The sequence below is a fragment of the Mytilus edulis genome, chromosome 12 (genome assembly GCF_963676685.1).
Source record: "Mytilus edulis chromosome 12, xbMytEdul2.2, whole genome shotgun sequence".
Taxonomy (NCBI): domain Eukaryota; kingdom Metazoa; phylum Mollusca; class Bivalvia; order Mytilida; family Mytilidae; genus Mytilus; species Mytilus edulis.
The window spans coordinates 48,523,689-48,595,777 of NC_092355.1; the positions used below are offsets into that span (position 1 = coordinate 48,523,689).

Below are 72,089 nucleotides of genomic sequence, written 5' to 3' on the forward strand. Positions count from 1 at the left end.
TGTGTTTGTGTGTATATATATATGTGTGTGTGTGTGTGTGGTGGTGGAGGAGGGGGGCTCGGATCCCTTTTTCGATTTAAAAAAACCTCTCCAAAAGGCAGGTTTTTAAAACTTTTGCCAGATATTCCGAATCCTCTGGTTTTATCTATGTAGTGCCATTAAAAAATTTTGCCCGCTAACCCCTACTTTTCTTTTAATAATTTTATTACATAGTTTAAAAGGCAATATTTGAAATTCTTATAAAATGCTTGTTATTTTTTCATTGTTTTTATAATTATTTTTCAATAAAGTTTATCGATAGGCGGTATGTATCATTATCATCCAAATTCCAAAATAGATTGACAATTAATATTTAAATAGAAAACTATAAAACTTGACAGCTGGGTTTTATTTTCCATATCATACACATGATGATGTGATTGGTAAATAAGTTCGAAAAAATTAGTATTGATCTATGTCATGTTGGTGTACACATAATGAAATTACCCATATAACTACAGATTCATGAGGGTTGAATTGAAAACTTGACTTACTGTTTGCTTTCTTGAAGCACCATAATGCTTCCACAATGCTCGAATCAAAGCAACATTCTCTTGATTCACACATGTCTGCTGAAATTCCAGCCCATCCGCATTCTTCGCGGTAAATCGGTGGAACATGACAAACATCTTAAGAGAAATATAAGTTATTGCGTTAAATTGTTAATAATGGATGTGTGATTCTGTAATCATCCGCACTCAGTCAACTGACTGATTTCAACAACGCACATTTTGAAACGTTAGAAATTTACTACTCATCCGTAGTAAGAGGATTTTAAGGGTGAACATTCAAAAGCAGTTGTTAAATTATTCAAAAAAATAATAATAATGATAACATTAAATGGGTATCAAATTGTTTTTAATTGCAGTATAAAGACAACAAAAGTGTATTGAAATAATAACGATATAAGTATTTGATACGAAATGAACTTATATTTCGTAGAACCACGCATTTTCCCGTTTCTAAGAACGAGGTGAAAAATCCACAAAATCAAGTATCCTCAAACATATATATTTCGTGTTCTCAATACTCTTCAACTTCGTAGTTTATTTGGCCTTTTTTAACCTTTTTTTATTCGAGCTTGACTGATGAGGCATTTTGTAGACGAATAGCGCTTCTTGCGTACACAATTTGTAGCCTGGTATTTTTGGTGAGTTTATTTAGTTCTATCGAATATCGAGTTCGGATATGGCCCTGTTGATGTGTTGCCTAAGTCGTAATCAAAATCCAGACATGTACCGTTCATTCATAAAAAAATAAGAAGATGTGGTATAATGCCAATGAGAAAACTCTCCACCAGAGACCAAATGACATAGAAGTTAACAACTATAGGTCACCGTATGGCCTTCAACAAAAAGTAAAACCAATGTCACATAGTAAGCCATAACAGGCTTCGAGAGAAAACTAACGGCCTGATTTATGCACAAAACAATAACAATTTGGAAGCACCGCACATTGACCTAAATAACAGGTAGCAATATATATATATACTAGTATTGTTAAAATATACCTTTTCACTGTTTTGGTCTTTTGGAAAATGTTGCTTGTGCTGAATTTAGACCCCTCTACAACGAAATTTGTTTTAAACGATGTTTTCAATTTAGACTTGTTTAGCCCAGGTGGTCGTGTGGTCTAGCGGGACGGCTGCAGTGCAGGCGATTTGGTGTCACGATATCACAGTAGCATGGGTTCGAATCCCGGCGAGGGAAGAACCAAAAATTTGCGAAAGCAAATTTACAGATCTAACATTGTTGGGTTGATGTTTAGACGAGTTGTATATATATATATATATATATATATATATATATAAATGTCTAAGAATATAACTTAAACACGCTTATTAATACATTAAAAAGTTCTATTAGATTTTAAATAGAAATACGCAATATTTCGCTAAACAAATTAGCTTCATCAGGCGTGTGCATCTCTCAAGGTGAAATCGGATGCATGATAAAAAAATATTTTTGTAGCTTAATCTATACAAGATTTGAGGAAAAGTGTAACATATTTATTGATGTTGCATAAAATATGTTTGTAGCTACAACTACATAAAGTTGGAATAAAAGTTTAACACATTTATAGATGTTTGATTAATTGTATGAATTTCTATAAATTAATTTGTATGATTTCAAGATAGTTATGGTTTTGATTTCCTTTAAAAAAAAAATTCGTCTCTCTCATCGAGTCCATCAGGTTCAAGAGTTCGTAACTGGTGCATCCAAACTCTCTCTCTTTCTTTTGTCTTCCTTGTGTATCCTAATTTTGATTTTTCTCAATGATTTGAAATGTGACGTTTTCAAAGTCATGTCCTACTCTTAAAAGGTGTCTTGTAATTGGACAGTTTCTTTCTTTTGTATAAAATGACCGATGGTTATTTAGTCGGATGTTAAATGGTGTTTCTGTTTCACCAACATATTTTAATTTGCAAGTTACACACGTTAGAACATAAATGCAATTTTGCGATTTGCAATTTGATGTTATAAATATGTTGTATTTTTTCTTTGTGACTGTGCTGACGAATTGGGTTTCGATGTTGCCATGGCGACTTTGCAGCACTTACAGTTGCCCCTTCCGCATGGTTTATAACCTCCGATTGTTGATATCTCCTGTTTAGATACTTTGGATGTTACTAGAACATCTTTGAGGTTTTTGGGTCTGCGGTAAGCCATAACGGGAGGTGATGGAAAAACCTCTTTTAAGGAAGGATCATTTTCAATAAGACGCCAGTGTTTGTGGACAATAGATGAAAGATTTGTCAGGTCAGGATGAAAGCTGTATATATATTAATATAAGTACGTCCTTATATATCATGTAAGTGTATTACGACGCTACGTCATATATATTCATTTGATAGTCTTACCTCTGAATAGTTATAAATATATATGTTATAATTACTAAACGTAAATGTATACAATCCTCACTGTTTGACACTTTTACATAATTGTAATTGCCATTTTTTTCTTCAAAAATGCTTGATTGTTCTTTTTTTTTAAATATTCAAACATTCTTTAATTGTTCAAAATTTTAAAACAAAATTTTAGTATGTTTAGTAAAACATCATTATGGTGTTTACAACATGACAAATGATAAACAGCAGATACATATAAATCATTATAAGGAAACAAATAACATAAAGTAACATTATGTGATCTGATTGACCACGTAGATTTTATGTAATTACACATTTTTTAATATGTAAAACAGACATTAATTTAAATAGAATGAAATTCAAAACAGTGTGGCTGTGGCCATTGATTGACAAATTAAATTCATCCATTGACTGGGACAATTTAGGTGAACGTTTGTATGTAACAACCACTGCTCACTATGTACTTTTTAAAGACACTTAAACTATGGGGTCACCAAAGGTTCTCAGCACCTTAATAAAGTAATTCGAAAAATTAATCAGAAATAACACGATGTTTTGATTTATATCAATTATATAAATCAAAACATAACGATTATTCCTGATTAATTTTTCTAATTATTTTATAATTAAAGGCGTTAAGAAACCTTTGGTGGCCCCGCAGTTTAAATGTCTATCGCAAGTACGTCGTGAACAGTGGTCGTTACAGACAAACGTTCACGTAAATTGTCCCAGTCAATGGATGAATTTAATGTGTCAATCAATGGCCACACATATCCAGAAATCAACGCCACTTTGCTTATTTGAATATTATACTAAAGAAATCGGACACGGGTCACGGAAATTACATTAAAATGATAGGGAATTTTGAAAAAATGTCTGTTTTAATTTTAATTTAAGTGATAGACAGGTTGCCGGGGCAGAAAATGAATATACACAACAATGTACACAATTTAAACGAAACATAATGACTGTTGTTGCAAAAATACAGGTTCCTGAGCTATTTTAAAAATCGAAGCGAGAGGCTCTTAACATTGCAGTGTAAAATACAGGCTAAAATGGCTGAAACGTCAAATTTGCAAACTTCGTGTTGAAAATTGGCTTACAAGGTCATTACAAAAACAGGTTGCCGGGGTGAAATATGAAACTTGAATTTCCAAAGAATAAGCAAGTCCAAACCTTGTATGTGTAGTCGTTGAACTCTAGGTTCCCACGTAAAATTAAAATGTCACTATTTCAAGAAGAATAAACTCACGAAGGCACGAAAAATTCACTAAATTCGCGTTCATTGTTTTGATTTTGACCGCCTGACAACTTTACGGAAATATCAAAGTGATTGTAAATAAGGACTCTGTGATGGGCAACTTATAATATCCGTGTTTTAAAGATTTTAATGATATCAAGCCTATCAAGCCAGTCCAGTTCAAAGTACTATCACGTGGTACAATTCTCATTTACATATTATGAATATTAATTAGCAAAACCACTACTAATTTCTGGCTATGAGCCACACTGTTTTGAATTTCATTCTAAATACTGTAATTTAGTAATGTAAACATCCCTGTCTTTAGATCTTTAGTTGAAAGTTGTCTCATTGGCGATCAAATTACAGCTCCTTATACTCAAATAAGTGTGGCATAGCATAAAGGGAACTTGACCATTAGTGAATGTTTTCTTTTAATGAAATTCGAAGGAAACTTTATACATAACGTTAATCAACATTTACACTAAGGTTCATTACATCCTGTTATTCAGTTTGTTTCTATGTCTCATGTACTTGTTTTTCTTTCTTTCCTTCTTTTTTGGAGAACAGACTTAAATGGGAGTAAACCAAGCCAAATGTTTTATACAGAAGATGTCGATCAATCATCTCTTTAGTATCAGAGACATCTAAACAAAACAATGTAACAAATATAAGGGAATAAAATCAAGTCACAGTAGCTATATATGTCATCATGTGCCGACAGTTATGGACAATATGTTGCTTTGTCAGCGCAGCAGTCATTTTGTGTAGTGCATGCTGAATCACATTGGCAGTTGTAATTAGCGTCGTATCCACACCGACCGGAGCAGGAGTTCTTATTGACTGAAATCAGATAAGGAGGCTACATAGTATACATTTTGCAACTTGTATTAGCTTTTCTAAAATACAATAAAATTTTTAAATTAATCAAATTGTCTGCTATATTTATGTAATCATATCATAAAATAAGCTATATAACCGTTTATGTTAAGAATTATAAATCACTATCATTTTAATACCGATGCGATTGTTTTTTTTTCTTGCTATATAGATTTCTTCTTTGAAATATTAATTACATATGGATACAAGGAGACAGAAATACATCGACACAAAAACCATTAAACACATTTGAATAAATGTACATGTATGTTATTATTGGAAATTAAAGTAAATATATTCCACTAAAGTATTTGTTTGCAATTGATATAGATTAATACTGTTCGAGAAATGCAGCAAAGTTTCGACTTCTTGTTAATTTGAATTAAAACTGAATAGTTTGTTCTGAGTTTGACGTAAGCTTAAATAGCCTTTAAAGAAGTAGCGTAAGCCATCTTCGATTTAGATTAATTTGGTCTGAAGCCAAGGATATGATAAATTCAAATACGGTAAAAAATAGAGTCATTCAGTATACGTAAACCAGCATTCAAAACTAATCACACTTACCAAAGTTAAAGGAACACTTTAAAATTAATATTGTAAAAAGATATCAAACAAATAAATAACAGGGCGGTACAATGAAACATACCTTGACAAGTAGCACCAGTAAAACTCGAGGTGCATGCACAATTATAAGTGGTAGCCCCAGTGTCAGTACATGTCCCTGCATTGTAACAAGGAGTTGGAGAGCAAGGGTTTGCTAAAACACAACCAAAGACATTCTTTGAAAATATATATGAATATAAAGAAAAATGAATTTGAAAAATATAAAAAAAAACATCGTTGTTTTGTTTTGCGCTGCTTGTCTTTTTATTTGCTTATGGGCATATTCTATTGAGTGTCTACATGGCATTTTGATGTTCTTTGTTGACACTGTTGGGTGTGTAACAATAATATCACAATGTTGACTTCTGTACCCAATTTTTTCACCTTTAACGTCTGCCTGTTTTTCTCACACGTTCTCAATATACTGTCATACAAGTGAGATGTTTATCTAGCGATAAAACCAGGTGTAATCTGCAATATTCTGCATAAGAAAATGACGGTACCAAGTCAGGAATATGACAGTTGTTTCCATTAGTTTGATGTGTTTAAGCTTTTGATTTTGCTATGTATTTCTGTCTGGAATTTTCGTTTGGAGTTTTGTAACTTTGTTATTTAAATTTTTATACTTAAAACATTTCATCGCTACACGTCAATGAGTCTGGAATTCGTTTCAAATTGACGATGAAGTAAGGAATAACCGGTCTAAATACTAACTAGAGGCTCTAAAGAGCCTGTGTCGCTCACCTTGGTCTATTTGCATATTAATCAAAGGACACAGATTGATTAATGACAAAATTGTGTTTTGCTGATGGTGATGTGTTTGTAGATCTTATTTTACTGAACATTCTTGGTACTTACAATATTCTCTATCTATAATAAACTTGGCCCATTAGATACAGAGGAAAATATTAAGCGAAAATTGTTAAAAATTGACTATAATGGGCAATTACTCCTTAAGGGGTCAACTGATCATTTTCGTCATGTTGACTTATTTTTAGATCTTACTTTGCTGAACATTATTGCTGTTTACAGTTTATCTCTATCTATAATAGTATTCAAGATAAGAAACCAAAGACGGCAAAATTTCGTTAAAAATTACCAATTTGGGGGCAGCAGTTGTCCAATTCAATTGAAATTTCAGGGCAGATAGATATTGACTTGATAAACAATTTAATCCTGCCAGATTTGCTCTAAATGTTTTGGTTTCAGAGTTATAAGCCAAAATCTACATTTTACCCTTATGATCTTTTTTTAGCCATGGCGGTCATCTTGATCGGTTGGCCGGGTCACCGCACACATTTTTTAAACAAGATTCCCTATTAAGATTGTGGCTAAGTTTGCTTAAATTTGACCCATTGGTTTCAGAGGAGAAGATTTTTGTAAAAGATTACAAAATTTACTAAATTGGTAAAACATTACTATAAAGGGCAATAACTCCTTAAGGGGTCAACTGACCATTTTGGTATATATGGAAACTTTTAAGAATGAAATGATAAATTCTCCTTCTTTCGGGTATGTTAAAACAATTGGAGATGACCTTGTGGCTAAAGGGGGATAGAAGCCCTTGTTTTTGTCTATTATGTTAGTAAAAATATCTTTGACTATTAGTTTGATGTCAGTATAATATTTTGATTTTCAGACTTTGTTTACCTGACTACCAGTCCAACAGTAGGAACATATACTATGACATTTAGCCTTGAAGATTCTTGTGGGAATAGAGATTCTTCAAAAACTCTGACAGTCAAAGTTCTTAATACAGTAAGTTTTCTTTTAATATTCACTTTTCACACATTTGTTATACTAATTTTCCTCTGACTTTAATAATAAATTGATCCTTCATTTGCATCTTAATCAATTTAACCATGCAATTGTAACCGGAGAGCATGATTCATTTTACAAAATCGCATGTCTCCACCAGGACTTGAACCTGCGACCTCTGTATTACAAAGCAGCGTGTTAACCAATTGCAAATGAGCTAAAGAAGTACTTCCTTAGCTCAACTGCTTACAGCTAACTAAGTATTTACCACATGATCTTAGGGAAGCAATCCTGTCACACTTCCCCTACTTCAAGAATCATCATACAAATATGACTCTCACACAAACATACCCTAGTTAGACTTCCTCTCTAACCACTAATTTTGACACAATGTTTATAAACACAAAAGGAAGCTTGGGATTGATTTTGAGGTTATAGTCCCTAAGGTTTAGGAATTAGGGGTCCAAAGGGGCCCAAAACAAGCATTTATCTAGTTTTTTGGCCAATAAGTTGTGTATAAGTATGTCAATTGCTCCGAAATTGTACCACAATATTTGTTATTATAAGTAGAAGGGTTATGGGGCAAACAGTCTAGGAATAAAGGGCCAAAAAGGGGCCAAAAACAAGCATTTTTGTAGTTTCAAGACAATAAATTGTGTAAAAGTGTATGAATCTTTCTGAAATTATACCACAAGATTCCATACTACCAAGGGATAGTTAGGATTGACTTTGGGGGGTTATGGCTCAAACCATTCATGAATTAGGGGCAAAAAAAAGGGAAAAACAAGGTTTTTTTTCCAGGGCAGATAGATATTGACTTGATAAACAATTTAACCCTGTCAGATTTGCTCTAAAGGCTTTGGTTTCAGAGTTATAAGCCAAAATCTACATTTTACCCCTATGTTCTATTATGAGCCATGGCGGCCATCTTGGTTGGTTAGCCGGGTCACCGAACACACTTTTTAAACTAGATACCCTAGTGATGACTGTGGCCAAGTTTGGTTAAATTTAACCCAGTTGTTTCAGAGGAGAAGATTGTTGTAAAAGTAAATGACGACGGACGCCAAGTGATTGGAATAAGTAAATTATGTTATCAAGCTACGAAAAAATCGTCAAATTACTTTTTAATCTTTAAATATTGCAAAAGGAAATCAAGGTGTAAAAACAGGCAAAATATTCTGTTCCAATGTTCCGGAACACCGTGATATCTGGCATTAGAACAATTATGTTTTCATGTGAATCTCATTTTATGTTTGTTTGTGGTGAGACTATAATAAAATATTGAATCTGAAACTGTGTACAAGATGAAACGTACAGTTATTTGGGCTTGATCTTAAAATGGAATACTCACAGTTACAAGTTGATCCATACCATCCAGTTGAACATGCGCAGCTGTAACTCGATCCACCAGTAGATGTACAAAAACCGCCATTTAGACATGGATTTGGTGAGCATGCATGAGCTGCAAATAATGCAATAACAAGTATAAACTTTAAAGCTAAAATCTATCTTAACTTAATATTACGAACCTACGAATCTTAAAAAAAACAACTTCGTCCCGCTAGACCACACGACCACCTGGGCTCTCAAAAAAAGAGCTTTCGGTGGCCATATGTTACCTTTCCACGTCAGTTTTAATCTAGCGGCGTACTACAGTACATGATATATAAGGCATGAAGATGTTATTGTTACAGATCAGCTAAATTATCTATAGTAAAGGATCCTACAAATTAATGTAAGATACAGTCACAGAAAATAATTATATTCATAAGTACGTCTGAGTCAGTGACAACCCTACAACAGATGTATCCATCGGATCGCCATCAATGATGGTGATACATGGCTGTGTACATAATGTATATACAACTCGTCTAAACATCAACCCAACAATGTTAGATCTGTAAATTTGCTTTCGCAAATTTTTGGTTCTTCCCTCGCCGGGATTCGAACCCATGCTACTGTGATATCGTGACACCAAATCGCCTGCACTGCAGCCGTCCCGCTAGACCACACGACCACCTGGGCTCTCAAAAAAAAGAGCTTTCGGTGGCCATATGTTACCTTTCCACGTCAGTTTTAATCTAGCGGCGTACTACAGTACATGATATATAAGGCATGAAGATGTTATTGTTACAGATCAGCTAAATTATCTATAGTAAAGGATCCTACAAATTAATGTAAGATACAGTCACAGAAAATAATTATATTCATAAGTACGTCTGAGTCAGTGACAACCCTACAACAGATGTATCCATCGGATCGCCATCAATGATGGTGATACATGGCTGTGTACATAATGTATATACAACTCGTCTAAACATCAACCCAACAATGTTAGATCTATATATATATATCGTTTTTTTCAATTTAGTTTTGTTTATATATATCTAAATTGAAAACAACGTTCAAACCTATGACTGCGTTGGATAAAAACCGTCATTTTTGTACGTGTGCATGTAACACAAATTCCGTTTTAGAGGGGTCTAAGTACAGCACAAACAACATTTTCCAAAAGACCAAAATAGTGAAAACGTATATTTCAACAAAACGCATTTGACTAACAGGTCGAACAACTGCTGTTCTAAAACCCTGATGACTGCTATTGACGATATCCAAATAAATTGATCACCAGTACAAAATAGATCTTCATATTAATCTAATACCAAACAGAAAACAATAAACTTGTGGAAAAGATGGTAAACCACAAACATGAGTTGCAATATTTTTTATACACCATATCCGGTATACATATATATACATGAAAAATGTATGAAAAATCTAGAGAGAATCAATTCCTGCCATATTTTGAAAGTCTTATATCTGGAATTTACGTCCTATCAATTCATAACGGTCTTTTCAAAAGCATGTTATTTTATTACAGAGTAGCGAACATCCTCAAATGTCTCTTGGGTGGTGCTATATGTACGTTTGGGCAAAAAAGTTTATCGACAGGCGGTATGTATCATCATCATCCAAATTCCAAAATAGATTGACAATTAATATTTAAATAGAAAACTCTAAAACTTGACCGCTGGGTTTTATTTTCCATACCATACACAAGATGATGTGATTGGTAAATAAGTTCGAAAAAATTAGTATTGATCTATGTCATGTTGGTGTATACATAATGAAATTACCCATATTACTACAAATTCATGAGGGTTGAATTGAAAACTTGACTTACTGTTTGCTTTCTTGAAGCACCATAATGCTTCCACAATGCTCGAATCAAAGCAACATTCTCTTGATTCACACATTTCTGCTGAAATTCCAGGCCATCCGCATTCTTCGCGGTTAATCGGTGATACATGGCATTCATCAGTAGAAAACGCTTGAATTATAAAAAAAAACTAAAACAGAATTTCTAATAAGAGACATACTAGTAAATTTCAAATGCTGCAGAATTTATCTTCATCATCACAGGTCTAAATCAATAGCTTTGGGAAAGCAAACGGTGATAAATGGAAGGATTTTAAAAAACGATGAAGCATTTTTTTAAATCGTTAATAAAAAATAATCGTTTTGCGACAAAATTGTTAAAACAAAATATCCAGCATATTTATAAAGGGGAAAGTAACTTAACCCACTCTTAATCCACCATTGAAAATCCTGTACAACGAAAAACAAGAACCATATCAAATGCACTTGTTCTTAGGGAGCAAACTCCTCGGCAGTTTCAGGTCCGATCCGCATACTACTCTACACTAATGATGGACTTAAGGAAAATAGTTCCGGAACGGCCACGTTCACTGTACGGAGTTTGCTTACGGAGTTGTAACCTTACATTTTAGACCACTGACATCCGGGTATAATTGTAAATTGTTAAATCCTTGTCAAAGAATTGATCAGGTTATTAGCTTTCATATAACGAACGAAATTGATGGAGATGACCCGATCGGTTCTATTTTATCGTTGGTTTTGACTGATGATTTTGTTTACATTGTCATGATGCTGGAGTAACATGGACTATCTGGGATATTTGTGTTAGAAAAACACCCTTCTTTACAGCAAACAATGTTCCTGCTATAACATGTTTTTAGAAAATATTTGGAAACAGTATTATAGTTTAATTATATAACAAAATATGAAAGTTTTATTCGTATGCGTGAAAAATAGAAACAAGCATCTAGAAATTCTTTTAAAAATAATGTTTACTAACACCATACTTTTCAAAAAAAAAAAACACAAACATATAACAAACACTAAGCAAAGAGGAACATTAAGACATCAGATTCCTTGCGAGCAACACGTGTTTATGCAATAACATATATTAAGTACACTCGTTACAAACAGATTGGAAAGTAAAACTTTATAAGGTAATAAAAATCAGAATGGTCGAATTAAACAGCCACTTTGTCTAAAGTGGGGACAACTGTTTTTTTTAACCTACTTTATACTCTTATATAACTTTGAAATTGAGATAAGCACAATGTCGTCAACGTTTGCCCGAGTGCAACCTTATCGAATACAACTCATAATTGAATACTTGTGAACTGCTGTTTTTCTTTTAATCGGTTTTCTTTTGACCATGTTTTTTTGTGTATTGTTTTAGCTTGTGGTTTTGTCGATGCCTACATTGTATCAACCTTGTGTCACAGACGCACTAAACATGAAATTATTTTCCATACCATACACAAGATGATGTGATTGGTAAATAAGTTCGAAAAAATTAGTATTGATCTATGTCATGTTGGTGTACACATAATGAAATTACCCATATTACTACAGATTCATGAGGGTTGAATTGAAAACTTGACTTACTGTTTGCTTTCTTGAAGCACCATAATGCTTCCACAATGCTCGAATCAAAGCAACATTCTCTTGATTCACACATTTCTGCTGAAATTCCAGGCCATCCGCATTCTTCGCGGTAAATCGGTGGAACATGGCAAACATCTTAAGAGAAATACAAGTTATTGCGTTAATTTGTTAATAATGGATGTGTGATTCTGTAATCATCCGCACTCAGTCAACTGACTGATTTCAACAACGCACATTTTGAAACGTTAGAAATTTACTACTCATCCGAAGTAAGAGGATTTTAAGGGTGAACATTCAAAAGCAGTTGTTAAATTATTCAAAAACAAAACAAAATGATAACATTAAATGGGTATCAAATTGTTTTTAATTGCAGTATAAAGACAACAAAAGTGTATTGAAATAATAACGATATAAGTATTTGATACGAAATGAACTTATATTTCGTAGAACCACGCATTTTCTCGTTTCTAAGAAAGAGGTGAAAAATCAACAAAATCAAGCATCCTCAAACATATATATTTCGTGTTCTCAATACTCTTCAACTTCGTAGTTTATTTGGCCTTTTTTAACCTTTTTTTATTCGAGCTTGACTGATGAGGCATTTTGTAGACGAATAGCGCGTCTTGCGTACACAATTTGTAGCCTGGTCTTTTTAGTGAGTTTATTTAGTTCTATCGAATATCGAGTTCGGATATGGCCCTGTTGATGTTTTTGCCTAAGTCGTAATCAAAATCCAGACATGTACCGTTCATGCATAAAAAATAAGAAGATGTGGTATAATGCCAATTAGAAAACTCTCCACCAGAGACCAAATGACATAGAAGTTAACAACTATAGGTCACCATATGGCCTTCAACAAAAAGTAAAACCCATGTCACATAGTAAGCCATAACAGGCTTCGAGAGAAAACTAACGGCCTGATTTATGCACAAAACAATAACCGTAAAATAAATATGCTATACAGGAACTAACGACAACCACTGATTAACAATCTCTTGACTTGACACAGACACCTACAGAATGTGGCGTGGTTAAACATGTCTGCTTAACATCGGACAGTGGTGTCTAATAGTACAACATAAGAAAAAACTTTGAAAATAAATTGAAAAGGGCTTGATTCATCACTGAATTTAACATTAGAAACATTCCGTTCTTACTTTTGAAACAGAAAATTGACCACCGTAAAAATATAATTGAGTTCATTCTGTGTTTTTTAGATGCACTGTCCAGGTTCTGTCGAGTGTTAGTGGACTATTGTTTGTCTTTTTCTATATTGCAATTCTTCTATTTTAGCAGTCTGGCATTTCCACGTTTTTTAAGACTTAAATCAATACTTATATTGTTTATGTCAAGTCACTTTACTATTATTCTCTTGTCATTGTTTCCTTTTCTTATTTGAAAATACTTAAGATCTTTAATGCATTTAGATATTTGCAAAATGTCATTTATCTTTGAAAACATTCAATCAAAAAAAGTAAATGATTAAATATGATTTATCAAGCATAATTACCATCAACATTTTCTTTTGTTTCGAAACACCATATTGTTCCCGGTGTGTTGGAATTAAAACAGCAGCCTCTATCCTCACATTTTTCTCGGGAAATTCCTGGCCATCCGCAGTCATGTCGATAGTTTGGAAGCACCGCACATTGACCTAAATAATAGGTAGCAATATATATATATATATTTATATATAAGTACGTCTGAGCCAGTGACAACTCTACAACAGATGTATCTATCGGATCGTCATCAATGATGGTGATACATGGCTGTGTACACAATGTATATACAACTCGTCTAAAAATCAACCCAACAATGACACCAAATCGCCTGCACTGTAGCCGTCCCGCTAGACCACATGACCACCTTGGCTTCACAATAATAAAGATTTCGGTGGTCGTGTGTTACCTTTCCTCGTCAGTTTTAATCTAGCGTCGTACTACAGTACATGATATATAAGGCATGGAGATATTATTGTTACAGATCAGCTCGATTATCTATAGTAAAGGATCCTACAAATTAATGCAAGATACAGTCACAGAAAATAATCATATTTATAAGTACGTCTGAATCAGTGACAACTCTACAACATATTTATCCATCGGATCACAAGAAATGATGGTGATACATGGCTGTGTACATTATGTATATACAACTCGTCTAAACATCAACCCAACAATGTTAGATCTGTAAATTTGCTTTCGCAATTTTTTTGTTCTTCCCTCGCCGGGATTCGAACCCATGCTACTGAGATATCGTGACACCAAATAGCCTGCACTGTAGCCGTCCCGCTAGAACACACGACCACCTGGGCTTCACAATATTAAAGCTTTTAGTGGTCGTGTGTTACCTTTCCTCGTTAGTTTATATATATATATATAAACACATCTAAATTGAAAACAACGTTCACACCTATGAGTGCGTTGGATAAAACCCGCAATTTCTGTTCATGTGCATGTAAAACAAATTTCGTTGTAGAGGGGTCTAAGTACAGCACAAACAACATTTATAAAAGACCAAAACAGTGAAAAGGTATATTTTAACAAAACGCATTTGACTAACAGGTCGAACAACTGATGTTCTAAAACCCTGACGACTGCTATTGAATATTGCCAAAAAAATTGATCACCAGCTTAATACTAATTTAATACCAAACAGAATACAATAAACTTGTGGAAAAGATGGTAAACTACAAACATGAGGTGCAAAAATATTTTATACACCATATCCGGTATATATATATATATATATCTTTGCAATTACTATGTCTTTCATATATATATATATATATGATAAAAAAAATTAAGGCTGAAAATGCACCAAATATTAATATTCAATATGAATATTAACATTTTCCCTATTACTATATCAAAATGTTCATAATGTTCTCCATATTACCCTCCATGGTATCCTACCGGTTTCACTGTTTAACAGATCTACAAGGATATCTTTATATATTTTACCGTATGTATTCATATGATTTGCTGGATAAGTTACCCCAATTATTCAGGACAAAAATATGCAATGCAGAAAAAATTAGACAGATAGAATGATGAAATAAATAATCAACGGTACATGTATTAATTTTATTAACTTATCTACATGTGTATATTTAATAACGATCTCATTCAATGCTATCAATTGGAAGTATCCAGCAATGACCAGCATTGAACTAAATAATATGAACCGATATAAGTTACACTATTTATTTACATATATGATTTACTGGAACAGTTATCCCAATGATTAAGATAAAGAATATGATTCATATACAGAGAGATTCAGACATAGTAATTAAAAAGATATTAAATTTATTAACCTATTTAGTATATTTACCGTTTATACCTAATACCCCCTCTTTGACAACACTGGGCCACTTATTCTGTTGTTTGCATAAAGATACAAGCAGAAGTTTGATATTTCAGAATACGCCAGTTAAACCAGGCGTCAGTATAAAACATACTTCTTCTTCAACAAGAGATTGAAATTAAGATATGATCTAAATTACCATATTATTGCAGGGTACTCCAAAACATCGTTGAAGAACGCGATGTTAAAAACGTTTCAAAGAAAGAACCAACATATCGTCCTCCATTACGAATAAATTGGGATGAGTGTTGCGAGGTCATCAAAGATACACCTTCATTCTATTTATAAAAATGATATCAACGTCTTAAGGATGTTTGCTTCTCTTGTTTTTTGAATTTTTGCCAGATATTCCGAATCCTCTGGTTTTATCTATGTAGTGCCATTAAAATATTTTGCCCGCTAACCCCTACTTCTCTTTTCATAATTTTATTACATATAGTTTAAAAGGCAATATTTGAAAATCTTATAAAATGCTTGTTATTTTTTCATTGTTTTTGAAAGAAAAGTGGTGTCAATGTTAAATGTATGAAAAATCTAGAGAGAATCAATTCCTGCCATATTTTGAATGTCTTATATCTGGAATTTACGTCCTATCAATTCATAACAGTCTTTTCAAAAGCATGTTATTTTATTACAGAGTAGCGAACATCCTTAAATGTCTCTTGGGTGGTGTTATATGTACGTTTGGGCAATAAAGTTTATCGACAGGCGGTATGTATCATCATCATCCAAATTCCAAAATATATTGACAATTAATATTTAAATAGAAAACTATAAAACTTGACCGCTGGGTTTTATTTTCCATACCATACACAAGATGATGTGATTGGTAAATAAGTTCGAAAAAATTAGTATTGATCTATGTCATGTTGGTGTACACATAATGAAATTACCCATATTACTACAGATTCAGGAGGGTTGAATTGAAAACTTGACTTACTGTTTGCTTTCTTGAAGCACCATTTTGCTTCCACAATGCTCGAATCAAAGCAACATCCATTTGATTCACACGTTTCTGCTGAAATTCCAGCCCATCCACATTCTTCGCGGTAAATCGGTGGAACATGACAAACATCTTAAGAGAAATATAAGTTATTGCGTTAATTTGTTAATAATGGATATGTGATTCTGTAATCATCCGCACTCAGTCAACTGACTGATTTCAAGAACGCACATTTTGAAACGTTAGAAATTTACTCATCCGAAGTAAGAGGATTTTAAGGGTGAACATTCAAAAGCAGTTGTTAAATTATTCAAAAACAAAACAAAATGATAACATTAAATGGGTATCAAATTGTTTTTAATTGCAGTATAAATACAACAAAAGTGTATTGAAATAATAACGATATAAGTATTTGATACGAAATGAACTTATATTTCGTAGAACCACGCATTTTCCCGTTTCTAAGAAAGAGGTGAAAAATCAACAAAATCAAGTATCCTCAAACATATATATTTCGTGTTCTCAATACTCTTCAACTTCGTAGTTTATTTGGCCTTTTTTAACCTTTTTTTATTCGAATTTGACTGATGAGGCATTTTGTAGACGAATAGCGCGTCTTGCGTACACAATTTGTAGCCTGGTATTTTTGGTGAGTTTATCTAGTTCTATCGAATATCGAGTTCGGATATGGCCCTGTTGATGTGTTGCCTAAGTCGTTATCAAAATCCGGACATGTACCGTTCATTCATAAAAAATAAGAAGATGTGATATAATGCCAATGAGAAAACTCTCCACCAGAGACCAAATGACATAGAAGTTAACAACTAAAGGTCACCGTATGGCCTTCAACAAAAAGTAAAACCCATGTCACACAGTAAGCCATAACAGGCTTCGAAAGAAAACTAACGGACTGATTTATGCACAAAACAATAACCGTAAAATAAATATTCTATACAGGAACTAACGACAACCACTGATTAACAGTCTCTTGACTAGACACAGACATATACAGAATGTGGCGTGGTTCAACATGTCTGCCTAACATCGGACAGTGATGTCTAATAGTACAACATAAGAACAAACTGTAAAAACAAATTGAAAAGGGCTTGATTCATCACTGAATTTAACATTAGAAACATTCCGTTCTTACTTTTGAAACAGAAAATAGACCACCGTAAAAATATAATTGAGTTCATTCTGTGTTTTTTAGATGCACTGTCCAGGTTCTGTCGAGTGTTAGTGGACTATTGTTTGTCTTTTTCTATATTGCAATTCTTCTATTTTAGCAGTCTGGCATTTCCACGTTTTTTAAGACTTAAATCAATACTTATATTGTTTCATGTCAAGTCACTTAACTATTATTCTCTTGTGATTGTTTCCTTTTCTTATTTGAAAATACTTAAGATCTTTAATGCATTTAGATATTTGCAAAATGTCATTTATCTTTGAAAACATACAATCAAAAAAAGTAAATGAATAAATATGATTTATCAAGCATAATTACCATCAACATTTTCTTTTGTTTCGAAACACCATATTGTTTCCGGTGTGCTGGAATTAAAACAGCAGTCTCTAGCCTCACATTTTTCTCGGGAAATTCCTGGCCATCCGCAGTCATGTCGATAGTTTGGAAGCACCGCACATTGTCCTAAATAATAGGTAGCAATATATATATATATATTTATATATAAGTACGTCTGAGCCAGTGACAACTCTACAACAGATGTATCTATCGGATCGTCATCAATGATGGTGATACATGGCTGTGTACATAATGTATATACAACTCGTCTAAAAATCAACCCAACAATGACACCAAATCGCCTGCACTGTAGCCGTCCCGCTAGACCACATGACCACCTTGGCTTCACAATAATAAAGATTTCGGTGGTCGTGTGTTACCTTTCCTCGTCAGTTTTAATCTAGCGTCGTACTACAGTACATGATATATAAGGCATGGAGATATTATTGTTACAGATCAGCTCGATTATCTATAGTAAAGGATCCTACAAATTAATGCAAGATACAGTCACAGAAAATAATCATATTTATAAGTACGTCTGAATCAGTGACAACTCTACAACATATTTATCCATCGGATCACCAGAAATGATGGTGATACATGGCTGTGTACATTATGTATATACAACTCGTCTAAACATCAACCCAACAATGTTAGATCTGTAAATTTGCTTTCGCAAATTTTTTGTTCTTCCCTCGCCGGGATTCGAACCCATGCTACTGAGATATCGTGACACCAAATTGCCTGCACTGTAGCCGTCCCGCTAGAACACACGACCACCTGGGCTTCACAATATTAAAGCTTTCAGTGGTCGTGTGTTACCTTTCCTCGTCAGTTTATATATATATAAACAAATCTAAATTGAAAACAACGTTCACACCTATGATTGCGTTGGATAAAAACCGCAATTTCTGTTCGTGTGCATGTAAAACAAATTTCGTTGTAGAGGGGTCTAAGTACAGCACAAACAACATTTATAAAAGACCAAAACAGTGAAAAGGTATATTTTAACAAAACGCATTTGACTAACAGGTCGAACAACTGATGTTCTAAAACCCTGATGACTGCTATTGAATATTGCCAAAAAAATTGATCACCAGCACAAAATGTATCTTTATATTAATTTAATACCAAACAGAAAACAATAAACTTGTGGAAAAGATGGTAAACTACAAACATGAGGTGCAAAAATATTTTATACACCATATCCGGTATATATATATATATATCTTTTCAATTACTATGTCTTTCATATATATATATATAAGGCTGAAAGTGCACCAAATATTAACATTCAATATGAATATTAACATTTTCCCTATTACTATATCAAAATGTTCATAATGTTCTCCATATTACCCTCCATGGTATCCTACCGGTTTCACTGTTTAACAGATCTACAAGGATATCTATATATATTTTACCGTATGTATTCATATGATTTGCTGGAAATGTTACCCCAATGATTCAGGACAAAAATATGCAATGCAGAAAAATTTAGACAGATAGAATGATGAAATAAATAATCAACGGTACATGTATTAATTTTATTAACTTATCTATATGTGTATATTTAATAACTATCTCATTCAATGCTATCAATAGGAAGTATCCAGCAATGACCAGCATTGACCCATATAATATGAACCGATATAAGTTACACTATTTATTTACATATATGATTTACTGGAACAGTTATCCCAATCATTAAGATAAAGAATATGATTCATATACAGAGAGATTCAGACATAGTAATTAAAAAGATATTAAATTCATTAACCTAATTAGTATATTTACCGTTTATACCTTATACCCCCTCTTTGACAACACTGGGCCACTTATTCTGTTGTTTGCATAAAGATACAAGCAGAAGTTTGATATTTCAGAATACGCCAGTTAACCCAGGCGTCAGTATAAAACATACTTCTTCTTCAACAAGAGATTGGAATTAAGATATGATCTAAATTACCATATTATTGCAGGGTACTTCAAAACATCGTCGAAGAACGCGATGTTAAAAACATTTCAAAGAAAGAACCAACATATCGTCCTCCATTACGAATAAATTGGGATGAGTGTTCCAGGTCATCAAAGATACACCTTCATTCTATTTATAAAAATGATATCAACGTCTTAAGGATGTTTGCTTCTCTTGATTTTTGAATTTTTGCCAGATATTCCGAATCCTCTGGTTTTATCTATGTAGTGTCATTAAAAAAAATAGCCCGCTAACGGCTACTTTTCTTTTAATAATTTTATTACATATAGTTTAAAAGGCAATATTTGAAAATCTTATAAAATGCTTGTTATTTTTTCATTGTTTTTGAAAGAAAAGTGGTGGCAATGTTAAATGTATGAAAAATCTAGAGAGAATCAATTCCTGCCATATTTTGAATGTCTTATAACTGGAATTTACGTCCTATCAATTCATAACAGTCTTTTCAAAAGCATGTTATTTTATTACAGAGTAGCGAACATCCTTAAATGTCTCTTGGGTGGTGCTATATGTACGTTTGGGCAATAAAGTTTATCGATAGGCGGTATGTATCATCATCATCCAAATTCCAAAATATATTGACAATTAATATTTAAATAGAAAACTATAAAACTTGACCGCTGGGTTTTATTTTCCATACCATACACAAGATGATGTGATTGGTAAATAAGTTCGAAAAAATTAGTATTGATCTATGTCATGTTGGTGTACACATAATGAAACTACCCATATTACTACAGATTCAGGAGGGTTGAATTGAAAACTTGACTTACTGTTTGCTTTCTTGAAGCACCATTTTGCTTCCACAATGCTCGAATCAAAGCAACATCCATTTGATTCACATGTTTCTGCTGAAATTCCAGCCCATCCGCATTCTTCGCGGTAAATCGGTCGAACATGGCAAACATCTTAAGAGAAATATAAGTTATTGCGTTAATTTGTTAATAATGGATATGTGATTCTGTAATCATCCGCACTCAGTCAACTGACTGATTTCAAGAACGCACATTTTGAAACGTTAGAAATTTACTCATCCGAAGTAAGAGGATTTTAAGGGTGAACATTCAAAAGCAGTTGTTAAATTATTCAACAACAAAACAAAATGATAACATTAAATGGGTATCAAATTGTTTTTAATTGCAGTATAAAGACAACAAAAGTGTATTGAAATAATAACGATATAAGTATTGATACGAAATGAACTTATATTTCGTAGAACCACGCATTTTCCCGTTTCAAAGAAAGAGGTGAAAAATAAACAAAATCAAGTATCCTCAAACATATATATTTCGTGTTTTCAATACTCTCCAACTTCGTAGTTTATTTGGCCTTTTTTAACCTTTTTTTATTCGGATTTGACTGATGAGGCATTTTGTAGACGAATAGCGCGTCTTGCGTACACAATTTGTAGCCTGGTATTTTTGGTGAGTTTATTTAGTTCTATCGAATATCGAGTTCGGATATGGCCCTGTTGATGTGTTGCCTAAGTCGTAATCAAAATCCGGACATGTACCGTTCATTCATAAAAAATAAGAAGATGTGGTATAATGCCAATGAGAAAACTCTCCACCAGAGACCAAATGACATAGTTAACAACTATAGGTCACCGTATGGCCTTCAACAAAAAGTAAAACCCATGTCGCATAGTAAGCCATAGCAGGCTTCGAGAGAAAACTAACGGACTGATTTATGCACAAAACAATAACCGTAAAATAAATATGCTATACAGGAACTAACGACAACCACTGATTAACAGTCTCTTGACTTGACACAGACACCTACAGAATGTGGCGTGGTTAAACATGTCTGCTTAACATCGGACAGTGGTGTCTAATAGTACAACATAAGAAAAAACTTTGAAAATAAATTGAAAAGGGCTTGATTCATCACTGAATTTAACATAAGAAACATTCCGTTCTTACTTTTGAAACAGAAAATTGACCACCGTAAAAATATAATAGAGTTCATTCTGTGTTTTTTAGATGCACTGTCCAGGTTCTGTCGAGTGTTAGTGGACTATTGTTTGTCTTTTTCTATATTGCAATTCTTCTATTTTAGCAGTCTGGCATTTCCACGTTTTTTAAGACTTAAATCAATACTTATATTGTTTCATGTCAAGTCACTTAACTATTATTCTCTTGTGATTGTTTCCTTTTCTTATTTGAAAATACTTAAGATCTTTAATGCATTTAGATATTTGCAAAATGTCATTTATCTTTGAAAACATACAATCAAAAAAAGTAAATGAATAAATATGATTTATCAAGCATAATTACCATCAAAATTTTCTTTTGTTTCGAAACACCATTTTGTCCCCGGTGTGTTGGAATTAAAACAGCAGCCTCTATCCTCACATTTTTCTCGGGAAATTCCTGGCCATCCGCAGTCATGTCGATAGTTTGGAAGCAGCGCACATTGACCTAATTAACAGGTAGCAATATATATATATATTACGGATTACAAATGTGTCGAGGTTTCTGATTGGATAACAACACAGAGATGTCAGAATATATTCAGGAAACTGCCGGGGTATATACGACGTTTTTATCCCCAATTGGAACCTCAAAAACGTCATCATAACACCGGTTACTATGTGACGTAGTCTTAAGCTATCAGACTGTCAGAGGCTCACAGAGGGAAAATAATGACGTGCTTCAATCAATAAAACATTATTTTTGATACAAAATCACGCAATTACACTTTAAATACTTTAATTTAATGTTAAAAGTGTTATTATAAATTATTACATACACGATAAAATTATGGTCACAGCAAATTAAAAAATCCTTCACATATGCCGAACATATCAGGTTGGGTTTTTCAATATATACTAAAACACACCCGTGATATCACAGGTCCGTGACTGAATTAAAGTATATAACTATGCGCAAGCCTTATTTTAGTATTAGTATTGTCATCTGATAAAGTCATGCCGATTATAAGATACACAGTTTTTCTCTGCTTTCAAGTCTTTCTGTTTGAACCCGTCGAACTGAAACAATAATATTAATTATTTGTAAAACAAAAGGTCCCGGAATGGAGTATTTTTTAATCAACAGCATTGTCCTATATAAGTTATAAATAAAGTTGAATTCTTTGCTTCGCTGTTTTACGTCATGCCCACTAACAAATTGAAAACTGTACCTATACGCCTTATTTTTAATCCAGATTTTTAGTATTCGTAGTGTTATCTTAGGAAGTCTTACTGATTAAAATACTACAATAGGTAACAATTTGACAATTTAGTAGTGTCAACCCTGTGGTTATTACCCGTGTATATAGCATATTAATCCTGAATACAACGTTTGGTGGTGCGCCTGTCAGATGCGGAACGTACAGATAAGGTAATAGATAAAAGGTGAATATACTATTGGTATCGGTAGCGGATTAGACCCGGAACTTCTCAATTATTGGCAATATTAATTACGTGGAAAACAAAAGGGCCTGGAGTGGTGTAATTTTTAATCTACACCTTTGTACTATATTAGTTATATATAAAGTTGAATTCTGTGATTCGTCGTTTTTACGTGATGACGGGTGACAAATTGGACCTCGTAATTTTAGTATTATAGATGTGTTGTCAACAAATACCTGCACTGGAAAATAACATTAAGTCAGGGGTAATTCGTAATATATGTGTAATTCAGGTCTCAGAAACCCTGATGACTGCTATTGACGATATCCAAATAAATTGATCACCAGTACAAAATAGATCTTCATATTAATCTAATACCAAACAGAAAACAATAACTTGTGGAAAAGATGGTAAACCACAAACATGAGTTGCCAAATTTTTTATACACCATATCCGGTATATATATATACATGAGGCTGAAAATGCAACAAATATTAATATTCAATATGAATATTTACATTTTGTCTATTACTATATCAAAATGTTCATAATGTTCTCCATATTACCCTCCATAGTATCCTACCGATTTCACTGTTTAACAGATCTTCAAGGATATGTATATATATTTTACCGTATGTATTCATATGATTTGCTAGAAAAGTTACCCCAATGATTCAGGACAAAAATATGCAAATGCAGAAAAATTTAGACACATAAAATGATGAAATAAATAATCAACGGTACATGTATTAATTTTATTAACTTATCTACATGTGTATATTTAATAACTATCGCATTCAATGCGATCAATTGGAAGTCTCCAGCAATGACCAGCATTGACCTAAATAATATGAACTGATATAAGTTACACTGATTATTTACATATATGATTTACTGGAACAATTATCCCAATGATTAAGATAAAAAATATGGTTCATATACAGAAAGATTCAGACATAGTAATTAAAAAGATATTAGATTCATTAACCTATTTAGTATATTTACCGTTTATACCTTATACCCCCTCTTTGACAACACTGGGTCACTTATTCTGTTGTTTGCGTAAAGATACAAGCAGAAGTTTGATATTTCAAAATACGCCAGTTAAACCAGGCGTCAGTATAAAACATACTTCTAAGATATGATCTAAAGGACCATATTATTGCAGGGTACTTCAAAACATCGTTGAAGAACGCGATGTGAAAAACGTTTCAAAGAAAGAACCAACATATCGTCATCCATTACGAATAAATTGGGATGAGTATTGCCAGGTCATCAAAGATACACCTTCATTCTATTTATAAAAATGATATCAACGTCTTAAGGATGTTTGTTTCTCTTGTTTTTTGAATTTTTGCCAGATATTCCGAATCCTCTGGTTTTATCTATGTAGTGCCATTAAAAAATTTTGCCCGCTAACCCCTACTTTTCTTTAATAATTTTATTACATATAGTTTAAAAGGCAATATTTGAAAATCCTATAAAATGCTTGTTATTTTTTCATTGTTTTTGAAAGAAAAGTGGTGCCAAGGTTAAATGTATGAAAAATCTAGAGAGAATCAATTCCTGCCATATTTTGAAAGTCTTATATCTGGAATTTACGTCCTATCAATTCATAACGGTCTTTTCAAAAGCATGTTATTTTATTACAGAGTAGCGAACATCCTTAAATGTCTCTTGGGTGGTGCTATATGTACGTTTGGGCAATAAAGTTTATCGATAGGCGGTATGTATCATCATCATCCAAATTCCAAAATATATTGACAATTAATATTTAAATAGAAAACTATAAAACTTGACCGCTGGGTTTTATTTTCCATACCATACACAAGATGATGTGATTGGTAAATAAGTTCAAAAAAATTAGCATTGATCTATGTCATGTTGGTGTACACATAATGAAATTACCCATATTACTACAGATTCAGGAGGGTTGAATTGAAAACTTGACTTACTGTTTGCTTTCTTGAAGCACCATTTTGCTTCCACAATGCTCGAATCAAAGCAACATCCATTTGATTCACACGTTTCTGCTGAAATTCCAGCCCATCCACATTCTTCGCGGTAAATCGGTGGAACATGACAAACATCTTAAGAGAAATATAAGTTATTGCGTTAATTTGTTAATAATGGATGTGTGATTCTGTAATCATCCGCACTCAGTCAACTGACTGATTTCAACAACGCACATTTTGAAACGTTAGAAATTTTCTACTCATCCGAAGTAAGAGGATTTTAAGGGTGAACATTCAAAAGCAGTTGTTAAATTATTCAAAAACAAAACAAAATGATAACATTAAATGGGTATCAAATTGTTTTTAATTGCAGTATAAAGACAACAAAAGTGTATTGAAATAATAACGATATAAGTATTTGATACGAAATGAACTTATATTTCGTAGAACCACGCATTTTCTCGTTTCTAAGAAAGAGGTGAAAAATCAACAAAATCAAGCATTCTCAAACATATATATTTCGCGTTCTCAATTCTCTTCAACTTCGTAGTTTATTTGGCCTTTTTTAACCTTTTTTTATTCGAGCTTGACTGATGAGGCATTTTGTAGACGAATAGCGCGTCTTGCGTACACAATTTGTAGCCTGGTATTTTTGGTGAGTTTATTTAGTTCTATCGAATATCGAGTTCGGATATGGCCCTGTTGATGTTTTTGCCTAAGTCGTAATCAAAATCCAGACATGTACCGTTCATTCATAAAAAATAAGAAGATGTGGTATAATGCCAATTAGAAAACTCTCCACCAGAGACCAAATGACATAGAAGTTAACAACTATAGGTCACCATATGGCCTTCAACAAAAAGTAAAACCCATGTCACATAGTAAGCCATAACAGGCTTCGAGAGAAAACTAACTGACTTGACACAGACACATACAGAATGTGGCGTGGTAAAACATGTCTTCTTGCAGCAAACCCTCTTATTAACATCGGACTGTGGTGTCTAATAGTACAACATAAGAACAAACTGTAAAAATAAATTGAAAAGGGCTTGATTCATCACTGAATTTAACATTAGAAACATTCCGTTCTTACTTTTGAAACAGAAAATTGACCACCGTAAAAATATAATTGAGTTCATTCAGTGTTTTTTAGATGCACTGTCCAGGTTCTGTCGAGTGTTAGTGGACTATTGTTTGTCTTTTTCCATATTGCAATTCTTCTATTTTAGCAGTCTGGCATTTCAACGTTTTTTAAGACTTAAATCAATACTTATATTGTTTCATGTCAAGTCACTTAACTATTATTCTCTTGTCATTGTTTCCTTTTCTTATTTGAAAATACTTAAGATCTTTAATACATTTAGATATTTGCAAAATGCCATTTATCTTTGAAAACATACAATCAAAAAAAGTAAATGAATAAATATGATTGATCAAGCATAATTAACATCAACATTTTCTTTTGTTTCGAAACACCATTTTGTTCCCGGTGTGTTGGAATTAAAACAGCAGCCTCTAGCCTCACATGTTTCTCGGGAAATTCCTGGCCATCCACAATCATGTCGATATATTTTGGAAGCACCGCACATTGACCTAAGTAACAGGTAGCAATATATATATATATATTTATATATATATATATTTTGTTAAAATATACCTTTTCACTGTTTTGTTTTTTTTGGAAAATGTTGTTTGTGCTGAATTTAGACCCCTCTACAACGAAATTTGTTTTGAACGATGTTTTCAATTTAGACTTGTTTATATATATATATATATATATCGTTTTTTTCAATTTAGACTTGTTTATATATATATATCGTTTTTTTCAATTTAGACTTGTTTATATATATCTAAATTGAAAACAACGTTCAAACCTATGACTGCGTTGGATAAAAACCGCCATTTTTGTACGTGTGCATGTAACACAAATTCCGTTGTAGAGGGGTCTAAGTACAGCACAAACAACATTTTCCAAAAGACCAAAACAGTGAAAAGGTATATTTTAACAAAACGCATTTGACTAACAGGTCGAACAACTGATGTTCTAAAACCCTGATGACTGCTATTGACGATAGCCAAATAAATTGATCACCAGTACAAAATAGATCTTAATATTAATTTAATACCAAAAAGAAAACAATAAACTTGTGGAAAAGATGGTAAACCACAAACATGAGTTGCAAAATGTTTTATACACCATATCCGGTATATATATATACATGAAAAAAATTTAAGGATGAAAATGCACCAAATATTAATATTCAATTTGATTATTTACATTTTGTCTATTACTATATCAAAATGTTCATAATGTTCTCCATATTACCCTCCATAGTATCCTACCGATTTCCCTGTTTAACAGATCTTCAAGGATATCTATATATATTTTACCGTATGTATTCATATGATTTGCTAGAAAAGTTACCCCAATGATTCAGGACAAAAATATGCAAATGCAGAAAAATTTAGACACATAAAATGATGAAATAAATAATCAACGGTACATGTATTAATTTTATTAACTTATCTATATGTGTATATTTAATAACTATCGCTTTCAATGAGATCAATTAGAAGTATCCAGCATTGACCAGCATTGACCTAAATAATATGAACCGATATAAGTTACACTGATTATTTACATATATGATTTGCTGGAACAGTTATCCCAATGATTAAGATAAAAAATATGATTCATATACAGAGAGATTCAGACATAGTAATTAAAAAGATATTAAATTCATTAACCTATTTAGTATATTTACCGTTTATACCTTATACCCCCTCTTTGACAACACTGGGTCACTTATTCTGTTGTTTGCGTAAAGATACAAGCAGAAATTTGATATTTCAAAATACGCCAGTTAAACCAGGCGTCAGTATAAAACATACTTCTAAGATATGATCTAAAGGACCATATTATTGCAGGGTACTTCAAAACATCGCTGAAGAACGCGATGTGAAAAACGTTTCAAAGAAAGAACCAACGTATCGTCCTCCATTACGAATAAATTGGGATGAGTGTTGCCAGGTCATCAAAGATACACCTTCATTCTATTTATAAAAATGATATCAACATCTTAATGATGTTTGCTTCTCTTATTTTTTGATTTTTTGCCAGATATTTCGAATCCTCTGGTTTTATCTATGTAGTGCCATTAACAAATTTTTCCCGCTAACCCCTAGTTTTCTTTTCATAATTTTATTACATATAGTTTAAAAGGCAATATTTGAAAAAGTTATAAAATCCTTGTTATTTTTTCATTGTTTTTGAAAGAAAAAAGGTGCCAATGTTAAATGTATGAAAAATCTAGAGAATCAATTCCTGCCATATTTTGAATGTCTTATATCTGGAATTTACGTCCTATCAATTCATAACAGTCTTTTCAAAAGCATGTTATTTTATTACAGAGTAGCGAACATCCTTAAATGTCTCTTGGGTGGTGCTATATGTACGTTTGGGCAATAAAGTTTATCGACAGGCGGTATGTATCATCATCATCCAAATTCCAAAGTAGATTGACAATTAATATTTAAATAGAAAACTATAAAATTTGACCGCTGGGTTTTATTTTCCATACAATACACAAGATGATGTGATTGGTAAAAAAGTTCGAAAAAATAAGTATTGATCTATGTCATGTTGGTGTACACATAATGAAATTACCCATATTACTACAGATTCATGAGGGTTGAATTGAAAACTTGACTTACTGTTTGCTTTCTTGAAGCACCATAATGCTTCCACAATGCTCGAATCAAAGCAACATTCTCTTGATTCACACATTTCTGCTGAAATTCCCGCCCATCCACATTCTTCGCGGTTAATCGGTGATACATGGCATTCATCAGTAGAAAACGCTTGAATTGTAAAAAAAAACTAAAACAGAATTTCTAATAAGAGACATACTAGTAAATTTCAAATGCTGCAGAATTTATCTTCATCATCACAGGTCTAAATCAATAGCTTTGGGAAAGCAAACGGTGATAAATGAAAGGATCTAAAAAAACGATGAAGCATTTTTTTAAATCGTTAATAAAAAATAATCGTTTTGCGACAAAATTGTTAAAACAAAATATCCAGCATATTTATAAAGGGGAAAGTAACTTAACCCACTCTTAATCCACCATTGAAAATCCTGTACAACGAAAAACAAGAACCATATCAAATGCACTTGTTCTTAGGGAGCAAACTCCTCGGCAGTTTCAGGTCCGATCCGCATACTACTCTACACTAATGATGGACATAAGGAAAATAGTTCCGGAACGGCCACGTTCACTGTACGGAGTTTGCTTACGGAGTTGTAACCTTACATTTTAGACCACTGACATCCGGGTATAATTGTAAATTGTTAAATCCTTGTCAAAGAATTGATCAGGTTATTAGCTTTCATATAACGAACGAAATTGATGGAGATGACCCGATCGGTTCTATTTTATCGTTGGTTTTGACTGATGATTTTGTTTACATTGTCATGATGCTGGAGTAACATGGACTATCTGGGATATTTGTGTTCGAAAAACACCCTTCTTTACAGCAAACAATGTTCCTGCTATAACATGTTTTTAGAAAATATTTGGAAACACTATTTTAGTTTAATTATATAACAAAATATGATTTTTTTTTTCGTATGCGTGAAAAATAGAAACAAGCATCTAGAAATTCTTTTAAAAATAATGTTTACTAACACCATACTTTTCAAAAAAAACAAAACACAAACATATAAAAAACACTAAGCAAAGAGGAACATTAAGACATCAGATTCCTTGCGAGCAACACGTGTTTATGCAATAACATATTTTAAGTACACTCGTTACAAACAGATTGGAAAGTAAAACTTTATAAGGTAATAAAAATCAGAATGGTCGAATTAAACAGCCACTTTGTCTAAAGTGGGGACAACTGTTTTTTTTTAAACTACTTTATACTCTTATATAACTTTGAAATTGAGATAAGCACAATGTCGTCAACGTTTGCCCGAGTGCAACCTTATCGAATACAACTCATAATTGAATACTTGTGAACTGCTGTTTTTCTTTTAATCGGTTTTCTTTTGACCATGTTTTTTTGTGTATTGTTTTAGCTTGTGGTTTTGTCGATGCCTACATTGTATCCACCTTGTGTCACAGACGCACTAAACATGAAATTAGGTTTATAAAAACCTTGCTTGATCACACCAACAATTTGTAATTCCTGATGTATTATATATATTTGAGAGGAATGGATGTTTATATATGCCAGCTTTCATTTAATAAATATATTTGTATTTCACTAGCGAAAGGGTCGTTATCCCGCTTGAAGCAATAAAATTAGACAGGATATATATATCGATGCCATATACCTTTTAAGACAAGACTGTTGAAAACTGATCTTTATATTTGCCAGAGGTAAAAAGAATACTCACCAATCCCACTAATGACAGACAACACCAATAGCGTTATGGAAATTTTCATTTTGATAGTGATAATGTTTCAAATTAATTCTGCAAAAACCTAAAAGATAAACATATGTTTAAAATCAAAAAAAATAAATAAAGCTATATCAGAAGGTATTCATGGCTTATATTAAGATTTTGGAAATAATGTTGAAATTGACATATCCTTATCAAACTTGGAGAATGTCGATGACAGGCAAATGCCATGATACCTCTCCCAAACATAATTATTTTAACCTTTTCGTTTTTTTAATAAGGTGTTATTTTTTTTTTATTCTACCGCCACTGGTAAGTTTGATGAAGACCAAAAAGCGCGCCTGGCATACTTAGTTGATGTTAAGGTGTAAATACCATTGCTAATTCCGGCGCTAACAGTTTGTAGAAAATAAACAAGTTTGGTACGAAGCGCGATCTTATTTGATGCACAAATAAAACATCATCGCGAAAATTACAATTATCGAAAATATATTTACAGTATAGGCCTTATAACATTTGATGAATTTTCCAGCTTTCTAAAAAAAATTCGTTTACCTAAAGCAACCGTTTGAAATATCGTTTTCATTGCAAAGTGGTCATAATGTGTCAACTAATATCAATTCAGGTTAAGATCATAAGTCATGTGCAATAGATATTTGATAGATATATTTCCGGTTAAACATGTTAAATTTTCATGATCTGTCTATCATTTCAATCGCAATGATACAATATTTCTTATATCAGTTAAAGCGTAAGTGCATTTGTTATTCATGAAATTACGATCTTATTTTCTGAAGTTTTCACTACTACTATGCAAGTATATATACATGGCATATTGATTACTATTTTGAATACAAAACGTCAAAAGTATTTAAACATTGTAATAGTAAATATTGTCAAAGTCCACAAGCTTTTTTGTCGACTAATATCCAGAATGTACAAGAGTCTGTACACTAATATGTAAAAATTCTATACTCACTATGAACACATTAAAGAACATTAATTTATTTAATTTATCAGTTGAAAAGTTAACAAGAACATTCTCTAAGTCTTTAAAATCTTCGCGAAATCGTATTGACTGTATTATCATTCATATGGTAATAATAATAAATTTGAGTTTCCAAAACTTTTAATTATTCGAAATACAAAGGAATTTTGTATCCCAGGAAGAGATAACCTTAGCAGTATTTGGCAAACCTATTGGACCTTTGGGTCCTCAATGCTCTTCAACTTTCGACTTTTGTGGACGCTCACGTATCTGGCATACAAAATTATAAACCTGATATCTTATGGGAGTTATTTTACTGACTAATGCATCCCATATAAATATTATGCAAACAATAATAAATTATTAATTCGAAAAAAAATAAAAAAATAATTGTTACTTTTCAAGTTTTATTATGTGTGAACGAATTCATTTTAAACGTGTCTATCAAATAAAAGCTTTAAACTAAAAAGAACATTTAAAACTTACTTTTAGTTGGATTGATGTACAAGTCTTATATAGATTTTTCCAAATGCAAGCTGCATGTTAAAGTTTAAAAATTTATACAAAACTCGCGACCAATAGAAAACAGTCATGACATAATTCAACCTTAAAACGTCCATGAACTGCTGAAATGCGAAACAAGTAAACAAAGCAATTTGATATGGTTATTTCTGAAAGACACATTTGATTCGACCGCCAAAGTAATGAATTATGCCATAATATTAAACAGAGGAGTTGACTGGATACTTCATTTATTCCGGCATGCATCATATCACAAAGAATGACACAGTTCCACATAATTTTGTAGAAAATCATGACAATTTGCATACATTATATCTCCATACTAACAATCTTTATAGTATAAAAGATATAGCTTGAAAGCTGTAGAAGGGCAAACATAAAGTTTTCATGAATAATGTTACCAAAAAACATAGTCCAACATCCAGTAATAAGTGTAAAACTTACTGAAAAATAAAATCAAGATGATATACAATTCACTAACACTAATGTTGACGGTAAATGTTTATTGGTGACGCATAATAGATACACTTTATATATACAATTGTAAAAATTACCGAATTCTCCATATGAGAAACCGGAGGAAAATCTGTCCGAAATTTAGGTACATCGTACACGCTTCATTATTTACTTAATAAAAATAAATTGAATATGTTTTATATACTTGAATGGTTAATTTTACTATAAAAACAACTTGTACATGGACATTTTTTTAAAAGAAAATCCTGTGTCTTATGAAAATCTTACTATCAATATACTATTGAATTATTGTCTAACAGTACTCTAACACTTGATAGCTTTTCCATAAGCAACTTCAACCGCACAGCATAAGTAAGAAATGGAAACCGTGATGAAATAAAAGGTTAACAAATGTTGGAGCTTGATAGCGTTTATTGATTCTGAAAGAAAGAAAGAAAAGTTTTAATTTATTAAATCATTTACAAATGTTATGAAAAAGTTTAATTAAAAAATAGAAAGGCAGAGAAATATAAATATAAATATATATATATCGATCAATTTCATGTCTATCATCTAACTTAGTTTGCGTGTGCTCCATGAATATGTGTTGGTTATTGTTTTAAAGTTTGGTCAACGTTTGCAAAACAACACGAAGGTTAATTAGCAGGGAAAGTTTACACTGAATGAAATATTTTTTGTCGATTATATGTTATGGATTCGTAATAAACGTCAAAAATCATGCATAGAGTACTTAGTTTAGTATTTATACATGTATTGGTTAAGTAATTTCCATAACCATATCATTTTAATTTATTACACTGAAAAGAGTCCTTCATTCATAACAATCTATTAATATGTAAAGGATGTAATAATCATAAAATTTCGGTAGTAGTCAGGTAGCTCGCATGGCTTTCCTATCTTTGAATCATCTAATGCATAATTTATATATGGTTATTTTACTTAAACGGTACAAGTTAAGTGTTATTTTAGTTTTATTTCATAAACAAACAGAACATCTGTTTAAGAAAAGTAACAAATTTGGATAAACAACATATAATGATATTATCTAACAGTACAAGATCAAAGCTGACCGACAATTAAAGTGTATAAATTACAATAAAACGATTTATCAAGGACACGAAGGAAAAAAAGGAAAATACAAAGGGAGATCACATTTATATGCGAGTATTGACCAAATAAGATTAAAAAACAAGAATGTGTCCATAGTACACGGATGCCCCATCCGCTCTATCATTTTCTATGTTCAGTGGACCGTGAAAATGGTGTAAAATCTCTAATTTGGCATTAAAATTAGAAAGACCATATCATAGAGAACATGCGTACTAAGTTTCAAGTTGAATGGACTTCAACTTCATCAAAAAGTACCTCAACCAAAAACTTTAACCTGAAAACTTTAACCTGAAGCGGGACAGACGGACGGACAAACGAACGGACGAACGGACGAACGTAGGGACGAACGAACGGACGCACAGACCAGAAAACATAATGCCCATAAATGGGGCATAATAATGCTAGTAAATGGGGCATAAAAACTACGAAAATGAAATATTTGTGTACACGAAATAAAAACATGACTAACGATTAACACAACCATCATTCAGCATTTTAGATCTTTGAAAAGACGATGAATTTATAGTCGCCGATGTAACATCAGACGTGTAGTTATTGACAAACAAATACCGATAAACTATGATAGTCGCCCAAACATTCTTCCAATCGTACTAAAACTATCATTTCTTAACCACAAATCAGCTGACTCTCCTAACAATTCTTAGGTTATTGCTGGATACAATATTCGTTTTATAGAATTAAGATTTAATTATTCTGTTCCTATAATCGAAGATACAAAAGTGATTACATTAGACAGTAAAAATGTATAAATAATGTACAAATAATATGTGGTCCCAAAGGTTTTCAAGCCCTATGCAATGTTCAGGTGACGTAAATGTTTTTATTGACGACACTAAAAAAAGCAACGTCCAAGTGGGTCCATACCGCTGATGGTTGACTATCAGTCCCCAAAGGTAGCATCAGCTCAGTAGTCAGTACATTGGTACTGACATGATTTATAACAAACCTTTCTTAAAATGTCCGTTTTTAAATTTTAAAATTATAAAGAAAGTAAGGTTTCGGCTCTCTCAGGCAAAGTTGGCCTTGTATGAATTTTGCTGTTTATGTACTTTTTTTTTAAAGTAAATTAGGTTATATCAACCAGTGGGTGAAATCTAGCAAAAAAGAACTTTAATGATCACAATATTTACATTGTTTTCAGAAATATCAAGTTGTACTTTTTTCTCAGTTGAAAGATTGATTACACCGTCTTATTAAACAGTAATTTGTATACAAACATCTTCCCGAAGGTATTCTATCAATGTGAGAGGTATGGTAGTAAATCGTAAGAAAATGTTTGGTCGAAACTGTGTGTTTATTATGAACAGATAAATGTTATGAAATTAACACTTATAATTACCTGGGTAAGTTTGTTTCATACAATGTAATTATTCGAAATACTAAGGATTTTCTATTACTATTGAATTATTGTCTAACACTATTCTAACACTTGATAGCTTTTCCATAAGCAGTGATCTTAACCACAAGACCTCTCGTTTTCCCTCCGGTTTATATGATCCGTTCATCCTATATTAACTCTTAAAATTCAAAAGTCTATCTAAAAATGAGGGTACATTTTATATGGCCTTCCAAATACTGTTTCGATCCCTAACATCACTGAAGAGACATTTATTGTCGAAATCCGGATCTGGTGTACAAAAAAAATATTAACACCTTATGTTTGTGGCATAACATCATGGCCACAAGTTAATTGTTTTCTGTTTAGTATTAAATTTATATTAAGATTCATTTTGTTACATCTTTTGATCAATTTTATTTGGAAATCGCCAATGGCAGTCAGCAGGGTTAAAGAACATCAGTTGTTCGACTTGTTAGTCAAATGCGTTTTGTTTAAATGTACTTCCTCACTCTTTTGGTCTTTTAGAAAATGTTGTTTGTGCTGTATTTAGACCCTTCTACAGCGAAATTTGTTTTTTTTTGTTTTACATGCACACGTATAAAAATTTGGGTTTTATCCAAGGCAATCATAGGTTTGAACGTAGTTTTCAATTAAGACTTGTTTATATTTTTTCGTTTGGGCTTGTATCATATTTTCCCTCCGGTTTATATGATCCGTTCATCCTATATTGACTCTTAAAATTCAAGAGTCTATCAAAAAATGAGGGTACATTTTATATGACCTTCCAAATACTGTTTCGATCCCTAACATCACTGAACAGACATTTATTGTCGAAATCCGGATCTGGTGTACAAAAAAATATTAACACCTTATGTTTGTGGCATAACATCGTGGCCACAAGTTTATTGTTTTCTGTTTAGTATTAAATTTATATTAAGATCCATTTTGTTACATCTTGTGATCAATTTCATTTGGCAATCGCCAATGGCAGTCAGCAGGGTTAAAGAACATCAGTTGTATGACTTGTTAGTCAAATGAGTTTTGTTTAAATATACTTCTTCACTTTTTTGGTCTTTTGTAAAATGTTGTTTGTGCTGTATTTAGACCTTTCTACAACGAAATTTGTTTTTTTTGTTTGACATGCACACGTATAAAAATTTGGGTTTTTATCCAACACAATCATAGGTTTGAACGTAGTTTTCAATTTAAACTCGTATATATATATATATATATATATATATATATATATATATATAGAGAGAGAGAGATTATCTCAACGAGATTGATTTTCTCGCTTTAGTCGATACGGCGAAAGTGAGAAAAGCAATCCAGCTGAGATGACCAATGATAATCTGATAATTTACCTATGGCGACGTTGTTAATTTCATTGACAACGGCACGTGTGCCCTTAGTTTCTAGCGATAATTTTTCATATCATGCTTCTGTGCTGAGAATGGAAATTATCAGTCAGTTAGATCAAAGGAAAATTTCGTAAATTATCGATAAATACATATATCTATATAGATATTTAAAAGTTTCATATTCCATTTGCCAGTTGTCGTCTCATGGCACATTTTATTTATTGATGTTATACACTCAAATGAGAAGGTTCAATAAGGCCCTAAAATGAGCTCTTAATCTACCTTAAATTTGATTCGGATTTATAGACCCAGTTCATATTCAACAATACTTACTTACTTACTTAGTCCTTGTTATGCCTTTTGGCACATAGGGCAAGGACAAGTTGCCGCCACTCCTCTCTGTTTTCTGCTTTTTCTCAATAGTTTCCCAGGTGTAACCTCTCTCTTTCATTTCTGTTTCTATTGTTCTACGCCATGTTGTTTTTGGTCGTCCTCTCTTCCTTTTTCCCTCTGGTGTCCATCTTAATGCAACGTTGGTCATATCTCCTTGTGGTTTTCTTAGGACATGACCAAGCCATCTCCATCTTTTCTGTAGCAGAGTAGTTTCAATATCTTGGCTTTTTGTTTTCTTATGAAGATCTTCATTAGTTATTTTGTTTGGCCAGTATATCTTCATGATTCTACGTAGGCAGGTGTTATGAAAGCTGGATAACCTGTTAATGTCTTTTTCGGTCATTCTCCAGCATTCAGCTCCATAAGGTAAAACTGATGTTACACAGCTGTTACAGATTTTCAGTTTGGTCTTTTTTCTGATTGATGGTGTTTTCCAGATGTTTCTTAGTCTGTGAAAGGCTGATCTCTTGCCTTGCCAATTCTAGTTTTGATGTCCCGTTCAGCTCCACCTTCTAATGTTACAACACTACCTAGGTAAGTGAAGGACTGTACCAATTCCAGTTGTTCTCCATTTACTTTGATGTCTGGTGTATTAAGCATGCTTACTGTCATTATTTGTGTTTTCTTAGAGTTGATTTTCAAACCAATCATTCTGGCATTCTGTTCTAATCTCTCCGTTTTTTCTTTCATTTGATTTTCAGTATTGGATACTAATGCTAGATCATCTGCATAGTCTAGTCTATATCCTCTAGGTTTGAAGTGAGTGTCCAACTGATTCCGTTGTTGGTATTTGACATTGTTGATTTCATCACCCAGTCGACTGCAATGATAAACAAGAGAGATGACATCAGACATCCTTGCCTCACTCCAGATTTTACCAAAAAACTAGTGTCTGGGTCAGAGTCTACAGTGCATTTAAAGTTGTCGTAGAAGGCTTTGATGAGTTGTATTATTTTTTCAGGAATTCCATAGCTTTTTAAGATGTTCCATAATCCCTGTCTGTGTAAGCTGTCAAAAGCCTTTTCAAAATCTATAAAGTTGATGATTATTTTTCTTTGCCATTCTGCACATTGTTCGAGGATGTTTCTAATGACAAATATGTGGTCTATACAGCTTCGTCCTTGTCTAAAACCTGCCTGTTTCTGTCGCAGTGTTATGTCTATAGCTGTTTTAATTCTTGAAATTAGGATTTTGCAAAATACTTTACTAGGAATAGAGAGAAGAGTGATACCTCTCCAGTTATTGCAATTAGTAAGATCACCTTTCTTTGGTATCCTTATGATGTCACCTTCGGACCAGTTGTCTGGTATGATGTTGTTCTTCCAAATTTCTTTAAAAATTGGGTAAAGGATATCTGATGTTTGCTTAGCATCAGCTTTAAAGAGTTCAGCATTTAATTGGTCAATGTCTGGTGCCTTTCTATTCCTTAAACCTTTTAGTGCTCTCTGGATTTCTAGTTTGGTTGGCGCATAAAGATCTATATCTAATTCTAATGGTGTTTCTGTGGTATCGATGCTAACTGTATTTTCTGGTTCTTTTCTATTGAGAACTTCTTGAAAATGTTCTTTCCATCTTTCCTTTTGTTCTTTTTCGGATGATAATGTGTTGTTATGTTTGTCTTTAATGGCATGCTCTTATTAGTTTTCTTGTTGCATAGCTGTTTTACAACTTGGTAAACCTGTCCCATTCTCTGGTTAGATGCAGCATTTTCTGCTTCTTTTGCAAGGTCTTCTGTATACTTTCTTTTGTCACTTGGTGTTGCTTTCTTCACTTTCTTATTGCATTCTGAGTATTCCTTCCTCAGCTTATCTTTTATTCTTTCTGAATAAGTCTGACAGAGTTTGTTGTTTATTTCTTTTCTTTCATCAATCAACAATAGCTAGTGAAATTGAGAATGGAAACGTGGAATGTGTCAAAGAGACGACAAAAACCCGACCAAAGGGCAGAAAACAGTCGAAGGCCACCAAAGGTTATTCAAAACAGCATGAGAATCCCTCATCCGGAGCCGGTCTGCAGCTGGCTCCTAAACAAAAATGTGTGCTAATTCAGCCAAATTGGACAACACACACCGAAACACATAAAAGAACCAAAATAAAAAAAAACAACATACAACACTAAAAAGGCCAATGACCAGATACATTATGAAAAATTTATGAAAATTTATATAAACCGTTCTTTTTATGATGTCACAAATAACTCTCATTTTGATTATCCGCAAAAAACTACTTTAACAAATTTACATTAATTCTTTTGACGGGAAACAAATAGCATTCGTCGACAAAAGAGATCGTTTAACATAATGTTTTTTATGACATTTTACATATCTTACTTGATATTTTATTTGTTGACGCCTGTGCTCAATGTTTCCAAGGCGTTAATGTAATGGAAATTAGAACGCTTTTGTCCTATTTCTCAAAATTCTTCTGTTTGAAAGCTACTAGTATTTCGGATGTAGATAAAACTTTGACACACGTGGCTTTCTCGCATGTCTTTTCGTCCACTTAAAACATTGTTTTATCTTGAAACATTGAATTTAATAATCTGGGCTTAATTTGGCCATTAACGAACCTACTCCATTAAACTATTATCCAGTCTCTATCAAATGTGTGCTCGCATGTCTAGAAAAATTGTATATACATCTAACATAGACATACACGTATGTACGGAAACTTCTTTAAATGACAAACAAATATTACAATATATGAAACCAAACAACAACACAAAGTTATGACGGGTGGCCAATTAGAGACAAAAAGATGCAATGTTGCAGCACTTTTTACTTTTTAGTAAACATCACGTCACCTTTGTCATAAGTACACAGCTGCAAATTTTATTGATAAGCTAAAATATCAGAAAAAGGAGCAGAAAAACTTGTGATCCGTATCAAGCATCTGAATTTTTATTTTTTGCTTTCCATATCATACAACTTTTTGGCGGTCTCATAATAGCGTGTTGGTCGGTTCGATTCACGGCCAGGTCATACAATATACTACTGTAAAGAGGGAAATGTTCGCGGCAGTTTTATTTTCGCTATTTTCGCGGTTATGAGTGAAACGCGAAAATAAAACGACCGCGAAAGGTTAAGGGAAACTCTATTTATAAAAGGTCACAGAGAAATCGCGAAATCAAAACGGCGCGAATTTAGATTGTGTTAATAAATCGCGAAATAAAGACAGCGCGAAAATTTCCCGGTTTACAGTATTGAAGTATGATAATTTGTGTTTTTACAAACTGGTCAAAATCTTACTGAAATATCTCGAATAGAAAGTCTGAAAGGTAGTTTTACATAATCTATAAATAAGAAGCATGAACTGATAAGATGTAAGGAGGATCTGAGTTAGCTTCCGGTTCTTATGGGTTATATGTTACTCAATCTTGAGCTTTCTAAGAAGTTTCTTGTGTATTTGCTAGTCTCTTTTTCGTATTTTTTATGCTATAATTATTTTGTCTGCTTTAACTTCAGCTCATGTTTTGTTTGCTCCCTTTATACCCCTTTTATACCAGTTTACCACGATTATATATATATGTTGTTCTTTGCAATTATTTTGGAAACCCATGTTTTCTCGTAATTATAAAGAGTGGACACTATTATTTGAATATCTGTTACAACTTGAAGAACAAAATAGCAACTATTTGCTTAAACGCGGAGGCCTACCAGTAATCCCTCGTTTCCGTCCGTCATTCCATCATATATGATGACAAATAACATTGGTACGAAAGTGTTCTTGGTTTCTATGAAAGAAAAAAATTCATATTTGGTATGCAGCTTCATAGAGGTTAGTTGCAGCGTGTTAGATAGTTTACGATCTTCCGTGCAGCTTCTTCCTATTTGTCTGAAAGCTTAAAACATTCATTGTACATGGTCAATTTTCGTCAAACTTGTCGTGACTTCTATGTGAGTTAATAATTTTATAGCTGGTCTTGATCTTAATACTGTTGAGTTGAAGCGGGTAAACATTTATGGATTTGCCGTGTAACTAATTACTGTTTCCCAATATTTTAAAATCAATTGCATGATGTATGTCCAGGCTCGGTATCGGTCTCGTTTCATAATACAGTCGAGGTAAATTTACTATCATAATAGATACTGCTTATCAGTGAAAAGTTTGAGATAAGCAGATGAATATAAGGAAAGGAAGTGTGGCATGATCCCAAAATATTCAAATCAAAGAATGTACCAATGCTGTAACTTAGAGTGGCTTATATTTAGATTAGTAATCAATGTTGTTATTTGTGCATAACTCATTGTTCTACTGATATTATACAACAAGTAATTAATAAAGTTATGAAGCGATATTGGACCCACAAAAGTTACACGCTAAGGAAGATCTTATTTGTAGCTAATCTTGACATTCTCTTTGATGACTTTTAAATATGTTCGCCAAAACGTAATGCGTAAGTAATTCCAAAGTTATACTAGTATATATGTTCAGAAAGTGGAAAACAATAAATGATCGGGTTGTTCACATAAAATAATAAGCAATAGAATATACTTAGAATAAACGCGCGTCTGGCGTACTAAATTATAACCCTCGTACCTTTGATAACTATTTACACCACTGGGTCGATGCTACTGCTGGTGGACGTTTCGTCCCCGAGGGTATCACCAGCCTAGTAGTCAGCACTTCGGTGTTGACATGAACATCAATAATGTGATCATTTTTATAAAAATTTCCTGTATACAAATCTTTGAATGTTTTGAAAATCTTAGGATTTTCTTATCCCAGGCATAGATTACCTAAGCTGTATTTGGCACAACTTTTGGGAATTTTGAATCCTCAATGCGCTTCAACTTTGTACTTGTTTGGCTTTATAAATATTTTCATTTGAGCGTCACTGATGAGTCTTATGTAGACGAAACGCGCGTCTGGCGTACTTAATTATAACCCTGGTACTTTTGATAACTAAGGACATGTACTTAATAATGGAACATTGAATAAAAGAATGTGAATACGCTATTGATAAAATCAGTAAAAAATAAATGATTGCTATCAGGTTAAATAGTTATCAAAAGTAACAGGATTATAATTTTATACGCCAGACGTGCGTTTCGTCTACATAAGACTCATCAGTGACGCTCAGATCAAAATAGTTAAAAAGCCAAACAAATACAAAGTTGAAGAGCATTGGGGACCCTTCGGAATAATAAAGATGGTATGTTTTTTTTACTGAAGGATGAAAATCCAAAACAGAAGACCGCAACATCTTCACTGACAATGACAGTAATAGATTTAGATGATGAACCACCAACGTTTGTTGACATGTTACCAGGTTGTAACATGAAATGTGAAACTTGTTACACGAAATCGTTCATTGGTAAGACATTGTATGAAAGTAAGGTTTGTATGTATGTTAAAAGAAAGTTGTGCGTGCATTTATAATTGGGATTGCTGAACCATGAATATAAGTGGGTACAAATGCATTAAGGGTTGGTCAGAACAGTCAATGTACAACTAATCTCAAATATAACTTTTAATTACAGTTATTATAGCTTTAAGAGAGGGACGAAAGATACCAAAGGGACAATCAAACTCATAAATCTAAAACAAATTGACAACGCCATGGCTAAAATGAAAAGGACAAACAAACAACAGCACACACGACACAACATAAAAAACTAAAGAATAAACAACACGAACCCCACCATAAAAATTAGGGGTGATCTCAGGTGCTCCGGAAGGATAAGCAGATCCTGCTCCACATGTGGCACCCGTCGTGCTGCTTATGTGATAAAAAATCCGGTAAATAATCTAGTTTAACATGATTGATTGATTGATTAATGATTTAACGCCACTTTCAGCACTGTTGCGCTAATTTGTGGCGGTTAGTTTAAATTAGTCAAAGAAGCCAGAGTGCCCTTAAAGAACCACTTACATTCGGTCGGAAAACTTAACTTCCTAATCAATGAAGATTGGGAATTATCGCACCTGATACGTGCCAGATTGAACTGAGAACATATTGACAGGTTATGAAACAGAAGTTCGACTACTCAAACCACCCACCCACCGCGGTCTCTGCAGTGAAATAAAAACATGAATATGTTGTTACAATTTCCAGTTCATCGTGGACTATAAAGAATAGACTGCATGGTTATACAATTACATGTGAACATAATATTTTTAATGTACATCATAAACATAGGCAAGAAAGAGTAAAAATGAAGCTAACCGAATCTTTGATACTTCTTTGAAATAGTGTTTCTAAAAGAAATGTTTCACAAAACCAAAATATTATTGAAAGTTGTTCCATATTTTGCCTCTCGAATCAAGTTTTATTTAGGTTTCTTTTAATACTGAACTTTACTTAAACAATTAAAACTAATGCTGAAACTTATTTCTTAAGGGTGAAATAACAGTTAATCCTCCATTGAAAGCCGAGGACATAGAAAGTGTCAACGCATCTGTGATATTGTATTATATCAGGAAAGGTAAACATACTGTATATTATATTGTAAAAAATATGACATATCAAATAGTCAATCCATCGATATCAATTCTTACTCAATATGTAATGGCTTATGCTTTCCAAGAAAATTAAAATAAAAAAGCCCAACAAAAACGGAAAGTCCCTTATCAAATGTCAAAATCAAAAGCTCATAGACCTCAAACTAATTGAAAACAACTGTCATATTCCTGACTTGTTACAGGCATTTCTTTTTGTAGAAAATGATGGATTTAACATGGTTTTATAGCTAGCTAAACCTTTGACTAGTATGACATTCGCATAAAATAACATTATGTTTGGCAATAATGTGTGATTAAATCAAACAGTCTTAATAGGTTAAAAAGACAAAACTAGTGGAACAACAGTCAATATTGTGTTAAATTCATATTCACTATAAAACTGTAAAAGCTCCGTGTTGAAAACCGTACTCTGACCTATAATTATTAATCTTTTACATATTTTTCACTTGGAAGGAGAGTTGTCTCATATGCACCTGTACTACATTGCGGTTTCTAATATTAATGCATTTTCTGCTCAATTGTTAATTTCACCGGTTTTTCAATATATCGTATGCAATAAAAAAAAATAAAAAATAAGCAGTATGAAAAAACGAATAACAGACAGTTGTTTCGAGGAAAAATATAAAAAAAATCAGAAAATGTGTCTCATGGTGACTAGGGATATAAATATGGTTACATATATTTATATTAATTAGAAGCCACATTAAAACCTAGGCTGACGACAGGAGTAGGTTAGGGATTTTGATTTTTGTGGTTCATATATACACAGCCATGTCCATTTATAATTCGATTTATCATACTGTGAGATTGCATATCTTTTTTGAACATTCAAATCCCTAGCAATCACTCTTTGATGGCTCTGGATGTGGCCAATGTTTGTTGCAAGGAAACAAATGATTGCTGTTGTAGATTTCAAAATTGTTTTATTATTCAGTATAAGATGAAATTTCCTGCCCTGAGTCCCTGTCCATCTTCTTTGAATAATCAACCTAATAGACCTAGTGTTCTCCTCCAAGAATATGCATACATCAAGCAATGAAGAATCTGTTATTTTTAACAAACAATCTGCATTCCTATGGGATCTAACTTGGGCTACCTGTTCTTATCTTTATGTGAGTCGAAATTCCATAAAACATTGAAAAAAAAACAAGAAGATAAAAGAAACCAGAGCGATTAATTTCACATTCAGATTTATTGCATAAGACAACCATGTTCCTGTCATACTAGGGAGATCAGAACTTTAGAAATTTAACTGTTCAGAGTCGTCAGAAGCGACAATGTGTCCTATTGATACTTATTGTCAAATTTTCCACAACACATTTCAAACTCACAAATGTAATTATATATTTTAGTAACTCCAGACGAAAATAGCAGTTTGTTTATGATAAATATATAAACGATGGTACAATAAGCGTATCAGAATCACTCCAAAACGCAACAAATAATACTATCAAAGACGATTTTATTGTGTTGCTGTATATTCAGGTATGGCGCATTTGGTGTCAATTGTTTGTTTTTGTTTTGTTCATGTTTTATGCAAAGTTTAATTTATTGTTGAGAGCTACTTGCCAGTATCATGTAATTTTCCAGTCATAGATATTTATCTTATGTTTAATTCAAAAGATCCATATTAAAGAGACTAATTTGCATAAACCAATGACTTCAATACCTCCAAATAATACTATAGACGGTTTGGTTTGGCCTTTAGAAATTATGATTTGGTTTAATTGCTTTCATTTTAAGTACGTATTTCCATGTAATCTTTTAAAAGACAAGTTGTCTGCGGATATCACAGAGGAAATAGATCACGAAGAAAGCGAAAATGTAGAAGACGCTGAATACGAATTATCCGTCTCTTTTGATGATGACGATGAAGAGAATCAAACTCCATAGAAAATTGTAATATAATGAAAACTGAATGTGTACATTCCTGAACCTCTGTAAACATTAAATGAAAAATTCAATCTTACTGTATACTAGTCTCATCATTAAAATGTATTTTTATTAAATGAATTGCTAATACGGTGATGTGTTTTTGTTGTTATTAGATATCTATTTAATTTAGATACTTTGAAGGAAAAAATGAATACTATCATATCCATTACGAAATCCTACAAAAAGATATTATACATACAGTGCAGTTTATTAATATTGATTTTAACAATTAGTAACCGCTCTTTCTAAGTTTTTTTGGATATCAAGACGATTATTAAACGATACAGATAAAACAAAAAGCCTAGCTCTCATTTACCAAAACAAACAAAAAACCAACAAAAAAAAACCATAAAACAAACCAAAATATATATGGAATAGAACCACTACTTCAGGCCCGGTCGGAAAGAACATACAAGAAAGTAGTACATATTTTAAACAAAATAGTTCCTACGCATAGCTGTATCTTTGTCAATAGCGGGTATATTTGGTTAGTTGCAGTATCAAAAGAAAGATTCTTTTTTATTCAAATAAATCTTTCAACAAGGTTTCAACAGTGATTCCAAGTCCATTAGTTTATGAAAATCTGATAGAAGGGCACATTTGACCTGTTGTTCAGATCAGAAATCCTGTTTTTGTACTATCAAACTTCCGGAAACCAGTACGCTCTAATATGCAATTAACGGTATGTTGACTTTTTTTAGCACAAGTCAGGATAAGGTACAGTTTTGACATGAAATAACTGCCACTTTATTTGAACTTAAGACAAAGTAGCCATTTATGCTTGAAATTGTAGAATTTAACATAGAAAGCAATGGGGCTATGAATTAGTGGTTTTATACCATAACAGCGTAAATGCTAATTTTTCAATTAAAGAATGTTGAATGATTAAAATTTGTTCCTAAAAACGTCGGTTGACATTTCAGAGACAATTTCTTTTTTTAAATGTGTTAACATTATGGGTAACAGAACTCCAGAAGCGCCTGTACAAGGAGATAGATATCACCCAATAGTAAGGATATTCCAAGAAATAAATTACCTTGTATGATTGTTTTGATAAAGTTGCTGCTAACAAGAACGCTGTTGAACCAAAAGTGTCAGGTTAAAGCAATTTCTTCAAAAATTTTACACACTATATAATGATCTGCTTAACTGATGTTGGAAGTCTGTATCAGATATGATCAGTAATAGGTTCCATTTGTCGTTTCCTTACTCTAATAATATTTTCGTCGTGTGTGTCATTATAGAATGCGACTTATAAGCTGCTTTCTTTCACTTAAAATAAGTAATACGGCGGTAGCCACTTGTGAAACAACAAACAACTACCCTTCCGGAGCACAAGAATTAACATTTACTAAATCGTACCTTTCGTTTTGTCGTATTTCTTTTTCAACATGGCGTTTTCTAATTTTATTTGAACTTAAATTTTGGATTTCCGTCTGGTAAGTGAAAAAATTGTAACAAATAGATATATTTCTGTGTAAAAACTATGGATATCTTCACGGTCCGTGTATATCTGCGTCCATTCGTTTTTCGTTTTGAAATATCAAAAACAAAAAACAAAAAACGAAAGTGTTTTCATTTTTTGTTTTTGATTTCTTAAAAACCAAAATGAAAAACGAAAGTGTTTTCATTTTTCGTTTCTGATTTCTTAAAAACCAAAATGAAAAACAATAGTCTTTTCGTTTTTCGTTTTTGATTTCACAAAACGAAAAACGAAAAACAAAAGCATTTTCATTTTTCATTTTTGATTTCTCACAAACTAAAATCGAAAAATGAAAGTGTTTTCATTTTTCATTTTATATTTCACAAAAACAAAAAACGAAAAACGAAAATCGAAAGTGTGTTCAATTTATCTTTCCCACACTGTTTTTAATTGTCATTCAAAAAATGACAATATTGTCATTTGTCATTTATTTAAAGGTGCTTCAGACAATGAAATTATAACAATGTTGTCGATTTTTGTTTCATACCAAAAGGGTGAACATAAAGTTTTGTATATAATTTTAATTATTTCTCGATTTATAATGTAAAATGTTTTCTTTTCTTGATGTACAGTCATTGATAGTAAATGTTGCTAATGCAAACACTCCGGTATTCATTCAACATAATGTAGATAAAATAGACCGCATGACTTCTAAATTGAACTACGGTGATGAAGTAATCAAACACTTTCAAATTACCTTGTTTATATCTTTGATAAAGAATTAATTATTATATTTAAATATTAAACGAATCACAAATTCAAATTGTACAATATAATATTATATAAAGGTGGTACAAATAAATAGATTGATGACAACATCACACTAACAAGGGAGGTAACTACTTTTAAAACTAACAAGAAAACTAGCCCGGTCGTTAAAGTATACATGAACACCGGTTGTCAGATCAATATTATTTTAATCGAAGAAAATGTCGACGGATGCAAAAGTCTTTATCAATCTAAACACTAAGGATGCGTGATCTTAACTTTTAAGTTTGGAGAGGTTGATATAAGATGATAATATAGAAGCGTATTAACTATACAAATAAAGCAAACTATATTTTGGCGAGGGAAGGGCTCAAGGACCCCGGAAGAACTGGAAAAAAAATTACAAAATTTTCGGACCTTTTCTTAATCTAAAGCGCAAGTTTTGTCTTATTTATTTTATTATGTTCTGGTCTCGGAGCAAAATATATAGATACAGTGTAAGACTTTTAGTATTTACATGTAGAAGCAATATCAAAAGACATATGTAGGATGAATAAAAAACAATGTAATCTACATAGTCAAGTGTGTGCTAATGTTAGTTTAAACATATTTATTAATAGTGGATTGGCAATGTTCTCCTCGGAACATGGATCGAACCAGGAACTTCTGTTCTTGTAGTCCGATGCACTGACCCATGTTACTTTTGTATAATGAGTATCAATGGTCCGGTTCCTCGTTGAAGACCCTCCCGCTACTTTCAAGAGGAAGAACAGGAATAAAAGCCCTGTTCATTAATAATTTGTATTTTTTCAATATATTGTGTGCGATTTTGTCCCGTGTAAATTTACTCCACATCTCTTTATTTTCTATTTAGGACCTGGATACGGCTCAATGCTAGTTTTAGCCCTCCAATGCTAAAGGCCTAGGTCATATGTTTTTTTTTTAATTATTTGATGCCGTGGGATTGGGATTTTTAGCTTTAATGTAACCCTTGTCAGCTTAAACTTGTGTTTACAGCAAAGATAGCCAGTTTTGTGTTCTGTAATATACTGTAACAGTTTACTTTTCCATGTCCGGTAGCATCGTAACTTCTCAAAACATCTTCCGAGCAATATTTGGACATCTGTGCCATGGGCATGTACAATTGCCAAACCACACATGCCCGTTCTTGAGTCTTCGTAGATCTATTCCAACTTAAGTATTATTGAGTGTACGACAAGCAGAACATGATAGTTTATACCATTGAATATTGAATCCATAGTCATAAAGATCGATTACTTGATTGGTGTTCCTTTAACGTAGCTGCAGAACAAAACGAGAGAGCTACTTTCGAATATTTCTACAATTTCAAGCAGTTTTCCACCCACAAACACAATAATGTTTTCAACAATTATTAAAATAATTTTTTTTTACACTTTTTTATTTTAATATTGTTTTAAAATATCAATTTGACTTGAATTTTGGATTTCGCTAACATGTTTAACCCCGCCACATTCTAAATGTATGTGCCTGTGCCAAGTCAAGAGCCCGTTATTCAGTGGTTGTCGTTTGTTTATGTGTTACATTTTTGTTTTTCATTCAATTTTTGTACATAAATTAGGCAGTTAGTTTTCTTGTTTGAATTGTTTTGCATTGTTATTTCGGGCCCTTTTATAGCTTCTTATGTGGTATGGGCTTTGCTCGTTGTTGAAGGCCGTGCGGTGACTTATAGTTGTTAATTTCTGTGTTATTTTGGTCTCTTGGTCTCATTGACAATCATACCACATCTTCTTTTTTTATATTTATATGAGTATATTAAATATACATGAATATACCAAGCTAAGTCAGTTTATATCTTGTTTCTCGTCTGACTATACAAAAGGCTAGGAGAGCTACTTTGATAGATCAGGTTGACTGATAAGCTGTCTATATAAAGTAATGGGAAAATGCATGACATGAAGACATCACCAAATCACCGTACATATATGTAATACTCAAAAAGACATCCAGAGCTTACCATAGTCATCAGCTACCCACCAACAGGCCGTGAGCTCTGGTTGGCTCTTAATTCAAATCCAAGAGCACAGCAAATTGTCAAAATATTCTATTCAAACTGGGTTACCTGGGAGAAAAACATTGAAACTTTCCAAAGAAATACACCCCCCCCCTCAACTATTTAATAAGGAGATATGGTATTATTGCAAATGAGTCAACTATCCTACAAAGTTCAAATGTAATGGATGTAAGCAGTTATATACAAGCAACCATGTAACCTTCAACAATGAGAAAAAAAAACATACGGTATTGTCGGCTACAATAGTCCATGAAATGAAAAATATGAAACAGTTTAATTGAGAAAAATAACGGCCTATTTTAAAACAACATAAATTACGAAAAACAAATATGTAGACATCAACAAACGACAACCACTGAACTACATACTCCTGGGTTGGAACAGGCACATGCAATATATGGCAGAGTTTAACATGTTTGTGAGCGCTCAATCCTCCCCTGAACCTGAAACAGTTTGTTACAGCACAGCATAAGAACAAACTATACAAATCATCGGAAAAGGGCTTAACGTATGAGATCGATACAAAACAGAAGGAAAAAAAAGGTCTAACAAAAACACATACCGAATGTGGCAGGGTATTTATACATCGTTTTCAAACAATCAAAGTACTGAAGTATTGAACATCGAATGACTGCAAGTTCTTTTGGATTGTCACAAGCACTTGTCTCAGAAAAAAAATCACATCTCTATACTTGAAAGTGAAGGTAATGTACAGATATATTTTTTTTGAAACTCAGTACACATATTCTATATCAGATGATCTTTTTAATTTCAATGCCAAATATAGAGTTCTGACCCTCAATTCCACGATCCACTAGACATGGAAAATGATAGTGCGAGTGGGGCATTTATGTGGTATGGACACATTCTTATTCAAATCCCTTATTAAAGAAGTCAGTAAATTTACTACAGATAACACTACATTTGTAAATTAAACGAACTAATCTATTCAAAATGTATATCTCTAATTTCGTAATACTTATGTGTATGAGAAAATTCATATATATATTAATTTTAATAAGATTGTTGAACGAACGCGTTCAATCTTAGGATTTTATTCTTGTCAATTTTTCCGACCGAGCAGAGCGAGTCGAAAACAATTAAATAGACGTGTTAATCAAAAATACAGTCCTAGATAATAAAAAATCATGAAATATTTGGTCTAGTAATAAAAAAATCACACAAAAAACAGTAGTTGTCGTTTGTTGATGTCGTTCTCGCTTCTCGTTTTTTAGCTCACCTGGCCCGAAGTGTCAAGTGAGCTTTTCTTATATCTTGGCGTCCGTCGTCCGTCGTCGTAACTTTTACAAAAATCTTCTCCTCTGAAACTACTGAGCCAAATTCAACCAAACTGAGCCACCATCATCATTGGGATATCTAGTATAACAAATATGTCCGGTGACCTTGTCAACTAACCAAGATGGTCGCCATGGATAAAAATAGAACATAGGAGTAAAATGAAGATTTTGGCTTATATCTCAGAAATCAAAGCATTAAAAGCAAATCTGACATGAGTAAAATTGTTTATTATGTCATTATCTATCTGCCCTGAAATTTTCAGATGCATCAGACAACCTGTTGTTATGTTGCTGCGCCTGAATTGGAAATTTTAAGAAAATTTTGCAGCTTTTGGTTATTTTCTTGAATATTATTATAGATAGAGATAAACTGTAAACATCAATAATGTACAGCAAAGTAAGACCTACAAATCAGTCAACATGACGAAAATGGTCAATTGACCCCTTAAGGAGTAATTGCCCTTTATAGTCAATTTTTAACAATTTTCATAATTTTGTACATTTTTACAAAATATTTTCCACTGAAACTACTAGGCTAAGTTCATTATAGATAGAGATAATTGTAAGCATCAACAATGTTTTGTAGAGTAAGATCTACGAACACATCACCATCACCAAAAACACATAGACCAAGGTGAGCGACACAGGCTCTTCAGAGCCTCTAGTTATATATAGAGTTTAGACCTTTGGTTTTCCCGTTTATGAATGGTTTTACACTAGTCATTTTGGAGGATCCTTATAACTTGCTATTCGGTGTGAGCCAAGGATTCGTGTTGAAGAGGGTACTTTAACGTATAATAGTTTCCTTCTACACACTGTGACTTGGATGGAGAGTTGTCTCATTGGCACTCATACCATGCACATCTTCTTATATCTATATATTCTTTCGATATTTTTGATTGGGGTCTGGAGCTGGCATGTCAGTTACTGCTAGTAGTTCTTTGTTAATTTATGAATCACATTCGTTTTGTGTAGTTTCTTTTGTTTACTATTTTGTCATCGGACTCGGATTTCTTTTAAACTGAGTTTCTCTGTGCATATTGTTGTGTGTTTGTTTATTCTACATGAGCTAGATATAATTGTATAGCGGGTGGGTTGAGATCTAACAAAGCATGTTTAGCCCCGCCGTATTTTTGCGCCTGTCCCAAGACAGTAGACTCTGATCTTTGTTAGTTTTTTTATGTTTTTTTAGGTCTAAGTTAAGTGTGACGTCCATTTTCACATTACTAGTATATATTTTTATTTAGAGACCAGCTGAAGCCCGGATTTTCTCGTTGTGTTGAAGACTCATTGGTGGCCTTCGGCTGTGCTCTTTGGTTAGGCTGACTGTTGTTTCTTTGACACATTTTTTATTTCCATTCTCAATTTTATTGATTGATTGATTGATTGATTCATTGATCATTTTACTACAAGCAAAAGTCACGATCATTTGAAAATCTTTTATTTGTATTGTAGTGTTAATTTCACCAAGGTGTTGCAACCTGTAATGTAAAAAAATTACAGCTGATTGCACTGAGTGTGCAGGCACAGGTAGCCTATCCTTGGTTAGCTTGCTTGTATTATTAGGTTAGGTAAACTACCCCCTTTAAGAGTAGACTAGTTCGACAAATAACCAATCAATCTGTCTGTAGGACTAGGCTCCTTCTACAGGAGGGTGGTATACCTTACCTAGTTACTTTATAGTTCAGCTAACAAACAAGCGATCCAAAGATATTACCTTTGTCTACACACTCAATGTAATCGGCTGTAATGAAAATGCGGAGTTTGTGAGACCAGGCTCAAGCAACCAGTCGGTAGCAGTCAGTTTTCAAATATATAAAAACAAATATTACATAAGACTCAAACGTACTAAAAATGTTTTTATTAATATATAACCACTAAATCATCAGTTTTTAAAATATAATTAAGCAGTCAAAGACACTTTTCAATGGATTTTAAAATTTCATTTCTGGTTTATTTAAGAATTGAATGCTTTTTTGTTGTTACTTCATTGAGGTGTAAAGCGATGACCGAAATACATTTTGTATGAAAAGCGGAAGCGCTTCATTCTGAAAATGTACGCACGGTCAACGCTTTTACAACCCTATGAAGTTACAAAAAGAAGCATTCAATATTTATAATTACATGTTTTAGCTAGGATCATGAAAACACGATTTTTATCAAGTTTTTATTAAATTCACCTTTGCACTTTATTGTGGGACCTCGTGTCATCATGAATAATGATTTTCGTTGTGTAATGAGATGTGCAGTTAGCCAATCAGAATAACGAATTATAATGAAACATACATCTTATGTTATTATTAGTTATATAAAGCCAAAACCAATCGCTTTCGATATATTACACAGCGTACTGCCCGCTTTACATTTTAAATAGTCAACACTTGGAGTGTTTATAGAATCGTAAATAATTATGATTTTTTTTAATGATGGCAAAATTGCACTATTGGGTGATTTAGCTTTCCTTATTATCGGCATCCTGTCAAATAGTTCATGAAAAGTAATAATAATTCTGCATTAAAAGAAAAGAAAGTTGCACTCGTGCTTTAACTTTTTTTTGCCACACAAAACTGTTTTTACAAAACATTCTACCTCTGGACTGGACAAAAGGTTTATTTTTTGTATTCAAAGTATGGTGGGCAAGGAAATTATTTATTAGCTGAAAAAAAGATTGATCCGTGCTATAAATTAACTTGTAATTTTGATCAAGTAGGCCCTAGATCTCTAGCTTACGTTCTCACCTAGAGCAGATAGAAGTATTGCCGCAGAATTTTTTTATTAACTGTCTGGTAAGGGTTTTTGTAGGGTAAACGACCTCAACTTTAGACCTACTTTAGAAAAAAAAAAATAAGCAGAACAACACCCTGGATTTTTCTACTGTAGACACCAGCTACCCAGCTTCCCTTTGCACCTAGTGAGGACAATTTTTCTTACACTTTCGGTTAGGATGGGGTTCGGTGTTCGACCCCAACTTTGGACCTATCTTTGACAAAAAATAAGCTAAACAGCAACCTTGATTTTTTTTCTCCAGCAGACATCAGCTACCAACCTCCCCTTTACACATTGTTCAGACAGAAGTATTTCCGTAGACATTTGTTTATTAACTTTTATGTAATGATGGGGTAGGGTGGGTAACTGCGGTTAACTTGAAAAAAAATTACAGGGACTCCAATGTGATGTGGTCTATGCAAAACAATTACTGGAAATCTATGGTAGTTTGCAAAATAATAGTCTTTTTTATAATGTGATATGTAAAATGTTGGTAAATAATGAAAGCATGCTTCTGAATTAATAGACATAGAAATAAAGAGAAACCATATGATAACCAATATCAATCTCCCAGAGACAAACTAACGTTCATTAAGGCAACTAGTATGATGGTGAGGATTCGGGGTTCTTAATTTCTGTATTCTGTGATATTTTATGCCATATTTCTCTATTCTTTATACTTTTTGACAATTATTCTCTTATCATTACATTTTAACACCATTATTCTAGCTATTTTATTTATTTCTTAGTCCATTGTCTCTATTGTTTATATTTTTTGTCCACTATTCCCAATTCCATAATCCCCCATCAACGACCTCTAGTTAATGTCACCTAAAATTTATATAGTCTTCACAAATAAGCAAAATTAATACCTTATAGGCTCCTAATGACAAACCAATTTAATATCCCAGTTTGAATTGTGAAATTGCGGAAATTTTGAAAATTAAATCAAGCAAAATACATTATCGTCCTCGTAGTTCGTAAAATACTGGCAGATGGATCTTGGTCATCAATTCTAATAATCTTGGATCGACCTTTCTAAACTTAAAAGTAATAAAGTTCACGCATCAATATTGTTCCGATTGCTAAAGGCTTTTGCATCCGTCGACATTATCTTCGATTAAAGTAGTATTGATCTGACAACCGCTGTGCATGTATACTTTAACGACCTTTAAATGAATGACAAATGACAACATTGTCATTATTTGAATGACAATTAAACTGTGTTGGAAAGATAACATAAATACACTTTCGTTTTTCGTTTTTTGTTTTTGAGAAATCAAAATTGAAAAATGAAAATACTTTTGTTTTTCGTTTTTTTGTTTGTGAAATCAAAAACGAAAAACGAAAACACTTTAATTTTTCATTTTAATTTTCAAGAAATCAAAAACGAAAAATGAAAACACTTTCGTTTTTCGTTTTGGTTTTTAAGAAATCAAAAACGAAAAATGAGAACACTTTCGTTTTTCATTTTGGTTTTTATGAAATCAAAAACGAAAAATGAAAACATTTTCGTTTTTTGTTTTTTGTTTTTGATATTTCAAAACAAAAAAACGAATGGACGCAGATATATACGGACCCTTCACCCCTGGTTCTCGTCATTGAAACAACCATGTTCGATGTCATCTTATATGCTTCATGATGTTCCAATACATGTATCCAAACTTTATAAATTTTGTTTTGCTAAATTTCATCTCAATTTATCAGCAAGCTCTTTGTTACGAAACGAAATGTTGCAACTCAGTGAATGCTACCGTACGATTTTGTTAGCTTGTATTTACTTCATTTTCATATGACAGTATTGTACAAGCCTATATAGTAAGAGTATTGCAGACTTTGTTTATCCGTTCGTGTGTTGTTGATATTGACAAATTCTTTGCACTTTTCAACTCTCCTCTTTGTAAAATATTGGAAAAACTATTTGAAACAGCGTTCAAACGAAGATGATTTGGAAATGAATAGGACACCTGTACAACCTTCAACAATCACAAAATGTGAATTACTTCATACAAAAAGAAAACAAACGGCCTACAGTTATGCCATAACAGTGAACAAAAAAACATAACATACAGAAACAGACGACAGCCGCTAAATTTAAAGATCATGAATTAAACATGCACATACAGAATGTATCGATTCTAAAACATATTTGTGAGTGCTCATCCGTCTTCCATAACCAGGGACAGTTGATGTCTATAACATTTGCAAATGATTTTTTTAAAATAATATTTTAAACAAAATTGTATCTAATTTTTAGGCTTGAAAAGATATTGTAGATCGCAGTTTTTTGAGTAACTGCTTCTTAAAAGGACTCGAAAAATATATGATTGCCATCTTCATCTAAAATAAAATTGAGAATGGAAATATAAAATATGTTAATTGGTATTTCCTTGTATTTGTGTAAACACGATGTAGTCTCCTTTGAATACTTTAATATCTGATTCTACATCTTTGTACTGTTGGATTACTGATAATTTATAAAATACCACGTTATTTGTTAACAAATTAAAAAAACAATGGTTACTAGATAGTTGCCGTTTGTTGTTCTTACATGTGATCTCTTGAGAAAAAAAAAACAATCAAGATTTTATTTTAATTATTAATCAATCAAATTAGACGTTATCTTTTATTGCAACAATTCCCACTTACTTAGATCATATTAAATTCTATTGTAGAGTCGAATCGTTTGATACAGATATCTTTGAATATTGAATTTGTTTCTGTATGTTGTTGCTACAAGTTATTGGATTACACTGAAAACCCCAAATCAATAAAAGATAAGTCGATCATATTAATTTTTAATTATATAAAAATGTATTACGGACAGTGGGAACCCAATATGAGTAATATGACTTTAGAAATTCTATGGAATGAATATATTGGAATTCTAATGACAACATACATTGACATTGTAAGTAAAATACTGAATAAGAAATCAACCAAATTTTCCTTCATGTTTATTTATATATATATCAAATCTTACTTTTAAATTCATAATTTTTGTTTTTTTGTATCTAAATAATTTCACTAAACGGCACTATGTTGATTTTTTGTTGAAGTGTTGAATACATAATGAAGTAAGTATAAATTGTGTAACAGCCTTTTGATCCAACCAAAAATGAAATACATGTGTCTCTGGAAATATAAAATGTCGTATTAACTACTTATTTCAAACCTAAGTGCTGTTCATGTGATTTATTGTTTCCACATTTCATAATTTCAAAATAAACATAAAAAAAATTGTTATAAATGAGATAACATTGAGAATGGGAACGTGGAATGTATCAAATGACAACCGGATCAAAGACAAAATACAGCCCACGACCACAAATTGTTCTTCAACACACACACACACATGGACTGTGACAGACGAATAAATGCGGCTGGGTTAAACATGTTTTATTTTGAAGTTTTTTTAACGAGTGTGATAAAAAAAAAAGATCGGGTATAATTCACAATTAGACAACTCTCCACAACAGACCAAATTACACAGAAATTAACAACTATAGGCAACCGTACGGCCTTCAACAATGAGCAAAGCATAGTTAGCTATAAGAGGCCCCGAAATGACAATGTAAATCAATTGCACACATTCCTAGAAAGATATTATTATCAATTGAAGATAAAGATGTAATAAATTGATTTTAGCATATTGAAGCATATACCCCTGATCGTGGTTGTATGAAGCCATTATTTTTATAATTTCGCAATTTTGGAGAATTTTGTCCTGAAAGTCGGTGTATCTTGGATTGTTTCTGTTAACTTTATTCACACATAAGCATGCTTTTGGATTTTTTTAGATTTAGAAATTGAACATTTATGATTGACGTCAAACAAAATTAGTGGACTTTTGATAATTCATGACATTTCATATTGCAAAGATACATGTATGTCTTCATTGAAGGCCAGTCAGCACCACATCGGGAATATGGCAGCTGTTTTACAAATGTTCTGTTGATTGATTGCGTTCGATTTTGTAAGTTTATATATGGTTTTCCCCGTTTTCAATTTACTTAGGAGTTAGGTATTTTTGTTTCTTTTATTTCGATAGCTGTTATAAATTTTCGCGATTTTTCATCAAAAGTAAAATCACAAAAATTCTGAACTCTGAGGAAAATTCAAAACGGAAAGTCCTTGATCAAATGACAAATTCCAAAGATAAAACACATCACACAAATGGACAACAACTGTCATATTCATGACTAGGTACAGCCATATTCATATGTAGAAAATGGTGAGTTGAACCTGGTTTTATGGCGCTAAACCTTTCACTTGTATGAATAAAGGCAACAGTAGTATACCGATGTTCAAAACTCTTAAATCGATAGAAAAAAAACCCAACAAATCCAGGTCACAAACAAAACCCGAGGGAAACGCATTAAATATAAGAGAATGACAACACAACGTTAAAATGTAACACACACAGAAACGAACTAAGCATAAGACAAAATCAGATGAGAACAACAAATATGACAGTCGCATCACATTCCATTATATTTACAACGATGCATAAACATATCAGACATTTTAGGTAAAATTGTCAAAATAGGGGTATCTTAGTTAAAACCCATACATTTCCTCAAATTCATAATTGCGCAAATATTCAAATGCGATCAGGTACTCAACCTACAGATCACTACCGATCAACTGCCGAAATTGTAACCATGCAGTTCAAAATCATTTACACTGTCATCTATCTTATAATAGAAGAAAGGTATACATGTAAATTAGGTATAATAAAAAAATATCCTACCACCCCTTACATAAAAAAAAATGTTATCAGAAAGAAAAGTTTTTTAAAAGCTTGTTAGTTTGTTGTCTTTGATTTAGAAATGTTTAAATTTTCAGACCAAGTATCATCAATATCGACATTGCTGTATGACAGAATCATGATCGAGATGTTATTCGTTTTAATTGTATGTGTTTACGTCATGAACTTATGTGTAGCGTCAACAGTCGATCTTTCTAAGAAGTCTTTGGCATCGATACCAACGTCGATATCTAATGATTGTACTATTCTGTAAGTTGTCACTTGATTTCAATATTGTACATTAATTTTTAATACATTGTAATAGTTCTTTTTTTTCTCGTATAATGTTTGGTGGTGTAAGTTTACAAACAACAGTAGATGGATGTCAAATCTGTATTGAAAAAAGATAAATGTTTTCGCTGTTCAAACGGTATAACAGAACTACCAATCTGTAAATTAATAAATATCTAAGACTCTTATTGTTTTTTTATTCAAAATAAAAGCCGATAATTTCTTCAAGCAATTTAAAATCAAATTTGTTAAAATAAAAAAAAAAGATCGTTCGTTCCCCTTGTTTAATATATAGTTAACAAAATTCCTCGCCTTTGTGTCATAGCATTAAAGTGGGACAACTTGTCTCGAATTTTATAAACAAATGCAGAATGAAATAGACCAGTGGTAATAAGATATATAATAGACATTTTCGAATACATTTTTTTACTCTTCTCTGTTATTGAAATTAATTCTTACTTACTAAACGTGCTCTACTTTTAGCGATCTATCGTTCAACCAATTAAAAATTATACCAAAGGATAGTCTCAGCGAACTAACAGGGCTTTTACAAATGTAAGTAACTTAAAACTCTTTGTAATTTAATTTTGTTTTACAACCAGCACAACTGTCAACTTAGCAAAGAATTGAAACAGTCCATCAATGTGATAAATAAAATAGAGAATTTAAGAACATTTTGTTATTATTAAACATGTTAAAGCCTATCTATTAATTGCAGGCTTAAACATGTTCAATGTGAATGGAATTATAACACATATTCAGTGTAAATTATAGACAAAAACATTCCAATTTGTTTTGTTAAGTGGAATCATAAAATAAAGAAAAAAACACCTTTGCCTTTATTATTATTATCTGACGTATTTATGTATTTATAACTCGGTTGTATGTAAGTCATCAGATAGGGATCCAGAAGTTTTGAAAGAGGGTAATCCCCTCAAAATAAATTCTTATTACTCAGCAGCTTTAAATGCAAATTAATTGTTATGGATGAAAGTAATGTTTAACATTTTTAAATTCGAGCGTCACTGATGAGTCGTCGTTAGACGAAACAAGCGTCTGGAGCAAAAATAAAATTTCAATCCTGGAATCTATGATAAGTTTTTTGTACGTGGTGTTCTATTAATGGTATCAAGAGTCGCTACTAGTTAACTGTTAGATTTTAAGATTAAATCCTTCAAAATAGAATGTCATAATAATTATGCATACAAGGATGAGTTTAGCTGACCAAAACAATTTTGAGAAGAATAAGACTGATACATGTAGTGTCCAACCGACTACAAAATAATTGTGTGAACGATGCTTATAAAAATATTTTTTACTGAAAAAAGTCAATACTTTTATATGACAGTTGTTATCGATTCGGTTAATGTGTTTTAGCTTTTTATTTTGACATTTGATTATCGAATTTCCGTTCGGATTTTTTGTTTGTTACTTTTTCCAGAGATTTAAGCCACAATCCAATTGATGATATAGACGAAGGGTTTTTACAGTCAAATCAACAGCTTAATACAATGTAAGTATTCACATGTTCAGTTAGACAACTACAAAACAATAATGAACTTTTATCCTTTTTTGGTACTGTTAAACATTATGCACAAGGAGAATTTGTACATTATTCGAAGCACTGATTCAAATACGATTTAAACTTGTAATCATATTTCTTTAGAAAATTAAACATATTTTCAATGTAGTTTTTGCCTCCAGATTTGGTAATATTTGTAACTACGTGCTTGACATGCTTGTGTTCTATAGAATGGTGTTTATTATTTTTGGCGAAACAACGTGGTGAATATATAAAATATGTTATGAACAATCAGAAATATTTTAATTTCAATGTTTGGAATAAGTTACCAAAGTTCATTTGTTTTACAAGATATAGTATTTTTTTAATGTCATTCCAGAGGTATCTCTAAGTGTTTCAAAATAAATTAGGATAGGTGAAAATATATCAATTAGTTATTTTTTTGTATCCAGCAAATGTGACAGTTGTTTTGAATGTTCGTGTTTCAAGTCTGAGTTGCATAAATGGATCACCAGAGTAACCACCACGGTAATAACAACAAGTTTCACCTGTGAAGATGGAACAAGCTTACAGGATATAGAACATACTTTGTGTTCAGGTAAGTTATAGAGAAATAGAATATTTTAATTAAATAAAAATACTTCAAATACAAAGGACAAAACCAGGTTACAGACAGAATAAAAAACATTTTCAAAGTGTTGCATCGTTGAGTCATGACAAAATTATGATTTCCTTGCTGCTCACAGGAAAGCTGTTAAACAAAGAGTTCCAAATGGTGAAGTTGAAATAATCCCTTCGTAAATTTTACGGACGCTATCGCGAGTTAGTTCAACGTTATGGATTACCGTTTCAAAGATGATATCGGATATGTTACTTTTGTCGTAACTACAATCCATTTCCTTTTTAATAAATGTAACCTACCGAATCAGACAATTTACTGGTTTTGTTATAACATGAGCAACACGACGGTGCCACATGTAGATCAAGATCTGCTTACTTTCCGCAGCACCTGAGATCACCATTAGTTTTTGGTGGGGCTCGTGTTGGTTAGTCTTTAGTTTTCGCTGTTTTGTCATGTGTTATATAATTTGTCTGTTTGTCTTCTTCATTTTTTAGCCATAGTGTAATCAGTTTAAATGCGATCTATGAGTTTGACTCTCCCTTAAGTATCTTAGGCCTATCTTTTAGAAGAGTTTTACAGATTTTAGTAGTTTTTGCGTCATGCCGCATTCAAATACCTAAATAGGGGTGTTTTCACGTCGCTAAACCAAATATATGGTATTTTACTACATTATAACTCATGAACATGTATCTCAGTAATGAAAATGAATTTTTCAACACTATCTCACACGGTTGCATTTATATGAATATACCATATGACTGATTACGATGATATATCGAGCTAGATATCAGATAAATGGAAAACCGTATCGAACATTCAACTCGTGCTTTTGCATCACTATTAAACTTTGATACGAGATTGTTTCTGAGGGTAAATCTGACATTATATTTATAAGTGGTCGAAACTGTAATGATTGCAACGTTAGATTATGTGAAAAAGAAAATTACCTTTATCAGAAAAATTTCAAAACGGAAAGTCCCTAATCAAATGGAAAATTCAAAAGCTCAAATACATCAAACCAATGGTAAACATCTGTCATATTCATGACTTGGTGAATAAGAGTGTTAATTTTTTTTTGTTAAAACACTTAGAATAACTTTCTTCTACAGATTTCGTTCTGTTATTTTTAATTTCATATTTTGTTTTATGTGATTTACATCGTTTTTTTTCTCGATAATTAGAAAGAGATAAGGTTAGCAAATATGTTCCATTAATGCCTATTATTGTTTTTCAAGGTGTTAACTCCTCAAATCAGTACCCGCATGCATCAAACACAGGTAATCATTGGTTTGTATGATATCTTTAAAATGGAGGTCAGATGTAGTCCGAAGACGTTTGTTATATATAGACCCATTGGTGGCCTTCGTCTGTTGTCTGCTCTATGGTCGGGTTGTTGTCCCTATGACACATTCCCCATTTCCATTCTCAATTGTAATGCATAAATGAAGACTCAGGTACTTCATTAGGATTAAGAGATAATGTGTTGGAATCCTTTCTTTGAAATCCTTCCGTTCGGCTAATAAAATTGTTTGACGATAATGAACATATTAAGTCGCTTTATTGTGACAGTTCTGTGAGGACAACACAAAGATGAAACTATCATATATTCAAGGATTAAAAGTTTGTAAGCCAGACGTGTGATTTGTCTAAGAAATTCAGCAGAGACGCTCGAATCAAAATACTTTAAAAAAGCCATATAAAGATAGACCGTATCATCTAACAGGATTAGGCAATCATTGATTAAATATGATGCTCAAAAGAAAGTGAAACGTAGACTAGTTGTTTTACGTCTTACGAAGTCTATTCAAATTATTTTTGTTTATAATTTCAACCGTTTTGAACCATCATAGGCAACAAAACAAAATCTGTTTAAAGGGTATATTCCTACTCGCCTAAAAAATCATTTTGTTTTTAAAACTGAATTTAATAAATTTCCCCCGTCGTATTTTAAAGTTAAAACCCGCTTTCAAATTGCATAAAAACAAGGTTTGAATAACGACACAGAGAAATCTAACTATGTATGACCCGATGCATGTATAAATACCATTATACCTGCTGATAAAAATGTGAACGATTGCGCGTCTACAATTTCTGTTTCTGGCTTCTGCGAAATATTCATAGCATTCAGTTTGCAAGATAACCCGGCTTAAGTCTAATCTGATGTTTATTTTTTTTAAATAATCTTGTTTCGTACATGTCGTACATGAGTTACATATTTATGATGGAAAATTAATCTAAAATATAATTTTTATTTACAAATGTAAAACGGAAACAAAATTATGAAGCGAAACAAGCTGATTTGAACAAATCTCAACCAGTAAACACAGTACCTTCTTTTTTATCACATTTTACAGGTATGATAATCATGGCTTTGGAAGTCGTAGTAGCAGTCAATGCCGCTGTTGTAACAATACTAATTCTTGTAAAAAACCTGAAACAGCGACATGAACGCAGTGATGATGTCAATGGACTGGTATCAACGAGTAACACCGTGAGTGTGATAAAAAAAGCAATTAACATCAAAAGTAGACACACCTAACATAGTGATACGAAAGACAGATGAAGGTTTGAAACAAAATGTACATTTTTTATATGAATTTTCGTGTCTTCTGAGCAATTATATTCCTTGGTGTAAACAATATTTTTATTATGAAAAATACAAGTATAATTATAAACACATTCACAATTAGGATTCGGAAACAAGCAACAATTGCTTATCCGTCTCCTTATAGAATAGTCTCAAGAATATTCCTTGATTAATACAGTGCAACAGAGGCGCTTCAATGGATTCGCATTAATCAAGAACCCCCAAACCTTAACAAACAAAAAGTTTGAAAGCTCAAGTGTTATCATTATTAAACGAGAGAGTTTCCTTGCATTCTGAACTGCACGATGGATTAGCTGAATTAGACGAAACTATTGATTTATTTTATCCGATCTCATTTGAAGATTACTTGTCAAACTTCAACAGTCATATTTATAAAAATAAATGCCATAAAGATGAACAACTGTGCATTTCGCATTTGGGTTAATCAACAAACAGTGTCACTTAATATATGTTTAATTTAAATACCTTCGTAAAATAATCACATGTTGTTTATTAGTATCAACCGATGAAAAATCATTATATACGATTGTATATAAAGAATTTGATGAGACTGTCATCAAAGTAAGAGGGTTAGCGCTATAAAACCAGGTTTAATCCACATTTTCTACATTTGAAAATGCCTGTACCAAGTCAGGAATATGACAGTTCTTACCCATTCGTTTTTGATGTGTTTTGTTATTTGACTTTGCCATATGGACTTTCCAAATTGATTTTCCTCTAAGTTCAATATTTTAGTGATTTTACTTTTTGTTAGTCAGCGATTTTGGTAATATTAAAAGGAAACACCAACAAGTTTAGATTGGTAAACAAAGTCCCCAATAATGAACATTCGAGCAAATGTTTAATCTGATTTCTATTGTGTTGGTAAAAAAATAAAAATATAGAGGACTATTGATTCTGAAAAAGGCGAATATACATCATTATACATATCATGTAAATAACATTTTTAAATGTAAATACACAAAAAAGAAAAAGGAAAAAAAAGGATAAAGGTAAAAATACTTTATCTAATTCTACAGATCAATGGAATATGCATTGAAGGAGATAGTGCGGGAAATCACATAGGAATAGAAATGTCAAAATTAGGTAATGATAGTTATTTAGTTTATTGTTATGAAAATGAATGAAAAATCACGTATATAAAACCGTCGAGAAGTACGTAATAAACTAAGACCATTGCATCAACACCACGATGTATTTTGTACATAGCATTTAACCGAAACGTCGATTGTAAGGACAATTATTACATAATAGTACATTTTTTCATATTCGAAATAATATATCCCAGCTTGTTAAATTTTTGCATTCAATTATGACGAGGAAAGCACTTATTTTTTTTATTACATACCATGGCCCGCAAGCTATAAAGGATCCCAAAATGACTTGGGTAAAACTATTCAAAGAATAAAACCAACTGTCTAATCTACAAAAAAAAAAAGATAATTGAGAAACAAGAAACACTTATGAACTACACCAACAAAAGACAACTACTAAACAGGCTACAGACTTTGGACAGGTGTATAAAAATCCAACGGGTTTAACCGTCTCAACATTTACAGTAAGATTACGGGTTCGGTTAAGACTCGCAACAAACGTGTTCCAATAAAATTCAGTCACAAATCAACAAGATGCTGTTAAAATGTCAAATGATGGACATGCTTTAACTTAAAATTAGTAATCGCTCATTGCACAAATGACGACCTTTAAACCTCAGTCTGTCGAAAGACAAAAATATGCCTTTTGGTTTTTTTTAAAACTATTTCATGAATATTATTTTTTAGAATCTAAAAATTCTTTTCAGGGAAGAAAAACGAAGAAATTAGTAAAATTAAAAATGGTACTGCGGACGACAAATGTGATGTGGATAAATACCAGACAAACATTACTGTCATCAGTGCACGTACATCAAATTAAAATTGTAAACAAAAGAGTCTTTATACTTTTATACAGAGATAACTTTTTAATATTGTTGCTTTTGAGTATCAGGTTATCATTTTTATGAATAAAAATGTATTAAAATCGAAGCTATTACTTATATGAAAACAGCACTTTAAAAATTTTTATTCGTCCAAAGTTCTTTTCTGAATTGACAGTCACAAAGAGCGTTAAAAGTCGAAAATATGAAAACCATGAGTAAATAAGAAAATAAAACGTTAAAGAGCTATGAAGCCTATATGGAAATAATTGCTCAATTTTCATTCAAACTTTTTTTTTCATTTAATTTATTCTGAATTATTAGTTTATTTTGATTTCAATCAGACTGTTTATGTTGTCACTGTTTATGTATGAAGACAAAGAGAACCCACTGAAATCTATCATATCATATCATAATATTCTTGCAAAAAAGAGATATCACAATTGAGTAAGTATTCTTCCCTGATACCAGTATAGTCATCTGCTCTATGATTTAACTGATTGTGACATTTTGTCTAAATTACGATTTACTTGGCGATTGATGCATACAAAGAAGAAAATCCGTAGTCTGTCTGCGCAACTAGACTCACTACATTTGATGTTAATGCATTTGAAATTAAAATTTAAGAAATTATTTAAGTATTCAAGTTGTTAAACTAGTCAATCTAACGTTATCTTAAAGTCATTTCGTAGCCGAACGAACTTTCCACGATATCAATGAGCAGTGCTGTATTTTGCAAAAATAATTAAGTTAATATATATTGACTGATCTGCGTTTGTTTATTCTTTGAAGGTAACATTAGTTTTTTGATGAATTTAATGGACAAAATAGCATAAAACTTTTAAAAATATCTTTACGATACATCTTAAGTTAGGTGTTGAAATATGAGTAATTATACATTTTGCTTTTTAACTGGATTTGATCTTTGATAAAAAGAACTTATGTTAACATTACCTCTAAAAACACACGTGACATGTTTGAAACTATTTCCGACGTTGATTTATTTATTTTAATATCTTTTGAATGAATGTAACTTACTGTTTAAATGTGATATTATATTCATGAATCATGAGAGTGCCGAAATATAGTCAGGCAACTGTAATGGCGTCCAATATTTTCACATATCTATTGCATATGTTAAATTGACTTAATAAAGATAACTACATGTATGGTTACATCAGATATAGTTTGAAAACCGCATAGGAATGGTTTCTTTAATAAAAGTTTTTAATTAAAATATGCCACATTTAATGAAAAAAATCCTTTGAATGTTTAATACAAGGAACAAAATACATTCAAGTTCATCTTTATTCGCTAGATACCTCTTTTCACAAAATGTAAAAAGATAAAAACATCGCCTTATTTCTTTTATTTAATTCATCTGTTAATTTTAATCTATTAACTTACTGATGTTTTTTTCTGTTTCATTTTCCTGATGCCTTATTGACATTTATATCAACCCTTAACAAAATAACTTCTCATACATACAAATGCGAATATATTAACTCTAGTAGGAGCAAATGTATATGACTAGCTGTACACCGTTTGTCAGAATTTGATCAACAGATTATGAGGAAAATGTTGCATGTTTTTGTGGTCATTGACAATAATTGATATTCAATTCGAGAGTTACTTGAGTGTTTTACATGTGTATTTCCCTCACTTAGAAATACATAATATATAAAATCTTTTATTTTTTCATTTCTTTATAAAAAATCAATTTAATCATTTTATGTATGTTTTCTGATACCAACTTACATTGGTAAATCGTATACTATACTAGAACTGTAACAAAATACAATGTGCGTTCAATGGTTTCCAATTTAAAGATGAAAATTTAGAAATATTTCTATTTTTTCACATTTTTAGCAACTCATTAATGCATTTTAAAATGATGATCTATTTTTTTAGTTTTAAAATTATTTTTCTAGTATAGTACATTTTGTTAAAGTTGTTACTGCTTTTTTACATTAATTCTAAATTGAAGCTTTAAGAATAATTAAAAAAAAAAGTTTTCCTTTTAATCGTTGGACATCACTTGCAATGCAGTAGAGCAGTAGATAATTTGAAAGATTAAGGCTACATGCGAGCTTTCGAACCGCTTGTCTGGATTAACTTCAGTCAATTTTGAAGACTGGCTAGACTTGTAGATGTTATCCCAGATGCTAATTAAGACCAAACAACAAATTGGCAGTATTTGGCCACAGCCTTTAATATTACATTCTCATAATTTATACATGTTGTATATAACTGAAAAATGAGGTTACCCGCATATTGCTGATTCTGGCAACCGTACTGTCATATATATATATATATAAATTACTACCACAGATAATGGTAACTGAAGATAGGATTAAAACAATTTGGAAATCACCGTGGGAACACAGGTGATGGAACGAAACCCTTACATTGTTCATCTAAATCTGTAGTAAATGATACTATTAATGAAACAAAATGTTTTTTGATGCAGCGAATTATGCAAATCACAGGCCTAATAAATTCAAAGTCTTTGTTGGAAGGTTCGATAACTTCGAACAGACTTCTTCACAGGTCCTGTCTGTCCAAATGGCCAAATACATATAGGTGTTCAAACAATTGACAACTGAAACATCACCTGAAATTATAAATTACAACACAGACAGTATCTTATTCTAATACATTGTATTTACAATAAATATACATTTCGGGAGGAGGGAGGGATTTTGAATAAAATTTTCCTCGGATTAGTTATTTAAGCAGCCTCTCCTGTTGGACCCGAATTAAAAAAGGATCGTGACGTCAAATTGTATGGTTCACTAACCACCAATGAAATTTGAGTTTTCTTAAACTCACTAATAACCAACCAATGTAATAGTACAGCGCACCGTGATAACTGAATTTAAGTACAGGACTTAAATTCTATTAATGCTAACGCCTTGTATTTTACAATGTTATTTGATATTCCATATTCACTTTCATATTTGTGGTGATAATCGTGTAGTACCTTGTTTGACATATAACAAAAAAAACATAGATTTGCATGACAATAGTTGAGTCTCAAATTATCTTATAGTTCAAGGCTCAATTTCTGTTGCAACAAATGGAAGTTTTTAACGACCTTGACTGGCTATACAGCCCTTGCACGGTCGGCAATTTCTGTTATGCAAATCTTTGCTTTACGCTTGATGTATGATGATATGATGTTATTGAAATAATTCATACGTTTATTTCTCATTTGCATATGCTTTTAAAATAGTTTGGCATACATTTATTCATTTAAGTTCCAATATCTTAATAATCTAACACGCCAGACGCGCCTTGGACTATATGATGTTATTGAAATAATTTACGTTTTATTTTCGTTTTATTTTGTTCTTCTTTTAGATTGGCATACATTTTTTCATTTGAGTTCAATTTTCTTGTTTAAACGTTTATGTAAGTACCTGGTGGAATACTTTCATGTTTTAGATAAAAGTACATAATTGAAATGATGATATACTTTTTTAGTTCTAAAATTATTTTTCTAGTATAGTGCATTTTGTTAAAGTTGTTACTGCTTTTTTTAAAATTTATTCTAAATTCAAGCTTTAAGAATAATTAAAGTTTTCGTTTAAATCGTTGGACATCACTCGCAATGCAGTAGAGCAGTTGATAATTTGAAAGATTAAGGCTACAAGCGAGCTTTTAACAAAAACAATTCAGTTCATAAAAATTGACTAATCTACGTTTATACATCCTCTAAAGGTAACATTAGTGTTTTGATGAATTTTAATGGACAAAAATAGCATAAAAGTTTCAAAAATATCTTTACGATACATCTTAAGTTAAGTGTTGAAATATGAGTATTTATACATTTTGTTTTTTAACTGGATTTGATCTTTAATAATAAGAACTTATGTACACATTACCGCTTAAAACACACGTGACATGTTTAAAACTATCTTTCGACGTTGATTTCAGAACGTGATAGGATATTTATTTCAATATCTTTTAAATGAACGTAACTGACTGATAAAATGTGATATTATATTAATGAATCACGAGAGTGCTGAAGTATAGTCAGGCAACTTTAGTGACGTCCAATATTTTCACATATCTATTGCATATGATAAATTGACTTCATAAAGACAACTACATGTATGGTTACATCAGATCTAGTTTTAAAAAAGCATAGGAATAGTTTAAGAAAGGGTTTCAGTTGTAATATGCCACATTTAATGAAAAAAATTCCTTGGAATGTTTATTACAAGGAACAAAATACATTTCAGTTCATCTTTATTCGCTAGATACCCCTTTTCACAAAATGTAAAAAGATAAAAACACCGCCTTATTTCTATTATTTAATTCATCTGTTAGTTTTAATCTATAAACTTACTGATGTTTTTTTTTATTTCATTTTCCTGATGCCTTATTGACATTTATATCAACCCTTGACACAATAACTTCTCATACATACAAATGCCATTATATTAACTCTAGTGGTAGCAAATGTATATGACTAGCTGTACACCTGAAGTAATTGACGTTTGGCTGTGCACAAAGCGTAGTTTGTCAGAATTTGATCAACAGATTATGAGGAAAATGTTGCATGTTTTTGTGGTAATTGACAATAATTGATATTCAATTGAAGATTTACTTGAGTGTTTTACTTGTGTATTTCCCTCACTTAGAAATACATCATATATAAAATCTTTTATTTTTTCATTTCTTTATAAAAAATCAATTTAATCTTTTTATGTATGTTTCCTGATACCAACTTACATTGGTAAATCGTATACTATACTAGAAAGTGTAACAAAATACAATATGCGTTCAATGGTTTCCAATTTAAAGATGAAAATTTAGAAATATTTCTATTTTTTCACATTTTAGCAACTCATTAATGCATTTTAAAATGATGATCTATTTTTTTAGTTTTAAAATTATTTTTCTAGTATAGTGCATTTTGTTAAAGTTGTTACTGCTTTTTTTATTTATTCTTAATTCAAGCTTTAAGAATAATTAAAAAAAAGTTTTCCTTTTAATCGTTGAATATCACTTGCAATGCAGTAGAACAGTAGATAATTTGAAAGATTAAGGCTACATGCGAGCGTTCGAACCGCTTGTCTGGATTAACTTCAGTCAATTTTAAAGACTGGCTAGACTTGTAGATGTTAATGCTAACGCCTTGTATTTTACAATGTTATTTGATATTTTAAGTTCACATTCAGATTTGTGGTGATAATTGTGTAGTATCTTGTTTTACATATAACATGTATAACGAAAACATAGATTTGCATGACAATAAATGAGCCTTGAATTATATTATAGTTCAAGGCTCAATTTCTGTTATGCAAATCTTTGTTTTACGCAATATATATATATATATGAAAAGATGTGTTTTTGAAATTATTCAAAAGTTTATTTTTCATATGCATTTGCTTTTAAAATAGATTAGCATACATTTTTTCATTCAAGTCTAAATATCTTAATAATCTTATACGCCAGACGCGCCTTGGCCTATATGATGTTATTGAAATAATTTACGTTTTATTTTTGAATTTGTTCTACTTTTAGATTGGCATACATCTATTCATTTTAATTCAAATTTCTTGTTTAGACGTTTATGTAAGTACCTGGTAGAATATTTTCATGTTTTAGATAAAGTACATAATTGAAAATTATATGGTATTTGTTAACCATTTTCAATTACTGTAGATGTCAGGTAGCTCTCTCCGACTCCCTATCATTTGAATTATCTACTAATCTAAGCTAATTTCACTTTAAAATGACCTGTAAGTGATATCAACACTTTATTGTACAGATGTTTATAAAAATGAACATATTGACAAAATAAGAAAAAATAAGAAAAAAGTCAAGGATGCTTGCGATTACGATCAGTATACAAAATACAAATACAAATAACGTTATATTGCTGTGTCTTCCAAGTGCGCAGCATTGTTTCTTAATTTTTGAGTAATTTTTTTCAGCAATCAAATAACTGAAACAAAAATACCAACTTTTAAAATTTTTAAAATTAATATTGGGAAGATCACAAAAAAACAATAATAACAAACATCAACTATCAACAGAACAAATGGAAAACAACTGCCTTATCCTGAGATGGTGCAGACAATTTCCGAAAAATAAAATAATGATTGTTTAAACTTGGATGTAAAGCTAGCTAAAATCGTGCTTCACAGTTAAAGTGAAATTACATACTCTAGGGATGTAGCACATATGATGTGGATACGTTAAAAGATCTATAAGTCTGTTTCCTCGTGCAAAAGTATTTCAACAGTAATGTTTTACATCACTGGGTCGATACCTCTGATGATGGACTATCAGTCCCCGAGGGTATCATCAGCTCAGTAGTCAGTACTTTGGTACTGATATAATTTAACAAACTTTGCTAAAATTGTCCGTTTATAAATTTTGAAATTATTAAGAAACTAAGGTTTCAACTCCCTCAGTCAAAACTGGCTTTAGATGAATTTGGCTATTTATTTTAGATATTTTTGACATACAGTTCTTCAACGGTTTCGGTACTTATACATCTTCGGATTTCAAAGGTTTGGCTTTGAGCGTTCCTGATGAAGGTAAATCCAGAAAAGCGATTCGGACGCAAGAAATATTTAAACGTGTCATTTTCATTTTTTTGACTTTTCTACCATATACACAAGTATTCTCCATTTTAAAGTTAAAGATACAATTATAGATCTGGTCGTGATGTCGTTCTACACATAATCGTCATCCCCATGGGAACTATCACTGATCGTTTAGCCGACTTTATTAATATAAGGCT

General features: G+C 32.0%; 3 protein-coding genes and 1 long non-coding RNA gene across 8 annotated transcripts; 2 read left to right on the forward strand and 2 right to left on the reverse strand.

Annotated features, from left to right (window-relative positions):
- Positions 1-4,282: 4,282 nt before the first annotated feature.
- LOC139498681 (integumentary mucin C.1-like) lies at positions 4,283-32,222 on the reverse strand. 5 transcript variants are annotated; one of them, XM_071287199.1, is made up of 14 exons: positions 32,175-32,222; positions 30,695-30,782; positions 29,004-29,150; positions 25,290-25,424; positions 22,256-22,399; positions 20,753-20,887; positions 17,966-18,109; positions 16,459-16,593; positions 13,660-13,803; positions 12,150-12,284; positions 10,573-10,719; positions 8,740-8,850; positions 5,674-5,784; positions 4,283-4,991 (listed from the first exon to the last, which is right to left on the reverse strand). In XM_071287199.1, exons 2-14 carry the CDS (start codon positions 30,741-30,743, stop codon positions 4,873-4,875), a joined length of 1,656 nt encoding a protein of 551 aa, XP_071143300.1. In that variant the 5' UTR covers positions 30,744-30,782; positions 32,175-32,222; the 3' UTR covers positions 4,283-4,872. The 5 variants fall into 5 exon arrangements, with proteins under 5 accessions (XP_071143300.1, XP_071143298.1, XP_071143301.1 ...); XM_071287197.1 differs by having other exon boundaries at positions 29,004-29,168; XM_071287200.1 differs by lacking the exon at positions 25,290-25,424 and having other exon boundaries at positions 29,004-29,168.
- Positions 32,223-36,855: 4,633 nt separating this feature from the next.
- LOC139497655 (uncharacterized) lies at positions 36,856-37,254 on the reverse strand. Its single transcript, XM_071285885.1, has one exon. The coding sequence runs from the start codon at positions 37,252-37,254 to the stop codon at positions 36,856-36,858; it is 399 nt and encodes a 132-aa protein (XP_071141986.1).
- Positions 37,255-43,137: 5,883 nt separating this feature from the next.
- On the forward strand, positions 43,138-44,768 carry LOC139498341 (uncharacterized). The gene is made up of 2 exons (XR_011657896.1): positions 43,138-43,338; positions 44,728-44,768. It is a non-coding gene; the product is annotated as an uncharacterized lncRNA (long non-coding RNA).
- Positions 44,769-63,168: 18,400 nt separating this feature from the next.
- LOC139497657 (uncharacterized) lies at positions 63,169-65,377 on the forward strand. Its single transcript, XM_071285887.1, has 3 exons — positions 63,169-63,294; positions 64,431-64,497; positions 65,213-65,377. The coding sequence occupies exons 1-3, from the start codon at positions 63,169-63,171 to the stop codon at positions 65,323-65,325; spliced, it is 306 nt and encodes a 101-aa protein (XP_071141988.1). The 3' UTR covers positions 65,326-65,377.
- The last annotated feature ends 6,712 nt before the right edge of the window (positions 65,378-72,089 follow it).

Bases quoted from the DNA above. Each gene is read 5' to 3' on its own strand.
- LOC139498681 (XM_071287197.1), bottom strand. From the start codon at position 30,743: ATGAAAATTTCCATAACGCTATTGGTGTTGTCTGTCATTAGTGGGATT. The intron at 22,400-25,289 runs GTAAGTCAAGTT...CCTGTTAATTAG, and splicing joins GTGCTTCAAGAAAGCAAACA to GTCAATGTGCGCTGCTTCCA. The intron at 10,720-12,149 runs GTAAGTCAAGTT...TTATAATTCAAG, and splicing joins GTGCTTCAAGAAAGCAAACA to CGTTTTCTACTGATGAATGC.
- LOC139497655 (XM_071285885.1), bottom strand. From the start codon at position 37,254: ATGACCGAAAAAGACATTAACAGGTTATCCAGCTTTCATAACACCTGC.
- LOC139497657 (XM_071285887.1), top strand. From the start codon at position 63,169: ATGGCTTTGGAAGTCGTAGTAGCAGTCAATGCCGCTGTTGTAACAATA. The intron at 63,295-64,430 runs GTGAGTGTGATA...CTAATTCTACAG, and splicing joins TGGTATCAACGAGTAACACC to ATCAATGGAATATGCATTGA. The intron at 64,498-65,212 runs GTAATGATAGTT...AATTCTTTTCAG, and splicing joins AATAGAAATGTCAAAATTAG to GGAAGAAAAACGAAGAAATT.